Below are 66,242 nucleotides of genomic sequence, written 5' to 3'. Positions count from 1 at the left end.
AGGAGGCCAGGCCCAGTGCAGTGGTGCAGGGCCCTCCCTCAGCTCCCACAGTTCCCACACTTACCCCTCCCACCCAGTCCTTGACTCCAAGCTCTACGTTTATGAACCCACCTGCCTGGTCCACACCTTCCCTTAGATGGTGATTTCGTTTCTAACAAATATGCCATTGTTATATTTTAGTGGATTAAACAACAGAAGTTCATTTCTCCCCATTCTGGAAGATGGGAAGTCCAAGGTCAAGGTACCAGTAGATCTGGTGTCTGGTGAGGAACTGTGCGCTGGTTTGAGGATGGTGCTCTTCTCATATCCTTGGAGGTGGGGGTGGTGAGGGAAGGAAGGAGGAAGTGGGGGGAGAGAGAGAGACAGACAGACAGACAGACAGACCTGTGTCTTCTCTGCATTTTATAAGAACATTAATCTTTTGGGGGGTGGGCTGGGGTTGTACCTCAGTGGTAGAGCGCTTGCCTAGCATGTGTGAGGCACTGAGTTTGATTCTCAGCACCACATACAAATAAATTTTTTAAAATTTCCATCAACAACTAAATATATATATATATATATATATATATATATATATATATATATATATGTATGTATATGTATAAATCTTCTCGGGGATCTACTCTCTTGACCTCATTACCACCCAAAGACTCTACCTCCAATACCATCACATTAGGGATTAGGCCTCACCGGATAGATTTTTGAAGGGACATAGCATAGAAGATTGATTCAAAGCAACACTCAACACATCCAACAAAACTCCCTCCCAGATGAAGTCCCCGGCCAGCATCCCCCATCCCAGGTACCCACACCCTTGAGATATTTCCTTCCCCTTCTCCTTCTATCTTCGGTTCATCACCAAATCCCATCTGCTGCCTCAATAGCTCCTGACCACTTTGGTCCACAGGCACTGACCCCCGCCAAAGTCCAAGGCACACCTGTCTCTCCTGGACAGCTACAGGAGTCACACAGCTGATCTCCCTGTATCTACTGAAATTCTTCTGTGGTTACCCCCAAAAGAGCCAGAGGAAGCCTATAGAAAGGCAACTCTGGTCACATTTGTTCCCCAAAGAAAATGCTTTTGACAGCTTCCAATTCCTTGGGATCTGACCCTGCCATCTCTCTTGGTCACCCCTGCCCCATGTCACCAACCCCACTGCACTTCCAGTCCCTTTGGCTTTCCTACAGGCCCTCCTCCATGGGGCCTCTGTATACCTGTTCACATTCCCAGAGTGTCCACTCTCAGGCGGCCTCATTAATGCTAGCTAAGGTCGGATCCCTGTCATACCTTCTGGTTCTGTTTATATATTGATTGTCTGGGTGGATCAATGTCTGCCTTCCCCACTGGACTTTTAAACTCCTGAAGGGAGGGACCATTTCTGTTTTGCTAACCACTGAATCCTTAGGACTTAGGACAGTACCTGGCACAAAGTAGGTGATTAACAAATATTTTTTTATTATAACTAATGAACACAATTTTTAGAAAATCCATAATTGTTGTCTTTATCTATTAGCATCTCGTCCTAATATCCTGCCACATACTGGAGAATCCTGGAAATGGGACACTGCCCCTCTAGGGACACTTATTCCATCCTGGGTATAAGGATCCAAATTCCCGGCCACCAGGAAGTCCTGAATTGGCAGGAAGTGGAGCAAATTTGTTTGCAAATCAAGCCCAGGGCTCCCTGCCAGGTGCCTTAGCAGAGCCAAGCCAGCCTCGTCCTGAGGCCCTGCAGATTTGGATTCATTTGCTGCCATACTTCCTTCAGTCCTTCTTGCCTGGACCTTGTCTTTCTCTACCTCCTCCACCCCCTTAATTTTTTTTTAAATTTATTTACTGGTGCATCTTAATTACATAGTAGGATGCCTCCTGCCATATTATATTACATGTTTATAACATAATTTGGTCAATTTTACTCCACCCCTTTCCTTACTGCCCTGTCTCACCGCATGGAAACAGAACACCGGCTTCCAGCTCAGAGAAGATTCAGCAACTTGTACATTTGCAAAGCAAGTTGGTGGGTCCAGAATCCAGTTATTCTAAGGCTTCACCCGAGAATAAAGAGCAGAAAGGTAGCCAACATCCCCCTTCTCCGTATAGCTCCATGCATCATGTTATTGAGTCATTACCACAATCTTTCTATGTCAGCTCTGGGGGGTGCTCCTTTCACAAAAGAATAAACTACCTACAGTTTGGAGAGGTTACAGAGAACCTAGAATCCCTGCCTGCTGCAATGACACTTGCCTGTCATTCCATTGACTCGGAAGACTGAAGCAGGAGGATTGCAAGCTGTTGCCAGTCATAGCAACTAAGCCAGATCCTATGTCAAAATAAAAATAAAAAGGGCTGGGAATGCAGCTCCGTGGTAGATCATCTGTGGCTTCAATTTCCAGTACCGAAAATTTAAGGGGGAGCAGGGGAGAACCTAGAATTCATTTACCAGATTAGGGATCCGTAAACCATGTCCCACAGGTCAAATCTGGTCCAGCCTATGGTTTTCTAAAAGAAGTTTTATTAAAACAGAGTCATGTGGTTGCTCTTCTGTGACAATGGCAGAGCTCCCATGGCCTGCAAAGCCAAGAGAAGAGTTTACTACCTGAAACTTTACAAAGTAATGTGTGCCAACCCCTGTCTGGGGCTCCCCCTTTTATAAGTGGACTCATTGGTTGAAGTGTTTTTTCACCTAACTTACAGCAAACATGACCTGTCACCCGCTTGAGTTGTCCCTACTGAGCACCCAGCACTAGAGGTATCAATAATGCCACCACACCCACAGCTGCCTCTGAGGGAAATCCGTCCTTCCCTGCACTGTGCACCACTCCTCTAATCCCTGAGTCCAGCCACAGCTGACCAGACCAAGGGATGAGCTCCTGACCCTTGGTGGCATGCACAGCTGGACAGAAGCCCACAATGGGGACTCTAGACCAATCACATTCTTCTCTTGGGAATCTGGAATAGTGCAGTGGAGAGGCCACTCCCCATGAGGGGAAATGAAAGCTGTAGAATCTTGAGGATAGTTTGAGGCCGGTGATGGTGAAAGGTCAAGATTGAGAGAGACCAGCTGGTCAAGGGAGAAGAAGGCAAAATCGCTATGGAGGGGGACAGGATCTGAGAAGGAGTGGCCCTGCCTGTTGCTCTAAGAGGAAAAAGGAGACAGCAGCTTTGGTTCCTGAAGGTACTCCAATTCCAGGTCCCATGAGGACAACAGTGGATTATCAGGGTTGCAAACAAAACAAAAGCAAATTACCATGAGCGGGCTTAAACACTAGTGAGTGTATACTGACTCTCTAACTGTGAAGTCCCAATGTACTACTTCAGGCTCAGCTAGATCCAGCAATTCGAATGTCACTTCTGTCCCCATGTCTTACAGTCTCTCTGCCCAGCCTTTTGCAATATTGGTTTCATCCTTGGTCTCCACTCTGCCCTCTCCCATCTCTGGCCACTCTAGATTCTTCACTCAATCTTCAGATGGCTGCAGCAATTCCAGATCTAATAGCTTCAGTCTGGATGATCTGCGTATGGAGAGGGAAGCCCAGCAACTCTTTCATGTTTGGGGATATGAGCTCTCATTGCCTACCCCTGAATCAGTTGCTTTGGCGGGTGGGGATGGGGGGCACCAGTTACATCAGACTCCCCATCACTTGCCTTCAGTAGCAATGTTTGCTGATTTTGTTCCAGGTCCTGCATCACCCTTCACACACATAACCTCTCTTAATGTTCACAAATGCCTCCAAGGGAGTCACAAGGATACTCTTCCTTCTACCCATGAGAGAATCAAAGCTCAGAGAGGGTCGGCACCTTGCCCAGAATCACCGAGCCAACACAGGGCAGAACTGCTGGTAAGCAGCAGATCCAGGAGCTGAAAGGGACCTGTGGGATTCTGGAGCCTGAACTCTCAGCCCCTGCACCCCCGCCTGTTGAGAGAGGGGGACTCAATAGCCCCTACTGCTGGTGTGGCTACCCGGAGGTATTTTGCCACAGATCTCAGTCTTCAGACTGAGTTACTCAAAAGTTCTGCTCCTACCTACCTCCGGGTTCCTTAGGACTCTCTATTCTCCCCACCACCTCGATCCGTTTCCATGGAAACTGCTGGGCTCCTGCATCCCTTTCATCCTCCTTTCTGGGAAGCGAGGCCAGCTCTCTGCACCCTGGTAGCCAGACCTGACCATTATAAAGACCAAAGAAGCAATATCTGAAAGAAACATTTGCAGGAAGAGGGAGGTACCAGGTTCCGATTTCTTTTCTTTGATGTGCTCCAAAATAACACCAGGTGCTCTGAGGAGCTCTGCCAATTACCGCATCCCAGTGGGTACTGGCTGGAAGGTTGTATGTCATGGTTCTCCAGTGTCTCACCTTTCCGTAGTCAGCAGGCCGCCCTCTCTCTCTGAGGAGCGAGTCTGGGAGCCGAAGGCAGAGGGTCAGGGGGGCCAGTCTTCTCACCAATCTTTGGTACAGCACCTGGGATGCAGTCGGTGGGCTGGGGGTGCACAGTGGGGAGGTGTCCAATCTGCCCTATCTAGAGAAGGGACAAACCAGCCACAGGGGAACTGGTGGACACCCCTGGAAACAGTGCATATGGTGTCACTCCTTGCCACTGGGAGGGGTTCTATGGCCCTAGTGGCCAGGGTCTGTGGAGAACTTTATAGATATTGCCCCGGAACTTGGTACCTGGCCCACAAGGATGCCGTAAACCCCAGGATCCTGGAGAAACCAAAGTATTCTTGATGTTCCCCCCTGCCAGGCCTTGACTGAGGTTCCTCTCCCTGAGCCCTGGTTTCCTCCTATTTAAAATGGGCCCCATAGATAGACCGTGTAAGGACCAACAAAGCAGAATACCCGAAAGCCCATGGAAAGGTGTCCTCATGATCATCACCTCGTCACCCTCGCCAAGTTGTTGTCATGGTAATGAAAGGGAAGTCCTGGAAGAAGAGCAAAACCTCAGGCATCTGAAAAGACTGAACAAGAGCCTCCATTCATTAAGATGTGAACATAAAGAGTCGTGTTGTTGTTACCTACACTGCTTCAAAGTACACCTCTCCTTCCTACCACTTCAGGATTCCTTCCATGTTTTCCCCTCTCACATGTGGTCATTTAAATGTGGTCTGGCTGGCTTAAAACTCCAGACTCTTCTCTGTGCAATGCTGTCCCCTCCCCCACTGCAAATTGGCTGGCTCCCAGATGTCCCCTCCCAGGTGGAGAGGGCCTGGGGCTGGGAAGAAAAGAGGGAGGAGCTTTTCTCAACTATGAGGACACCTGTGGTTTGTAGGAGCATCCCTGGTTCTGGCTACAGCTAGAGGAGGAGGAGGTGCTATGGTTCCATGGTTCCAATGGTTCCAATGTGCTGAAATTTTGTTAACATTTTAACAGGATTAAGAGAGTGGGAAATTCGATTAGAATTCATATGCTGATGGTATATGGAGATGGAGTCTTCAGGAAGTCAGTAGGGTTAGGTGAGGTCATGAAGGTGGGGGCTGATGGCAGAATTAGTGGCTTAATAAGAGGAGGAGGAGAGACTCAAGCAGTCATGCTTGCTCTGTATCCCCCAGTGATGCCCTTGGTCATGATATTACCCCCACTAGATGCCGGCACCGTGTTCTTGGACTTCCCAGCTTCTAGAACCATGAGCTAAGTGAACCTCTTCTTCATGAATGACCTGGTCTATGCATTTTACTACAGCAACCAACAGACAAGGCCTCTGCATGTTGGAGGAAAGGTCTTCTGGGAGCAGTTCTCAGCTCCACCTTAAACAGGGCCCCACCAGCTGTGGAGTCTGGCTTCGCTCCTCCTCTGCACTCTGTGCACCTTTCCCAGGAGCCCCTGCAACCTCCGAGGGCTGCAGAGGACTGTGGCCACTTCATCTTCGTTCTAGACACAGGATAAGACAGTCTGGGCTGCTTCCTTAGGACTCCAGACAGTTTTAAGTCAGGAATAAGCGTGTCTGCCTTCACATGTGGCCCAAACCCAAATCCTGCTCAGCCCAGGCTGCCTGGGTCCAGGTGGGCTCATGTGGCCCGCTCTCTGCAGTAACCCTGGGAACTGGAGAGGTTTGCTGGCTTCAGAGAAGCCATAAAGAAAGCCCTCTGTGCTCCAGGGCTTCTCCTGGCCCTCAGCTGGAGGTTGGAGGGGGAGGAGTGCCGAGCAGGAAGCAGACAGGAGGTGACTGCCTCCCAGCTTCCAGGTGTGGTCTAAGTGCCACTCTCTCAGAACAACAATAGAAAGCCCTCCCGGTGGCCCTTTCACAATAATACCTACCTTTTCATTAAGCCTTGCCAGCAGCCAGGAGTCTTGCTAGTTAACCCCTTAACTACATTATTTTTGATCCTCCCATGACTTTGTAAGTCTAGTATTATTATCATCACCTCTATTTTTACTAAGGTTCAAAGGTGTTGCATAACTTGTCCAAAGACTCACAACAAGTGAGTTTTAAAACCACAGCCATCTGACTCCAGGGCATGGACTTGTAATGCCTACATGTGACTGCTTCTGCAGGACTCAGCTTGGGGACAAAGGGGCTTGCTGGGGCTCTTCAGTCCTCCCTGAGCATGTGTCCTTAAAAGCTAGGGATGGGCCCCCCAGCAACAGACTCCAGGGATGCATCCACCATGAATGAAGCAGAACTGTCAGTGAAGAGTTTGCAGGTCACAGTGGCCACCCTGGAGTGATACCCAGGACCATCTTTCCCCAGTAGGAAGCAGAGCATTGGCTTTGATCGTTAGAGGGCCAGGGGTGAGCTCTCTCACCTAGGGACCTGGGCAGGGGAGGGGACTAGAGGCGATTGAGAGAAGCCAGAATGAAAGATGTCAAAACCCAGAGGCTGCAGCCTGGTCCCTTGAGGAACTATACTGCATAGTGGTCAAGAGCTCACATTCTAGAGAAGTCATCTGTCTTCCCTGGGACTGGATTTAGTGTTAGCCCTTCCTTAGAATTTCTTGCTAAGCTCATCACCAATCACTGGTTTCATGAAGGGCAGCAGGAGCACTAACATTTAATCATCAGAATAATTCTAAGAGGTAAACATCCATGTTCCCATTTTGCAGTCAAGAAAATGAGGCACAGACAGGTTGTGTAATTCATCCAAGATCACACAGCATATTCTGGTATTCAGACCAAGTAATCTTATTCTAGAATGCTTACTATTAACCACTGAACCATCCTGCCTCTCCAAAGGCAAAGTAAGGAACCCATGACTTTGGTGAATTTCTCAGCCCAGGATCCCCCGCCCAAGAGGGAAGTAGTGGGGGCATACATTGAGGCCCTTCCTAGTCTGTACCTGGAAGTAACTCTAAACACCTGTGCCCTGGGCAAACACTGTGGCTTTAGAAGCTGCACTCTGTATTTCCCTTTGAGGCTCCCTGTGGGCTCACCCCTGTCCCCAAAGGTCAACTTTTCCTTCTGTCTCCTGGGTTCCCCCTCCCCTAGTGACCTGCTTTTGATTCTCACCTCCATCCTTGTGCTCCCCCTTGCACACACGGAGTTCGCCTAACACTCATTAGCACATGTTAATAAGCACCAATTCATGTCTCAGTCACTCTGTGGGAGGACAGGGAGAGGGAGGGATGGTGCTGTCCCTCTGACAGTAAGGGGACTGCAAGGCCAGTCCCAGATCGCCAGTGAGGATGGGAGGGAACCCCCTTCCCTGCTTGGGGAGTCCTATCTGCCCTCTGCAGGATGTGCGGTCAATAGCTGCTTCTATCTTGTCTGAGACCAGTTCAGAGCATCACTAGGTCAGAGCTGGACCTTTTCCCTACGGGTACCTAGGCAGACCCCCCCACATGGCCATAGGTGGGCATGGTTAAAAAGCAGTCCCGTAGGGTATAGTTCTGCCATCCCCCTGGACAAATGTCTGAAAGTCCCAGAGCATGTCCAGGCCAAGGCAGGTAACAGGGATGGAGGGAGGTACCCAGAGGAGGGACAGACCAGGCCCCAGAGACCGTGAAAGCCCCTCCCCACTCCCTGAACCCTCTCTGGGCCTTGCAAGTACCAGCTGTCTCCCGGTAATGCCTTGAGAACTCTGCCCTTCTGCAAGTCTGGACCCCCGCCCCCTCCAAGGGGTTAGGGGTGTTAGAAGAGTTCTGGTTCAAATTCTAGATCTGTCACTTTTTTGCTGGGCACATTATTTAATCATCTGAAGCCTCAAGTTCTTCATCAGAAAAGTGGACCCTGCTCTTCCTGCTTGGAAAGTGTCAGGTGAGAGGGAGTGTCAGAGAGACCTAGCGAACTCCAAAGTTTGCAGAATATTTGATCCAATTTGTGTCAGTATTACTATGTGTCGTGATTGTTACTACTGTTATTATTGTTGTTGCCACTGTTAGCAATAATTGGTGGTTGTACACAAGACGCTCAGAGAGGGGGGAAAGCAAGGGCAGCCTCTGCCCATTTCCTCTGCAAGGGCTCCGGGCGTCCCTGGCCAGTGCTGAGGGTCTCAGCGCAGACTGCGACCACAGGGAGCTAGGGCGACCCGCCCTGCCCGGCCACCCCCGCAGCGCCGCGCCGCGCCGCGCCCCTGAACGATTCCCTGAGCCCGCGCGCCCCCTGCTGGCGGCCTGGCGTGGCGCAGCCCGGGACCGCATATAAAGGCAGCGTGGCGCGCAGCACCAGCGCGAGTGCCCGAGCCCAGCCGCGCAGAGCCACAGCGCTGTGCTGCCTGAGGTCTCCGCGAGCGGCTCGCCATGGCTAGCCCGCAGCAGCAGCCCCCTTACCTGCACCTGGCGGAGCTGACAGCGTCCCAGTTCCTGGAAATCTGGAAGCACTTTGACGCAGACGGTCAGTAAGAGCTCCCAACTTCTGATGCCTCTTAGTCCCCGGGGGACCTGCGGTGGAAGGGCAGGGGGCATGGGTCAGTGCGGGCAGTGTGCGTTTCCCCCTAGGGCTGCTGGGATCAGGGTTTCGAGTCTGGGAGACATTCAGATGCTTTGGAGACAGCTGTCAGTAACTTTTCCTCCCTGACCGAGGTGGACACAGAGCCCACCGCTTTTGCATTCTCATTCCGGGCAACTTGGAGCTTTCCCAGAGAGGCGGCCTAGGCAGGAAAAGGCACCCCATGATTCCCCCTGCCATCTTCCCCACCTTTCCCTTAAAGATAACTTCTTGCTTCCAACTGCTGTGGCCACAGGTCTCAGAAGCCCACTCATTTCTTCCCTCTGTTCCCCTGTCTGAGTGCTGCTAGCCCCATCACCATTCTGGAAGCTGGGGCACTCGGGGCATCCTGACGGGAAAGCCTGGGCTCCCTCAGCCTGGTTGGCCAGGACCAGCAGTGGAGAATGGCACCTGGGCCTCTTAGCACCCACCTGGGCTTCTTTTGTCTATTTTCCAGCCCCATGGCTGGATTTCCCAATCAGAGCAGCAGTGGGTGTGTTGGAACAGGATTAGGGTGCCAGCCTCCCTATTCTCTCATGATGATAATTCTGGGTGCTTTTGTTGACTCTATCTCTGGATGTGGGCAGACTTATAATCTTAAACTGTGTGGTCTTGATGTTGACCAACCCCAAAAGTGCGGTCCAGACCAAATGGCCTTTGGAGATCGTTCCTAGCACTTGGGACTCCAAGCATCTATGGTGGTCTGATTCAGGCATACAGGGAAGCCCCACCATAGAGGCTTCTGATGTCGCTGGAGACTTTTTCTCCATCACTTCAAAATAAATAAGCCATCTGATTTCCTTTCCAAGGTCCTGGCATCCAACATGTGCTGGCATCTCAGATCCGTTGGCAGGGTGGTGGCTCAGGGTGTTTATCCTGGGATTGAGAGTGAGGGGGATGGGAGGCACTACCAGGTGGTGGCTCATTCAGTTCTTCCCTCCTCCCTGATTTACCTCAGCAGAGTGTGGAGGTAGCTAAACAGAGATCCTCTGCTCAGAGTGCTGTGGGGAGGCAAGGGTTAATGTCTAGGGACTTAATGGGTGAAGTTTTGTTTCCTTGGAGGCAATAAAAAAGTGGAAGTAGAGAACTGGGCATCTGGATATCTGGGTAGGACGGTGAACTGTCTGTGAATTTCTGCAGGAGGAGGTGGATTGTTCAATCTGAAAAATGGGGCTAAGGAGAGGTTGTATTTCCATAAAACTTGGTGAAAAGAACTGTAATAAGATTGCAGCCTCAGTATTCCACATGGCATGTACATCCCCTAAGGATGCTCCTGCCCGTTTATCTGCACCAGAGACTTGCATGATTCAAGGAAAGTTACCAAACAGCCAAGGTTATACCACTGGCCTCCTAGATGAGTCAGCTATAAACAGAGGACTCCACAATTCTACTTTCCCCTTTCTGCATGGGGAAATCAGTAGCCCTCTCAGTAATCATGCAAAGCCTTGAGCTGATGAACAATCTGAAATATTGTACTTTTCAAAACCGTTGCACCCTGTTTGAGTCCCGCTGTGAAGCTGTTGGGCAGATTCCCCTCCTGCAGATGAGAGAGAGAAAGAAGGCCTGACCTGGGCCAGGTTGGGTAGCAAGTTAGTGGTGGTGCTGGTGCCTGGCCAGTGTTGTCTCCCCACCCAGGTGGGGGTCTGGACACCTGCTGGAGTTGGAAGAGGGGATTTTTCTGTGATGACAGATGCAAATCTCCCTCCCACTTGCCCACAGAAGAGCCCCCAACTCAGCCTCGGAGGCAATGGGCACTTCCTTTTATCCTAGAAAGGGGTCCTTGGCTTGACTGGAGCACCCTGGATCTAATGGAGGAGGAAAACAAAGAGGGTTAAGGTGGCAGAGATGAAATCGAGGTGGTATGGAAATGCACATACAGCCAAACTGGGATGCCACTGAAGGCTCCAGAGGTAGCTTTGGGGCCACCTTGCTCTGTACCTTCACTTCTGACCTTCTCTGTGCCCATCCCTCCCCTCCTAAATACCTTCAGGCTACAGGTGAGTCCAACAGCTCACCAGGTGAGGTGCCTGGCCCTCTCTGGCCAACTCTGGCTTCTGTTTGCAACATAGGCTTTCTTCCCAACTCAAAGAGTTTTAGTGCTCACTGCCTTAAAGACCTCTGGAAGGACCCTCCTTTTGCAGCTCACAAGGTCCCTGGAGTGAGCTCACTGGAGCCCAGTTAATCACAGCCACCAGAGAGAGGGAGCCACCTCCCCACACCTTCTGGACGCTCTGCTAAACAAAGACAAGGAGACCTTAAGAAATAGCTGGATCCCAGGGAGAGTGGGTTTGGGGGGTAGGAGGCACTGACCCTTACTCAGCTGTTCTAAAACAGAGGAAGAAACTCAACCTAGTGTCCTTGCCCAGAGAGATTGTTTTCAAAATTACCATTAGCCTTGTGGTGGAGAAAAAAAAAAAAGAGCAGGTATTTGGAGAGTAGAGAGTTGGGACTCAGAGAAGCAAAACTTCCTCCCAAGATCACACAGCAAAGCAGGAAGAGGCCGGGGACCTGATTGCCTAGTCTCATGTACCACCCGTGACTCCTCCTCAGTGGTTACCAAAGCCAGGCACTGGGAGGGTTCAGATGTTATCACTTGAAGTCAACATCAGGGGTCAGGAAGGTACAACCAACCACCCTATGAGCCAGGTGGGGTCTAGGGCTCTTCCACATGTGACCTCCATGGTGGGGACCCCCACATGTCTGATGCCATTGTTCTGTTGTTTCCTGGTTATTTTTTGCTACAAGACCCAGGCGGCAGAGAGATGCCCAGGTTAGAATTGACATGCCCTCTCTGTGTGGCTCTGACTGAGGCCACCATTCCATGCTGGTCAAGTTGTGACTCCGAAAAGAAACGCCTTAGTCCTTGCTGTCCTTCTAGAAGCAAAAGGAGTGTGGGGAGAAGATGAGTCCTTTCCCAGAGGCAAGTGGATATCCACAGGACCAAGTACGGAACCCCACTCCCTCCAAGAATCTACCCTACATAGTTAAAATAGCTAGCCTACGCATGCAAAATAGTATGTGAATGAGGGAACCCATTCACAAGTTCTTCGAAATACTGAAGGTTTGCGGGGAGGAGAATCAGAAAAGTAAATGATGACCATCTCTACGGTGGACTCTTATGCAACCAAAAATACTAATGTGGAGCTTTTGTGCTGCCATGGAAAGATGCCCAAGATGTTTGTTTAACTATAGCAGGAGGATCATAAGTTCAAAGCCAGCCTCAGCAACTTATGAGCCCTGAGAAACTCTGAGACCCTAAAATTTAAAAACAAAAAAATGAACTGAGGATATGGCACAGTGGTTAAGCAATATCTGGTACAAAAAAAAAAAAAAAAACCTATAGAAGAATACTTTCATGAGGGCATTTTTTTTTTTTTTTTTTTTTTTTTGGTGGTACTGGGGATTGAACCCAGGGCCTTGTGCATGTGAGGCAAGCACTCTACCAACTGAGCTATATCCCCAGCCCCATGAGGCCATTTTTTATTGTTAATGACATAAGTACATTGGAGAATATTTGGGGAGGGGGGAAAATACCAAACAATAGTGGTAATTTCACGAGGGCGTGTTTTCTTATACAGACAGGAAAACAATAAAGAGGTAAAAAGAAGATAATTTTCTGGACACTTCCCTAAAAGAACATATACACACGCCTTCCAGACTCTTATGGGCTTTTTCCACTGCCAGTGGCCCCCGTGAAGCAGGGGTTCTCTCAAAACCTCTCACGGGGACTTAGCCTGGTTCTTTTTTTTTTTTTTTTAAGAGAGAGAGAGAATTTTATTTATTTTTTAGTTTTTCGGCAGACACAACATCCCTATTTGTATGTGGTGCTGAGGATTGAACCCGGGCCGCACGCATGCCAGGCGAGCGCGCTACCGCTTGAGCCACATCCCCAGCCCCTAGCCTGGTTCTTTATCTGAAGGTCCTCTGAGCCCCATTGCTCTGCAGGACTTCGAAAACTAGGAAGGACCATGCAGAGCTGAGGAGTGCTGCCCTGTCTCTTCTCCTCTTCCTCCAAGCCCAGAGGTCCTAACAGAAATGCCCTGCAAACCACACACCTCCAAGGACCACCAGCCAGAACCCAGTATCCAGATCAGCCCACCCAGGGTGCTGGTCACTGCTCCTTTCTGTCCCCATAGGGAAAAAGGGAAGGAAAACCAGAACAGCAGCACCTCTCAGAGGTGGGGAGAGGTCTGGACGACTGGTTTTGGGTAAGACAAGTAAGACTCCTGACATATGACCAGGGAAGGCTCGCCACAAAGGATTGCAAGATACAGAGCAGATATTAAGTATTTACACAAATACAATATTCACAAGGTAAGTTAACTATTATTCATAAGAGAGTCACGGGATTTATAAAAACAGCTATGCCATTAAAGTCAGTGGGCTGGGAGCTGGGAACCAAGACTAAAATCATCTGACAGAGGCTTTCTTCTTACCCTGTTGGGAATCTCTGGGGTCTCTAGACATCTCGGCCCAGCATGATGGGAGGCTCTGAGGCTCTTTAGAAGAACCTCCTGCCCCGACCCCTGGGATAGCCCTGGATCCACGTCCCCACCCCTCTTTGCTTTCTCCCCCAAGTTTCCAATCCTTTCATTAACTGTGCCCTTTGGTGTGGGGTATCCATGATGTGCCAGCTCTGCCCTCTGGATGACCATGGTCCTGCCTCTCAGACTGTGACTGCACCAGCCAGGGAGGGGTGCTGGGTCTGTCCCCAGGGAGGTGGCCCAGGGGACAGGTTTTCACAAACAAGACATTTCAGCCTGCCTTGCCTGGGCAGCCACCCGCCGGCTCACGTCCCTGCCCAACTCTTCTTGTTTATTCCCCTTCCATCTTTGAGGCTTTTGCTAGCTGAGCCCTCGGGAGGTTTCCACGGCTCAGGAGACCCCTCGGGGAAATCTTCTCCAATACCTAGGGAGCCCGAATTAATAGAGCAGGCACAAGGCTCTTCAAGGAACAGAGCCTCCCCGGGCAGCCCGGCTGGCGTGGCTCCTGGCAGATTGCATCAGATGCCCTCCTTCACCGAGCCAGCCCCATCTGGGGCCTCCAGCTCCGGCCCTCTCCCCTCCGCTTTGGCTTTCTGCTGCCTCCTCCCTCACCCAGTCTGCCCCATCCTCTGGTCTCCTCCATGCCTGGGGCTCAGCCCAGCATTCAGCAGCCTGCTGTCCACAGGTTCAGGGGACACAGCCCAGCTCCAGAGTCACACTCCAGAAGCAGCAAAGCCCAGGAACAGACTGAAATCCAAGTGTCCAAACATTCATCCAATAGCGGTTGCCCTGGGACTTGTTCTTCCAGAAGCTACTGGGAGATAGGGGTGTGCACACACATGCACATACACGTGCACATATGTGTAATTAACAGAGAGAAAAACCCAGACAAATACAGACATGGAGAGAGCTTATGGCCAGGCTGAACAGAAGGCAAAGAGGCTGGTCTGGGCTCTCAGTTAGCCCTGTGACCAAACTCCTTCCCCCTCCAAGTTCCCTTTATAAGGTGGGATTGATGATGCCCATCTGTTTACCTGGCAGGGTTGTGAAGAAGAGCAGGTGAGGTGGGAAGCAGAAAGCTTTGTTTGGTGTGCCTTAGGGAAAGTAATTATAATACTGGGAGTCGATTTCTTGACTCAAAAGGTGGGATTTGACTATTCCAAAGAATGCTCAGGTGGGGACTGGGGCTGTGGCTCAGCTGTAGAGCACTTGCCTAACACGTGCGAGGTGCTGGGTTCATTCCTCAGCACCACATAAAAATAAATAAATAAAGATATTGTGTCTAACTACAGCTAAAAATATATACACTTTTTTTAAAAAAAGAATGCTTAGGCTGGAAGTTATGGGGATATTAGCTTTTCAATCAATTTGAACTTGGTTGTCTGTGCAGCCAACAAGTGACCTGACCTCAGGATGCTTTGATGCCGTGTCACTGGGAAGTGCAAAACCGTGTCACTTCCCTCCTCCCACCTCCCTGCCCTACACATTCTGGGGCACTTAGCAGATTGGTGAGCTAGAAGAGACTGGTCACTGCATCCAGGCCATGCATTCTCAATTTTAACATGCAGGAGGGCTCCCTAAAAGACAGGTCTCAGAGCCTCCATGGCCCCCAGAGAGATTCAATAGGTCATGAGTGGGGCCTAATGATGTTCAGTTCTCACAAACTCTCAAGTGACCCCCATGCTGCCTGTCTAGACCACGATTTGAGAACTATCAACTATAACTCAGATGTTAGCATGTTAAAGAATCACCTGAGCCAGGTAATAAAACAGATGGCTGAACATCAGTGCTCTGGGGAAGAGGAGTCCGGTTCAGAAGGTATAGGGAGGGGCCTTGGGCTCTGCATCTCTAACCGGCTCTCGAGTAATGCTGATGTTACTGGTCCACAGACCACACTTGAACAGCAAGCCCTTAGGCATTATTCTAAAGCTATCAAATTAGAATCTTCATTTTAATAAGATCCCCAGATAATTTTCCAAGCACCTTACAGGTGAGGCCTGCTGCTGCACAGGAGTTCTTAACCTTCACTGCACATTAGAATCACCGGGAGAGCTTGGAAAACACCCCACACCACCAATTAAGTCAGAAGGTCTGGGAAGGGCAGGCAATGGTGTAAACCCTTCCCAGGTGATTCCAGTAACCAGCCTGGGCTGAGAACCGGTACTCTGATGAAAGCAGTTCTGCTGGAACCCTCTGGGCTGAAGGGTTTTCAGAAGACGATTAGAGGAGACAGCATAAACACACACCTTTGGTTCCAGGAAGGTTTTACAATTTCTAAAATGCTTTCACAACATCCTGTTGTGTGGCTCTTATGGTTACTCTATAGAGAGGACATGAGCAGTTATGCCCACTGTAGAGATAGAGAAAACAAGGGGTATTGACTTGCTGAACATGGACAGGCACAGAGCTGGTGGCAGAATTAGACTCAGGAACCTCTTACCTGTTCAACTCTTAGAAAATCTGCATATACGAACTTCAGGGAGAAATAAGCAAACCCTTATAGGGTGGAGCCTCCTTTGGAAAGTCAAGGCTTTCCATAGTAAAGAAGTGTTGTCCCCCTCTAGATGGGGGAAACTGAGGCACGTGATGGTGAAGAATGGAAGCAAGAGGTAGGTTCAGAAAGGACGCAGGGTCCCAGGCTCCCACCCTGCCCCCTCTCCCTCGAGTTCACTTGATGCGGTTTGATAAGGAGGTTAGGAGTGCTGGTTACTATGGTAACCACATCTTTATCAATGCTCATCCTTGTGAGATTTTCTTGGTGGCCAGTCACCCCAACCCCCCAATAAGAGGTCCCAGAAAAAACAGAAAAGGTTGTGCCAAACTGCATTTCCATCCCTTGGCTGAGGCACACGGAAACCGGGGGCTATAGGCGCGTGGTCCCAGCTTGGAGCGAGGGGCTCATCTGGAACCTTCTGCTGCAGGGGCTTCCTTCTGCCATGCCACCAGCCCAGCCCCCGGTCCCCTCACCCTGCCTCTAAGTTCGCTCCTCACCTTTCCTTCCCTCTTCCCAGGGCCTGGGGCTGCTCAGAGAGGACTGCACTGGCCCGATCTGCCCAAGCAGGCCTGGGAGTCACCTCTGGGACATCACTAGCCTTCATTCACTGCACTCCACACGCTCTCAAGTACCAGGTGGAAAATCCTTTCCTCGCTGAGGGTCGGCCTTTCTGCCACCCCCCATCCAGTCAGAAATAAGCTTCAGGATGGCAGGACCGCTCTGGCTTGCCTTTGCCCTTCCAGCACCTCGTATATGGCCAGCCTGAAACGCATGCTCCATAGATGCTGAGTAAGGATTGAAGGAAGGAAGGAAGCCCCAAGCAGGAATTAGGACACTCCAGTTCTGGTCCTGCCTCACTGTGTGATCCTGAGCAAGTCACGTACCTCCTCTGTGCCTCGGTTTCTTCTGTCACCAGGAAGATGCTGTGGTGTGAAGGCAGGGACACCTCTGTTCATCCCCATGGTCCCCATGGCAACCCACACAGGCCCTACACATAGTCAGGCCTCACAGTGTCTGCTTGAAGCAAAGAAGGAAGTCAAAAGTGCTCTGAAAAATGAAAGACTTGGTTTCCGTACCGGGGTTGTGGGCATTCAGAAGTGTCCTGCGGTACTTTGCCGCACTGGCTGCTGGAGTTCCCTGAGGTCATTGAACCTCCTCCCAGCCTTCAAAGGAGATGGAGTAAAAATAAATGCTTATTGCAAGTTGTAACAAGGTCCAGAAAACCCCTGAGGAGAAAGTGACTTCTCTTGGTCTGTGCCTTTCTACTTTTCTCTTTGGGGTTGGAATTGGTCAGAAGAGCCCGCTCTGCCTCCTTCAGCCCCTGCCAATCTTCCCAGCCTGAAGCAAGCGGCCCAAGGCCAAGCCTTCCCTGAGCCAGTGGCTGGCTGAGACTCCAGCCGCAATGGCAATGGCTGCAGGCATTCTTGAGGCTCACTTTGGGCCAGCAATTTAGGCGCATTGTTTATTAGGGTCCCGCTGAATCTTCACAGCAGCCATATGAGCCATATTTTATAATTAAAGAAACTGAGGTATGATAGAGGTAGGAGAAGAATGAGGAAGGCCCAGGAACTTTGCCAACTCCTGACCTAGTAGGTGAAGGGGCTGGAGGAGAAATAGCAGAGCATCGAGTGTTAGGAGGTAGCTAGAAGGAGGGGCAGCCCCACAGAGCAGCATGACACATTTGGGGGGCGGTACCAGGGATTGAACTCAGGGGCACTTGAAAACTGAGCCACATCCCCAGCCCAAAATTTGCATTTTATTTAGAGACAGGGTCTCACTGACTTGCTTAGTGCCTTGCTCTTGCTGAGGCTGGCTTTGAACTTGTGATCCTCCTGTCTCAGCCTCGCAAGCCCCTGAGATTACAGGCGTGTGCCACCGTGCCCAGCAGCATGACCCATTTTGTTGGCTCTGAAGAGCACCTCCAGATACACTCCCCAAACAAACACACCCTCACCCACGTGGGTCAGGGTCCAGGTCCTGTGGCCTCTGCTTCATTGAACCAGGATGCACATTCTTGGTGCCAGCTCCGAGCCCCCTGCACCTCCCATCACATCCTCAGGCTTCTGGAAGCTGCAGATAGACCCAGAGCCCAGCTCAGCTTTCTACCTCCCTGTCTGACTCTGCAAAGCCTTGGAGAACAAGGACACGACTTGGCCCTCTCAATCCGGAGGAGGCTGCACCAAAGCTATGGGAGGAAGGCCTGGTCACTGCAGAGAGTGACCAAGGAGACCAAGTGACTTCTTCCTCCAGCCCAGCAGCACAGCATCAACTAGATGGCTGAGCCTTTGCTCAGAAAGCCCCTTTCCCACCCCTTCCGTTCTCCCTCCCCAACTCTGGCAGGCCCCACAGGCCATTAGGCACCATCCTCTTCTAAAATTCCAACTCTCCCAAAAATTTCTGCAGAGGAAGAAAGATGACCACCCGGTCCTAGCAGGGGACTCACATTGCAATCACCTCTTTTCCCTACACACAAAATGCATAATTTACCTCATGTGATTCTCTCCATACAGTGTTTACTGTGGCATTTTCACTGCAGAGTGCCTTTGTTATTTATTTGGAATTTAAGTTCTCAGGTGGCACTAGGAGGAGAGGCTGGGCCTAACCTCCCACCCCATCCCGAGGCCAGGACGAATGCCCTCAGGTTATTTTTTGGTTATGCCTGTAATTCCAATCTCTCTTGAAGAAGCAGATCGCCCCTTTCCTGTTCAGGTTAAAACTCGTCTGTGGGAACCTTGCTCACTGGCTTTGGATCAGATTTAGAACTTGACTTAGTTCAGTGGTTTCCTAATTTTGCTGCCCATGAAAATCATCTAGGAGTTAAAAAAAAAAAAAATCACAATGCTTAGTTCACACCCCAAGCCAATTACATCAGAATGTCTGGAGGTGAGAGTCAGACACCATGTTTTTTAAAGATCCCCAGGAGATTCCAATCTGCAGTAGTAGTGCCTGGGAAGGCTTGTTTTAGCCCTGATTTCCCTCCCACAAATGCCTCCACTCCAACATAGCACACTAACCATGGCCATGGCCCCTGGTGCCTGGGCCATCTGGGCTCAAGGTGTAAGACCCGACAGGACCTCTCACCACTTGTGATCTTCTGGCAAGTCAGGCTTTGACCTTGCTGCCTGGTTCTGATCGGTTTGCTTCTTCCTCAGGTTCATTCCCATCTTGCACACGGGTTCTGGTAATTGAATTCAAGCAATACCAACATTTTTGCACACTCATAATGGACTGTGTGATTTACATATGAAATCCCATTTCGTGATAATAATCCATCCTGCAGATGAGATGGGTTCAATAATTTCCTTTCACCGTGTCCTTCTGTATCCGTTTCTGAGAACTGTCATAAAAAGGACCACAAACTAGATGACCTACACCACAGAAATGTGTCCTCTCACAGTTCTGGAGGCTGGGGGTCTGAAGTTGAGGTGTGTGTCTACAGGGCTAGTTCCTGCTAGGGGCCGTTGCAAGTCTCTCTCCCAGCCTCTGAGGTGTTGGCAATCTGCTGCTTTTCTTGGCTTGTAGATGCAGCATTTAAATCTCTGCCTCCATTGTCACATGACCCTCTTCCCTGTGTCTGTGTGTCTTCACATGGCCTTCTTATAAGGATGCCAGTTGCTGGGCTTAGAGCCCACCCTAGCCCAGCTTGGTCTCATGATAACTAATGACATCTGCAAAGAGCTTACTTTCAAATAAAATCACATTCTGAGATTCCAGGTAAAGGTGGATTCTGGGAGAACACCCTTCAACTCTATATACCTTTCCAATCCCAAGAGCCCAACTTCTGCCTCTGACCAGAGCCCTCCACCTGCTAACAAACCTGATGCAGATGACTGACTCCCACTGAGCCCCCTAGTGCTTTCCCTGAAGGTCACGGACTGAGGTGACAGCTCCCAGCTTCCATCCACTTCTGCCAGCTCGAGTCAGATGCTAGTTTCCCCACTGTTCTCTGGCTGAATACCCCGAGGACCCCTGTCAATCTCTGCATGGAAATGCCCTGAGGGTGGAACCCATATCCCTCACTCTGCTGGCTACTGTTGGGGGATGGGTGGGGAGAAGTTCTACAGGAATCCCCCCCGCTTTCCTGCCGCACTCCTGATATTCCAAAACACACCCCCTTTAGCTGAAGGCACTTATTATTATTTTCTTTTTTCTGTCTTTACAGGAAATGGATATATTGAAGGTAAAGAGCTAGAAAATTTTTTCCAAGAGTTGGAGAAGGCAAGAAAAGGCTCTGGCATGGTAAGCCCAGCCCCTTCCCCATCATTTCAGGTTGTCTATGCCCTGACCCATGTGGCCTTGAGCATGGTCTGCTCCTACGGCATCTGGCCTTGATGCTTCAAGGTTTTTTTTTATCCGTAAGGATAAAAAGAAAAATTATTAGAACACTCCCTAAGAGCACCTTATCTCCATATCTTGGATGTCTGGGATTGAGAGGTGACATAATTGGCCCAGGGTCAATATTCCCCCCAAAGCTACATAGCTGTATTTCTGTGTATGTATGCATGAAGTATTTTTTTTTCCTAGGGACAGAGTCCACAGCCTCCTTAAGATGCCTCAGAGGGGTAAGGACTTGAGACTGGATGCTCAGGGGTCTTCAGTGTCTGCATTCTAGATCATTCTAGATCAGTCTCAGCCCTATTGATATCTGGGGCTAGTTTTGTTGCAGGGGCGTCCTGTGTATTGTAGGATGTCCAGCAGTATGCCTAGTTCTACCCAGGAGATGCCAGCAGCACCCTCCTTCGAATTCCCCTAGGTGGGGACAGAAAGGTCCTCAGTAGAGAACCACCCTTGTAGCCCAACAGAGGCTGGGATCCTCAGCATGGAGCTGGAGGAAAATGGAGGACTGTTCTGAAGCAGTACTGGCCAGCCTTGTGCATGGAGGTGTCTTGAACTTCTGAGCCTGAACTCAGAGACTCCAGATCACAGCCAGGCCCCTTTAGTCAAAGGAATGTCATTTCTGTGTGAAGGTCTGTGATAGTGAAAAGTTGAGGTGATTGGAATCAGGCTCTTGTGACTCCCATGACTGGTTCTGGAAAGATGGAGCCCACTCCCTCCCACCAGCTCCTTCAGGTCTTTTGAGGGTCTCTCTCCTCTCCCCCTGCTGCACGTCTGCTGCCCTATCCACTGCTTATTCATGACTCGTCGGGAAGCAGTTCACAGATGAGCCACAATCACCCAGGAGCTCCTGGTTCAAAGCTGAGCAGAGCACCCCAGTGAGAAGAGCAACCCTGGGCTTACAGGGTCGGAGATGATTCATGGGCTGGTTTATCAATACTTGTCTCATCGACCCTCATTACTACAATAATGAAGCTTGGATTACAGAAATCAGGGCTTCAAAACTGACACCAGGATCATGGACCAGGCAGAGGAATGTGCTTTAATGGAACGTTTCAAATCTGAAATTCTTCTCTTAGTCATTCCCTTCCTCAGATGGCATCAGGGTGATTTTCAAGTCTGCCAACAACAATCCCAATTGCTGTCACCCATGACTGAGACTCAGAACAATTTGTTAAATGGTAGGAAGACTGTCAGTCCTGGAAGCAGGAGTCATGAGTTCAAATTCTGGCTATCCTTAACTGGCTGACCTTGAAAAAAGTCATTTCTTAGAGTCTAAGAGGGAGAGTCCACTAACCTCAAAGGGGCCATGGTAAAACTCAAAAGGTTTGACCACATTTGTGATAAATACATGACATCACACCATGCACGGGTGTAAATATAAATAAATAAATGTTGACCAACACATAAAGATTGGCAAATTGAGACTAGTTCCAAAGGTAAAGGTGGTAGAAGGGATTTAGAAGAAGTCCTTGGAATGGGTAGAATTTCCACTAGGAATCATGAAACACAGGAAATCAACAGATAAGTGAAGCAAAGGCATCAGGTGCCCACTGTGGATTCATTACTGATAGGGATGAGGAAGATCTCTTTGGTGCAAATAATCCACAGCATCCCAAACCAGGGGAAGATGTAAAAGCTTCAGGACAGTCTTACATTTAAAAAAAAATATTTTTCTTTAGCTGTTGATGGATCTTAATTTTATTTATTTATATGCGGTGCTGAGAATCAAAACCAGTGCCTCACACAAGCTAGGTGAGCACTCTACCACTGAGCTACAAACCCAGCCCAGGATAGCCTTATATTAAAGACAGAAAGTAATGGACTAAAGGAACTTAAGTTGTTTTTCTACAGTCAGAATAATTGAATGCACTATTTAAATTGTCCCTCACCATGTAAATGACATCTCATATTCCTCCTGGCATAAAACCAGAGTAAGAAATATTGTGGAATTGCTAGTTAGTCTTCAAAGAGAGAAATGAACAATTAAATATTGGGCAGGGGCACTGGATTAATTTAGGTTCTATTACAATCTGTCTCGGTAAAATGTTGGAGCCTCCAAAAATGTATGAAAATATGTTCAACAACATTAGCAATTAGGGAAATGCAAATCAAAAGTACACTTGGATTTCATGTCATACTAGTCAGAATGGCAAACCATCAAGAATACAAGTGGTAATAAATGCTGGAGAAGATGTAGAGGAAAAGGAACACTTTTACACCTGTTGGTGAGATTATAAATTGATACAACCACTATGGAAATCAGCACGGAGGTTCCTCAAAAGGCTAGGCATGGAACCACCATATGACCCAACCATAGCACTCCTTGGTATTTATCCTTAAAAATTAAAGTCATCTTACTACAGTGATACGTGCATACCTATGTTTATAGCAGCACCATTCATAATAGTCAAAATCTGGAACTAGCCTTTGTGTCCATCAATGGATGAGTAGATGAAGAAAATGTCACACACGCGCACACACACATGCACACACACACACACACACACACACTGAAGTTTTATTCAGTCATAAAGAAAAATGAAATTATGTCATTTGCAGGAAAATGGGTGGAACTTGAGACCATTATGTTAAGGAAAAAAAGCCAAACTCAGAAAGTCAAGGGTCGCATTACATGTTTTCTCTCATATGCAGAAGCTGGAGAGGAAAAAGGAAAAGAAAGGTTTAGGGGGCATCTTATGAAAATCAAAGGGAGATCAGTAGAATACAGGAAAGGGACCAGAGGTTGAGAGGTGGGAAGGGAGAGGGAAGTGCTGGGGAGTGATATTGGCTAAATTATACTGTTATGTCGTGTGCATGTACAAACAAAAAAATCCCACCATTATGTGCAACTATAATGCACCAATAAAAATGTGGGGAAATAAAATTTTAAAATGTTGGGGCCTCAGTTCTCCCATCTGACTAATGGGAAATGTCTAAACCCTTCTGATGGAGTTGTGGTTGAATCCGTTTTGAAGGCAATGAATAACCTGGTACAGAGCATGTGCTGTCCCACTTTGAAAATTATGCGACGGAGACTTGAATAAGAAACGACTTGATTGGGAGGGATGGTGACAAGGAAAAGGTCACGGCCCAGATCCCTCAGAGCACTGGCTGTACCAGCTCAGTGCCAGTCAGGACACAGGATGACTCCCGACACTGCTGCACTGAGACCCGCAGCTCCCATGCGAGGTGGCAGCAAAATCAGCCCTTGCTCTTTCCACAGATGTCAAAGAGTGACAACTTTGGGGAGAAGATGAAGGAGTTTATGCAGAAATATGACAAGAACTCGGATGGGAAAATCGAGATGGCGGAGGTGAGTGCAAGGTCCCAGCAAAGGAAGGGCTGTCTGACCCCTGTGCCTCTCCTGGCCACATGCCTCCTGCTGGGTACCCAAATGAGGGTATGACAAGATCCACCAATGAGGCCCTAAGGATATCCACCCTCAGCGCTTGGGGTTGACCAAAGAGAACAAGGGCAGCTGCCCCGTGAGGGAGAGCAGCCCTCAGACAAACCAGAGCTGACGCCCTTTACACATTTTCCACCCAGGGAAAGAGGAGACTCTACACATTCTCCAGGCCCAGCCAACGTGTGATGGGACCTGGGCCCTCAGGGTCAATGCACAAGTGTGGGACAAGCACAACTGAAGAGAGTAGGGAGAGGAAGACAGGTGGACAGGAGAGCTCATGCCCCACCCACCTCAAGGCATCCAAAGGCACAACTATGAAAGATTTATATAGATACATAATTTACACATATATAAATTACACATATAAGCATAATTTATATACTATGCATAATGTGTATACTTACATGTGTTCATTCATCCATGCATACATACATACACATGCATATGCTTATATACAAACATGTCTGTCGAAAACTCTGGTGATCAGTGTGCCGTTCATGGTCAAGGGGTCAGATGGTGGTACGTGAATGAGGGCATAGCTCCCCCCAGGTAAATTGTTTCAGGTGCTGCTCTAGAGCCCGTTGTCCTAGAAGCCAAGTCTGCGACAGCAGTTCAAATGGATGTGATTCTTTGCAGAATAACTCTTAAGGGAAGGGAAGAAAGGGTGTCAGGAAAGGGCAGAGAGGCGGCTAAGTAGGCAGGTGGTGTCTGCCAGAGCCAACCTTGCTACCTCATGGGGAGCTCTAGGGTGTGGATTGTGCCACAGAGTGGGTCCCACCTGGAGGCCACCATGTTGTCAGTCCTTGGAAGCAAGCTGCCCCTTTCTGGGGAATGGGGAGCCCAGGAACCTCCCTGCTGGGCAGCTCTGGTTTGTCTGAGGGCTGCTCTCGTGCAGGGGCCAGCTAGGAGCAGTGAGCTAGCAAACTTCAGGGCCGCTGAGGGATGGTGCTGCAGCCTACAGAGCAGCGTGAGGTAGGCTGAGGCTGGGCTCTGGCAGACACCACCTGCCCACTTAGTCCCCTCGCTGCCCTTTCCTGATGCACCAGGAGGGGCACCAGAACAGCTGCTGTGGACGTCTGTGCTACAGTCAGAAAATCCTCAGTCACAAGGGCTTAAACCGGGATCAGCAGACTTTGTAAAAAATACAAATGACTGTAAATGCTTTAGGGTTTATGGTCCATGCAGCCTTTGTCCAAAACTCTCCAACTCTACCACAGCCGAAAAGCAACCAAGAAAAGCTCCTAATGACAAAGGTCATGGGCAGGGGTTGGTGCTCTGAAAAGGAGGCCAGGGCTGCAGCTCTGCTTCTCTGCAGTTCTCTGCCTCCAAAACACCTTCCTCCTCAACTGGCAGCAAGATGGCTGCAGCAGATCCAGGTACCACACCCAGATCCCACCATGTCCAGCAGAAAGGCCCCTCTTAGGTGCAAAGAAACCATTCCCAGTCCCCTCAGCCGTCCTCCCTTCACATTTTATTGGCCAGAACTGGGTCACAGGCCTACCCGTAAGCCAATCACAGGCAGAGGGAGTGGAATTATCACATTTATCTGACTTACATGATTTGCTATTGTCCGGAGGAGGCTGGGAGCAGGGGGGGAAGGCCAGTTGGTGGGCAGCTGGCAGTGTTTACTGCATGAACGTATTTATAATTTTTGAGAATCAAATTGTTGAGGTATTATTTTATATACAATAAACTGCATCCATTTAGAGTGTCAAAATTCTTGAGTTTAGATTTTAGACCATGAGATCTCCATCTCAATGGATCAAGATGCAGTCATTCTGTCACCCACAGATGTTCCTCCTACCTGAAGCAGGCCATCTCACCCCAGGCAACCACCAAACTGCCCGGCTCTGGGTGCTTGCTTGTTAAAGGAGTATCCCTTTCTGTCTGTCCCGTTGCTCCTATCCTAAGGATTGCAGTAACCCAGAAACTCTTCTCAGAACAATCTTCTTCCCCTCTGAAGGGAAGCCAGTAGAAATGTGGCCTCCACACTGCCCCTCCACTGGCCCCTTCCATCCTGCCTATGGAAACTCTGCTTCCCTCCTGAGGTCCCCGCTTAATGTTGGTGTTGCTCTGTGTGTCTCCAGCTGGCACAGATCCTGCCGACCGAAGAGAATTTCCTCCTGTGCTTCAGACAGCACGTGGGCTCCAGCGCTGAGTTTATGGAGGTGAGACTTTCTCTCCAGGTATTGGGACCAGCCTTCCTCCTGTGTTCAAAGCCAGGCCCACATTCATGCCCACTAAGGATCCCTAGGAGATGCTAAACCCCTTAGAACTCTGCCCCTCAGGGTGTGGTCCATGGCCTGGCCCGGCAGCATTAGTACCACCTGGGTGCTTGTCACAAAGGCAGACTCCCTGCGCCGCTGAATCAGAGCTGACATTTGAACAAGATCCCCAGGTGGCGTGTGCCTGCTAAAGTGTGGGGATCAAGATGAAAAGTTTGGGTCAAAGACAACTGGGGCACGCTATGTACCTGCATCTCCCCTTTGGGGATGTACGGTGGCATTTGCAAATGACATCAGACTGCAGTGAAGACTCTTGTTTCATTCAGCCGGGCTCCAGCTCATCTTACCACCACTACCCTTCCAGTTAGTCAGAGTGGAAGTCAGAGTTCCAAGGTTTGGGAAGGATAGACTTATGTGCCGGTCTAAAGCTGGAAAACCCCAGTGAGAACGCCAGTTTCCAGTGTCTTCTGGATTTGATCTTTGACTGTGGTCTGGGCTCCAGCATCCCCCTTAAAAATGAGCATTGCCCCTTTGCAATAAGAATTGCACACAAAATTCAAATGTCTTTTGAATAACATTCAAGGATAGATAGATGGAACCATATAAAACTGCTGATATTGAACTGCTTTTTGACATGTAAAAATTGGAAGTTCTGGATGGTTCAATCCATATTACTAATCCTGATATCCAGCCAATTACCAATTATTTTTTTTACCATTTTTCTGGGACTTCGCACCCAAGCCATTCATAACGTATGTCTCTCAGAGTGAAATCCAACCTGTTCCCACCGTGAAAACTATGTGTTCTGATACTTAACGACCATCTTCAACGAGACTCAGAGTTGCCATTCACTAGGTAAAATCCATTCCCAGTCACCAGGAATCCCTTTCCCATGATTTACTGCTGAGAACAACAGCAGAGCCAGCCCAGAAACCCACACAGCAGCGACCTCCCCACAAGGATACAAAGTCGGTGAGAAAGAACCAATTCTCAAGGCGGAGAGTCATTTTTAAGAGCAGTTTGCCTAAGCATCAGATATGGGTTTAATTTTATGGTGCTTTAAAGGATTCTCTCCAGTTTTTCTGAGATGGAAAGATCCCATAAGCTGGTAATTGACATTCTGGATTATGTCTTGGTTGTTCTTTTGACTACGGGGGAGATAACTACAGCTTATTCTTCTAATTGGGGGGGGGGGTCCTGTTTTTATGAGTGTCCATTTTTCTGTCCACAGAGAAGGGACTACTGTGTCTGACCCCTCCTTTCCCTGGACAAGTGGACAAAAATTGGCCTCTCCTTCATCTCTGGTCCAGATAGGGATGAGGATAGCTTTCAGGGAACAGAGATGCTTTTAGAGGCACAAAAAGCCTCTCTCCCCCACCTCCTCAAAATTATTAGCATTTTATCTCCGCGTGGTTGGCATGATTCCATATTCTTACACACTTTTATTCTTCTAAGCCCCAGCTTAACTGTAGAACAAGCACCCTCCACCGCCACACCTCCTGGGATCCCACCTTCCTGCAGTACCAATCCCTTCTGGGGTATCCGTTCTTTCTGTTTTTATCAGCCAGAAACAGGAAATGGTCCCTCCAAGCCCCAAAAGCCTTGTGCTCTCAGCTCCTGACCCGCTGCTCAGCACCACATTTTGACTTCTAATTTTAGGGACACCTCAGGACTTCTTTGAGATTTCACAAAGCCCGGGTCTCTTGAACTCTTTTCCTTGAATGAGAAGAGAATAAGGACACCCTGATGGATGGGCACCAGGCGCTGGCGGGGAAGAGAAGTCAAGAGTGAGAGCCCACAGCCAGCTGCGGTGGGGGTGGGTCCGGGGAGGGAGGTCAGGCCTGCTGACAGGATCAGTAAGGAAAGCAGCTGGGGATGCTCTGTTCTGTGGAGGACTGGGGTCCCCGCAGGTCACCTGCCTTTTCAGTATCTTGGAGTTTGTCTGCTTCCTTTCTCAGTCAAGACTCCACTGAGGAGCTAAATTCTAATGCTCTAAATACCTGCAGGTGGCTGGTGAAGTCATACTTGGAAGCCTGCACATATCTCTTAGTGCCTTTTCAAGGGTGGGTTTTCTGGGCACAGGAAGGCATGTTTTGGTGGAACCCGAGGTATTTTTTTTTTTTCTCCAGAGAAAAAAACATTTGCCTAATCAAATACCATCTACCAAAGTTGTCTACAGCACATCAACTCTTTTGCTGGAATTTGCTCCTGTCTCCTAGCTTTGAAAAATTGGGACCAAATTTCCTGAGCCCTGGCGCTGATGCACCATGAAAATCACACCACCTTGTTTGATGTAAAAGAAAGACTTTAAATTATCCGTAAACTCGAACACTCCTGTCAATACAGGGAGCATGTGTGGAGAAGTGGGGAAAGCCAGAGATAAAGTTCAGGAAACAGGATTGATGGCTGTCAGAAAACCAAATCTAGCCAGTGTTCAGGTGTGCAATTTGGAGCCAAGAGGGGATAGAGGGAAGAAAAGTCAAGAGAACAAAACTTGAAAGAGGATCTAAGAAATAAGAAATCCAAGACACCAAAATAATCCCAAGATTTAGGGGAACAGAGCTCTCTGGGCCTCTTGGCCAGACATGGGTAGCAACTTCTGCCCTGAACCTCCACCTCAAGACTTTCACTCTTCTCCACCAGAGGACTTCGGTAAAAAGGCTGGGGGTCTCAGTGCATGTGCATACAGGACCAGACTTTCCTAGGATATTGTATTAGTCATCTATTGCTGCGTAACAAATTATCCCCCAAAGCACCCTTAAATAAGCATTTATTATCTCACAGTTTCTATGTTGGGAAATTTAGGGACAACTTAGCTGGGTGGCTCTGGCCCAGAGTCTCTCACAAACTGCTGGTCAGGATGTCAGTTGTGCTGAAGTCCCCTGAAGAGTTGACTGGGATTAGGAAATATGACATCTCCTCAGTGGCTCCTTCACAGGACTGTTGGCAGGAAGGCTTGGTTACTTACTGCTTGGGCCTTTCTATAGTGCTGAATATCCTCATGACACTGCAGCTGGCTTCCTCCAGAGCAAGTGACCCAAGAGAGTGAGAGAAGGAAGCCGCCATACCTACCTTTTATGACCCAGTCCCAGAAGTCACACACTCTCTTATCTGCCGTATTCTCTTCATTAGAGGTGAGTCCCTCAATCCAGTCTACAGCCAAGGAAGGAGAACTAGGTTCGACCTTTGGAAGGGAGGTAAAGAGTTCTGAATATCTTAAGACCATGGCTACTGTGTTTGTGTCTCCTGCGTAATGTCTGTTCCTGCTCCAGGGGACAGAACAGAGAGGCAGTCAAACCCATGTCACTACAGTTTCTGTGTTCAGAAAGTTGTGCCTGGTTCCAGTGGACACCAAACTGAGACTCAGATCAGAACCCACAATCAGTGTGGGATGGGATCCATCCAGGGAGGCATCTGACTGGGCAGGCATTTGTCACATGCCCACTTGTGGACATGGGGTCAACCTCCCTGAACCATATGGATTGATAGGGGGTTTCCTATTTTAAAAGGATGTTTTTAATCATAAGGTAGGGGAGTGGCTTTAGTCATACAAAAGAAACTGATTACCAGTTCTGCTTCACCATCAGATATGGCTGCCCTGTGGTGGAGGGATGGAGGAGGGGGCACAGTGAGCCCGTTCCTTCCCTTACCAGGGGGCTCTTCCCCTTACTTCCAGCCCCCACCTGGTATGGGAAGCTTTCGGAGCAGAAAAAAGATACCCACATGCCCAGAACAAAAATAAGATCCACTAGATCCCCGTTCTAGACCTGGTAGAAGCCACTTGGTTTAACACTTTAGAAAACATCAACACCAGTTACAAGTTGATCCAAAGAAGGACCCAGTCCTGCATCAAGTTAGAGTAGGGTGGCCTTGTTCAAGCAGTTTTCTCCTTCTCTGTGTGACCTTGACTAAGACACTTCCCCTCATTTCCTCCTTTGTAACTGGGCTAGACCATCCCCATGTCCCCATTCTACTCCTCCAATAAGATCCTGCCTGGTCCATTAAGGAGAAATGGAAGGAGGCATGCGGGTTATGAACAGGCTGATATTCCCCTTGCAGGCTTGGCGGAAGTATGACACCGACAGAAGTGGCTACATCGAAGCCAATGAGCTCAAGGTAGGATGAGCCTTGGGGAAGGTATGGAGAATGTGGAGAATGAGCCAGAGGCTGAAGTGGCCAGGGTTTAAGGAACCTGGGAAGGGCGGGGACGTTGGACCAGGAGCATGGATTCATGGCCTGCTTAGGAGTACTTGAGCTTGGCACTGGATGGTTGGACTTATTCAGAGAAGCCCTGTAAAATCAGTAATGTGGAGCTGTAAGGCCACAGAGTTCAACCACCCCATGCTCCTCTACACCCTAGTGCCCAGGACAGGCATCCTGGAGGCAATTCCAGAAAGATTGGTCTTCTGGCTTGTACATCCATCCCTAAATTCCTCTAGGCAACCACTGATCTTGGGGCACTGGTGAGCCCTGTGTGATAGAGCCAGTCTCTACCACCTATTGCATGGGAAAAGGTTGCAGCCAGAAGCTACCTAAGGTCTTTAAGTTCACTGCACAAGTGTTAAAGATCAAGGAACATAAGCTACATAACTGGTAGACCTCAAAGAACCATGTCAACTGTCTGAATGAGCACATAAGTAAATGAACGAGGGACTAGAATAGTGAGTCAAGCTCTGAAGAGGCCTTTTGTGTTCCAGGGATTCCTGTCGGACCTGCTGAAGAAGGCCAACCGGCCGTATGATGAACCCAAGCTCCAGGAATACACCCAAACCATAGTGAGTGAATGGAAGTGTCCCCCCTCCCAGGGGTGCAGGCCACTGGAGTCCTGGTGGGCAGGGTCTTTTGTTTGCTGGTTCTTCTGGCCTGGGTGAAGCAACTCACAGTGGCAGCTGTCAATAGGGATGTGAGTTCATGCCCCACACATCCTTCAAGATCCCCACTAAGCTGACTTCTGGGCCAGTGTGAGCTGGAGGGGTCGCGGTGGGGACAATCTGTTTCCCTGGCAAGCCCTGAGGCCCAGGAGAGGATAAACCTGGAGAGGTTGGGCCTTTTGGTGCTGGCTGGTATCCCTCCACCACCCCTCTCCCTGAGAAGGGGAGAGAAGAACAGGAACCAAGGCACAGCTGTCCTTCCCAGTCACTGGTTGAGACCATGTTGATCCCTAGCCTCCGGGTGACCTGAGAGGAGGCATGAGCACACTCTGCCATCCTCCCCCTCTTCAGTGGAAGGAGGTGGCAGGTCAAGGCCCCATGTGAGAGAAGGTCAAAGCAAATAACGCCAGCTCCTCTTTCTGTCCCCAACAGCTACGGATGTTTGACTTGAATGGGGATGGCAAACTGGGCCTCTCAGAGATGTCCCGGTAAGTGCCTGTCCTCACCACCGTGTCACCTTGAACAAGACTTCCTGTCTTCCACTCCCATTGCCAAGATGGCGGGGTGGAAAGAGTGGCAGGTCCAGGTATCAAGAAGCCCAAGACAAAGCCAAAACTCACCTTGTCCCTCTCCCTCTTCAATTTTTCATCAACTCCGGATTACAAAGTGCTCAGACATCATTTCCACTGCTGCCCCTGTCTGCATGGTCCTTCCCTGTGTTTCATCTCCTAATCTCTGCTCTGACATTTTCCTTGCAGACTCTTGCCTGTCCAGGAAAACTTTCTGCTTAAATTTCAGGTAAAAGAGCCACTTTGCCTTTCTTCCTTTCCTCCCTGCCCTTCATCTCTCTGAGCTCCGGGACCTTCTGCCCCTCTTTGCCCCAATCCAACGCACACCTCACACCTTACACCTCACGCGCATGCTCGTGTTCACACCCTCCAGGGCTTTGGCTCCTGTCTTTAATACCTTGGTCCTTACAGGGCATGAAGCTGACCTCAGAGGAGTTCAATGCCATCTTCACATTCTATGACAAGGTGAGAGAAGCAAATCCACACAGGATGGAAAAGCAGGGGCCTGCCCCGGCCCCTAACCTCCCCCCACCCCACCCCCAAGCCCTGTGGGAAGAGATCAGCTCTCCAGAGGGGCACTGGGCCATGTGGTTCCTTCCTGCAGCATCTTCTGCTCTCTGATTAAACAAGTGTCCTCCTCTATCCATGGCCTGAGAAGCCCAAGGGTTTGGCTTCTTTAAAATGCAGCAAAGAATAGTTAGAAGAGGCTGATGAAGCTAAATGTGATCACGTTGGAGACACAGCCAGTTGGCTGCACTAGAATCAGTGCTGGGATTGTGATGACCTCCTCCACACACACCCCACACCACGCCCATGTGACTCTGTGGTCTTATCCATGACCAAAGGGTCGGAGGTAGACTTCATTTATTTATGTTCGTGGTGCCTGGGATGGAACCCAGGCCCTTGCACATGGTAGGCAAGCACTCTGCCACTAAGCTACATACCCAGCCTAGGAAATTGACGTGAAATAGCCCCTAGACTCAAGGAGCTAATTAGATGCTTCTGGAACCTCATTTATATATATTCATGAGAAAAGGCTTGTCCTGAACTGCCTGGTTCCTGCACTGGCTGGTGGACAGAGTGACACGTAATTCTATCATTACATGGTCTGAATGCCTCTTTTGTACAAAGTAACAGGAAGGATAGATCCTCGGGATAGATCCCTGGAATGGATCCGGGTGGGGGGAAGCAAAAGGCAAGGCCGGGTGGCAGGGGCTTGGGTTTCAGAGCTCTGAGCTGACTCTCTGCTGCCACCTCCAGGATGGAAGTGGCTACATTGATGAGAACGAGCTGGATGCCCTTTTGAAGGATCTGTATGAGAAGAACAAGAAGGTGAGCAAGTGAACCAGAGGCCTGGGCCAGTGCCTCAAGCCAGGTGCCCCGGGGAAGGTACCTCATAGAAGAGAGATCATGCAATCCCTCTGTGACTCATTTCACTCAGGGTAATGTCCTCAAGGTTCATCCGTGTTGTAGTATGTCAGAATCTCTGTCCTTTTGCGTGTGGAAACTACATTTGGTCTGCCCATTCCTCACCTATGGACACTTGGGTCTGCTTCCATTTGTGGGCTCTCGCCAATAATGCTACAAAGCAATGACAATTTTGACACAGCCCAGCTTGTGGCAGTGTTAGCTAAATTGCCCACACACACACACACAAAAAGACTTTTGACATAGAAATTTTGGAGGGCAGGAGGGAGCAGCTATTCTGAATTGATTCAGTATAGAATCCAGAGCTGGGGAAGGAGTTAAAAGGAGCCACCGAGGAGTGTGTTCATCTCAAAGAAAAGGCTGAGAAGTGAAGTTCATTCTTTTGCCTGGGGTTGGCTCTTGGGCATCCTGCAGACACCCTCAGTGGTCTCACCCTGGTGCCCTGGTTGAGGGATCAGAGGAAACTGCAACCAGGAGACCAGGCCTTTGCAGTTGTCTTTCTTCACCCCCTGGAAAATGTCTTTCAGAGAGCAAATGGTTTTTCTGCTTTCCTTAATTAGACGTTGCAAGCTCTATAATTCCTTGAGTTGTCTGACTGCCTTGGCTGCCAAGCAAGAGCTAAATTTAATGCTCAATTTCAGGAAAAAAAAAATTTTGCTGCAGCCTTTGAGTCTATCTGTCTTTCCAAGTGCTTTCTGATCTCTTTATCTTTATCTTGAATATCATCCTTCATTTATTTCATGTTGCAGAGTGTGTGTGTGTGTGTGTGTGTGTCCTACAAGTCCTTTTAGAAAGAGGCAGAAAATATAAGGAATCAAAGACTTCCTAGGAAGAAGGAAATCCTTACCAGGTATGTGAACTGAAAAAACTTTTTCCTGGAACCATAACCCAGTAGAAAATTAGGCACCCCTAGGCGTCCAAGGAATGCTGGCACCTTAATGGAAAATGTCTTTAACTATAATTGGATTAATGAGGCACAATTATTCTTCATAAGGCCCTGTCTGACACCTGAGGTTGATAAACCCTGAGGCATGCATTACATTTCAGAGTGACCTGAATTTCCTGGTCATCAACTTGCTAGGCTTTTTCTTGACTAAGAACCATGTATAGACCTGCACAGACCCCACATATGAAACAAAGACAAATATTTGGGTGTCAGGATTCAGAAACAACTCTGAAGGTTAGAGGATGGGATATTAATGAAGCTGTTTACCTGAGAGCCTTCCACCTGGACCAGGCCCTAGATTTGGCACCTGGGGAAGGACAGAATGCATCAGTAGACTGAGCTGCATGATTAACGAACAGCACCTGAGTTGGGAAAGGAACGGCCATTTGTGGTGAGCTCACATGGCATACGCAATTCCATTTTGATGGTGCCTGCACGGACTATGATAAAGTTTCTGAGCTGATTAATGTTGGAGGCTCCTAAAGGGACAGGCTGATGGGATTGGACTTCAATATTTCTTAGCACACCTAAGGCCATGGCAACTCACTAACGTCTTCCCCAGTGTCAAGCAAAACTTGGAGACATAGAAAGTAAGCAGCCCCTCCCTCTAGGACACAAGGTCTCTCCACTGCCACATTTCACCATGGGAGTTTTCTCAAGCATGGGGTTGATAATGCAGAGTCCCTTCCTTAGTTCCTGAGTGGCAGATAGCCAAGGCACACTCCAGTGTTATGAATCAGGTGACATTTCCAGGGACTTTACAACTTTAGGAAAGATGTCCCCCAGACTAGAGATGCTTGCAAAGTGCCCTTGGAGTGGGTGGGGGTACAAAACCAGAAATCAGTTATGTGGGGGGATGTCCCTAAACAACAATGAATAAGACTGACCTTTGGGAACTGAAAAAGAGGTGATCAAGGACAGGTAGGCCAGGTAAATAATTAGGTAGACTTCAGGGCTCAGAGGACAAACTAAGGATATTTATGACAAGTTGGTCCAACCTTTTAGTGAGTATCTTAGTCTTTATGCCTCCGTTTTCTTATAGCAGAATGGAGAGGGTTTTTTTGTTTGTTTGTTTTATGTATCTGCCAATGTTTTCAATACAGAAAAAAAAGAGAGAGAAATATCAGAAAGAGAAGGGAGGCAGGATCAGGAAGGAAGAGGAAAAAGGTAGAAAAAAGGAAGGGAAATAGAGTTTAAGTGATATTTCCAGTGTTGATGGTGACCTTGCTATATTTCAGACCCACTGGCTGTTTGTATTCAAAGCAATTATTGCACACCATACATTCAACATAAGGCATGTCAGGTGTAGTATTGTTTAATTTTGTCTCCGTTTTCCATGAGTATATGTTCATGGATACCTTAGAGGCCCACAAGAAGCCAGTGAACAAGAAGTGGGCTGGTGAGTTTTGTTTGTGGTGGAGACATGCGGGAGGCTTAGGGAATTATGGTCCAGTCCACCTGGAAATAGATCAGGGGGCTTTCCTGGCCATCCCTCCATCACCTGTGGGGACTGAGATTCGCTCTGAGTAAATGCAGCCCCGTGAGATGGAGGATGTTTACAAGTTATGCACAGATAGCAACCAGCATCGTGATGGATATCCTTTTTTGGAGTGCTTGGCACAGGTTCTGTACCAAGTGTTCACGTTCACCCCTCCCTCTAATCATCTAACACCTCAGTGAGGCACCCACTTCACAGGTGAAGCAGCTGAGCCTCAGAAAAAAAAAAATCTGACTATCCCCAAAGGAATGCAGCCAGTGAGTGAGAGTGTTTTAACCCAGGTCTGTCTGGATCCAAAGCCTGGGCTTTGTGTCCCTGTGAGCCACTTGCCCTGGGATGGGAAGAAAGTCTCAGGCCAGTGTGTTTATGAATGCGCAGGAGGGCTCCTTGGGGTGGGGCCCTTCGCCAAGCCTGCTCTCACCCTCTCCTTCCATCTCCTAGGAAATGAACATCCAACAACTCACTAACTACAGAAAGAGCGTCATGTCCTTGGCCGAGGCGGGGAAGCTCTACCGAAAGGACCTGGAGATTGTGCTCTGCAGCGAGCCCCCCATGTAAAGGGGAGGCAGGGGCTGATTCCCTACCTCCCGCAACCCCTGCCCTTGCTGTCCTGATCCTTCTCCCCAGACCCTGAGATTGTGAGCGCCCCTCCCCCACCCCTGCAACCTGCACACCACCAGCCTGCAGAGCCGGACAGGAGAGATGGAGGCCGGGAGGCCATGGGCCTCTTTGAGCCCGGCCAGGCACAGAGCGCTGCCCGCGCGGATCGCCAACTGCATGGAAGGTGGGTGGGGGCCGGGGTGGAGCTTCCCTCGTTCTCTCTGCTGTGATGCATGAGCTCATTCGCTGTACGATTTAGGCTTCTCGGTCCAACAGAGCGCGCGCCCCTCCCCCTCTCGCTGCCCCGCCTTTCCCTGGGCCACGCCCACCCCGGCTCCGGCTCCGCCCACCGCCTCGGTAATGGTGTCGCTGTCTCCCGGAGCTCCCGTTGCGGAGGGCCTCTGCCCTCTCCGCGCCTTCTGTACGTGCGTGCTCCCTTCTCTTGGGTTTCTTGTCTTCTGTTTACCAAAGAAGAGTTTACAGACAATAAAGTGGAAACATTCTGCGGTGGGAGCTCGTGTCCTGTCGAGGGGTCACCGCCTCTCAGCCGCTCTCCTCTGCCAAGGGCGGGGGGCTGCTCTCGAGCGGGTGGGCAAGGCCCCGGGACCACGAACCCGCAGGCAGGACCCAAGGTTCTGCGGCCGCCACTCGCCACGCCCTGCCTGTCCCTGCGCCAACCTGAGTCACTTCTTTGTTCCCGGTTTGTTTTGACATCTCAGGTGACAGCAGCCACCAGTTCGCTGAAAGCTGATTAAGCCCGGGTTTTATGCCCAACAGCTGGCCTGGCTGCTGGTCTCAACCATTTAAGACTTACCTTGACTGTTCTCACCACAGTCAAGGAAACAAGATTTTGTACAAAGGTTGAGCTATGGCCAGCTGGGGACAGGCCAGACTATGAATCCAGCAGATCGAATCCACATTCCAAACCATCGCCTCCCTTTGTAGTAGGGATGCCAAGGGGGATGTGGCGGTGCTGGGACTAATTGATCAACCGCAAACACAGGGAACTGCTAGCCAGGAGTTCCATGTGCAGATAATCCAGTAACACCTGATCAGATGCTCCTTGGTTTAGGGCCAGATTGAGCTTTGAGTTCACAGAGCTGTTTAAGATCCTAGAATAGAAAAATAACTGATATTTTTTAAATACTCACTTATTGTCCACAAGATGCATTTTGACAGAAGTACCTCATTTAATTTCCAACAATTCCATGAGATGGATACTATTTTCAGATGAAGAAACTCAGGCTCAAAAAACCATTAACTTGTTCAAGGTACTGTAACTCCTAAGTGACATAATTAGGCTTCAAATATGGGCTGGTGTGACTCCAGAGTCACCTGTGGGAATGTCACTTGATTTGATATCCTGGAACCCACCTGGAGCAAGAAACCACCAAGGATCCTGGCCCCTGAATCAGATTTAATCCCTATTTCTTTCCCAGCCACACCAGTTTCTGAAAGATCCCAGGCTATTCATGGGCTAGATGGTACAGCCCAGTGGGCCATCTGACCTTTGCCTGCCTGCCTGCCCACCACTGCCTGGGCAAGAGTAGATATATGATCCTAGATGGGTTGTGGTTGAGGCCTGGACTGTTAGGCAAGAGGTGTGGGGTTGAAATTTGGTGGAAACGTAGCTTGGAGACTAGAGGTGGTGATATGGCCAGCCAATGCTTGGATCTGGATGCTTGTAAGAACAGAAAGACAGACCCTGGGAAGAGGGAGCCAGCCAGACAATAGTGGAGAAGATATGTAGGAGAAACATTGCTGGAAAGCCAAAAGCCAGAGAAAGAGACTAGAACATAGAAGGAGTGGGTAGGGGAGCCGTTGGACAGAATCCAGGCTGGTCTTCAGCCAGTGCTCCCTGGATGGGGGAAGATGGGTAGGGCATTTCCATGGTGGGTGCAGAGCTGGGTCTACCTGTTTTGGCTCTGGGATGCAGTTTTGCTGGTTCCCACCTCCCAGCATGCTTTTCCCTTCAGAGGAGGGGAAACTCATGCTCTTAGAAAGAAATGGTCTTTTTAAATGAGCCATTTGGCTAATTCTGAGCACACCCACATCAGGACAAAGGGACAGAGGAACAAACCCACAGGTCACCATGGTGCCATCTACAAACTAGTGGTCTGTAGTTAGTGGTCGACAGACTCTCTCCACACTAAGAGGGCAAGGGCTGAGGTGGCGGAGAGCATGGGTGGCACAGTTCATCTCTCACAGATGCCCTAGGAGCTGGGGCACAGGTTATCTGTTCCTTGAACTCCAAGCACAACCCTTTGGAGGAAAATCCTCATCCAGCTCCTATCCCTTGAGAGGCCAAGATCCCAACATTTCCCACTCCAAATAGAAGCTTGGAAACTAAACCAAAACTAAACTACAGTAGCCCCATCCAGAGAGAGACTATAGCTAAAGGCGACACCTCCAGGCACATTCTGGATTCACTCAATTTCCTTTTGGTTGGAAGATTATTGAAATCCAGGCACAAATCCTTATAATCCTATATTTTGGAGTGAAGCCCCAATGTCTTGACTCACCACAGGAATGGCCCAGACCCCAGGGCTCAAAGGTTCTTTGACATTTTTTAAGAGGTTACCCTTGGCTGTGGTTTGGGATACATGTGTTGGAAACATAACCCCCAAAATCATATGTCAATGGTATTTGGAAGTAGATTCTTTGGGAGGTAATTAGGGTTAGATGAGCCCATGAGGGCAGGGCCTCCATGATTGCATTAGTGGCATTATGAGAGACCCAAGCTAGCATGCTTGCTGTACCTCACCATCTGATGCTCATCTTATGATTCAGAAAGAAAGCCCTTGCCAGATGCCAGCATCTTGTACATGGGCCTTCCTGCCTTCAGAACCATAAGTTAAATAAACCTCTGTTCTTTATAAAATTTCCCAGTCTGTGGTATGCGATTATAGCAACAGAAAAGATTAATGCTTTCTCCAGGCAACCCCATCAACTGCCCCAGCTTCTAACACAGAGAATGGCAGAAATATAGAAGTGTCCAGTGCTGATGAGGAAGACAGTCCACAGAACCTTGACTCAGTAAGCCGGAGTTAGTTGCATGCTCTGGAACCTAAGGCCAAGGTGGGATGATTTCTAGGAGGCTGGGCAGGGAATTCAGAGTTTGAACATGCTGTCTCCATTGGGATGACAACAGGAAACGGGTGGCACAATGGCCCTGGGATAATTCGAGGTGGGCTTGTTGACAGGGGAACTGTCAAGGTGTGAATGAGGAATGAGGACAAAGAGGGTGGTGCCATGCCCAGGGGTCATCAGCCCATGATCCGATGACTCACGTGCAGCCACTTCAAGGCTGTTACAAGAGGAGGGCAGGTTCTTACACAGGGGATAGTGGTCAGGAAAACTGAACAGGGAAGGGGCTTCCTCTGGGAGTAAAGTAGGGAGGTTCAGGACAAACGGAGGCTTCAAACCTCTGTCTTACCCACATCTGTTGAGACACTGCCACCCTGTCTCAGGTCCACGTGTTAGACACCTCTGCAGGCATGCAGCACATGTCATATCACCTGGGGTTGGTCCTCCACCACATTTGTCCTCCACCACTGGAGATGACTCTCCAAGAGCACCCCAGAGGTCTGGTTCACGTACTCTCAATTGTATGTTTGTGGTTTTGTGATTCTTTTCCCTGCGTGCTTTCTATAGGCTAAAAGAAGAATCCAGGCAACTCCAAAATCTTTAAATCCCCTCTTATTGCCATAGAAACCAGGTGCCACAACCATTTGAAATCTCAGTGCTTTACCCTCTACCTGCCTATCATCCCTATCACTACCACAGATAAGGATTTGGGATGTCACCGCCTGCTATGGAGAATCCATGTTCCATTTTCCCTCTGATGAGAAGGCTGTCTCAGCCCCGCCTGAATAATGGATCAACCCAATCCCAGAATATCCAGGCTCTGTTTCCTAAGGCCATCTCTAGTGCCAATTACTAATCAGTCCAGGTCCCAGTAGAAAACAGATGGCAACTCATTCAAGGAGGATCTGTTCACAAAGGTCTTTGACAAACACGTGGGTGAACCGGGAGGGACAGTGTTACAGTGGGGTCACCGTTACCACCTCAGGCCCAAAGGAAAGAGGAGAGTAAGAGGCAACCGGGATACCCCCGCATACCAGTCAAAATGTCATTTTTACATGTTTTATTTCCATTTACCAAAGCAGAGTCCACTAAATCACTGTGGGTTTACAAGAAGCTGAAGAAGAGAGCCTAAAAATAGAACATTGAACAACATTAACAATTAAACCAATAACCACACGGCATTCCCACACCCCTTCCTGCAGCCCGGGGAGTCACTTCTTGTTCCATGGGCTCTTGGGTGAGCAGTCTGTGCTCAGGAAGCTGTCCTCTTCTGAATTAAAAAGGGCCCCGACTCCATCCGCTGAAGTGGTACCATCTCAGGAGCCTGCACCCACAAGTCTGTTCAAATGGGTCAGTTTGAGGTGCCTCTGGCACCCGTTTACCATGAGACTCCAGTCATTTATCACTGAAGCCACGGTCTGTAGCCGTAGCTCAGCAGAGCCTTATCAGAGTGGAGCACAGCAAATCCCCCTCTCAGTGTGTCCCCCGAGAGTAACAATATTATTGGCCGTCAGGGCCTCAACCAATCTCCAAGGATTTCCAGCAAAATATACAATTTCTAAAACACTTTAATATTTATGGATCACGTTTTGTCTGTTAAATGTAACCTTGGGCAGGCTGAGCGTTTTCTTTTGACAACTCTTCTCATGCAGATCTTACCACAGGAATATACTGAACAAACCTGATTGCTTCTAAACTGAAAGAACAAATCTTTGTGATTTTCCAAGACCCCACTGGGAAATCTCAAAGATCATTGCCAGTGTAAAAAGATACCCTGTTGTTTCCCCTTCATTTCTTTCTGATTTGAGAAGGCAGCATCTGAAGAGCTGTCATGGCTGCCTGGGAAACGGGCCTCAGTTACCCATTTGGTTGATAACAAAACATGTCAAAAGAAAAAGACTCAAGGGGATCCAAGATACGTGTCCACATAACAACTTGCACACAAATGTTCATAGCATTCTTAAAAGGAGGCAGAAAAAGTGGAAACAACCCAAATGTGCATCAACTGATGGAGAAATACAACATGGTATATCCATACAATGGAATATTATTCATCCATAAATGGAACAAAGTGCTGATGCATGCACTGACATGGACGAACCTCGAAAACATTATGCTAAGAGGAACCACATACTGCATAAAATATGTGGCATAAAAGGCCACATGGTGCACAATTCCACTTATATGAAATGTCCAGAACAGGCAAACCCATAAAAGACAAAGTAGATTCGGGAATGCCACAGGCCGAGGAGGGAAGGGAGCATGAAGATTTCATTTTGGAAAATGTTCTGGAATTAAAATTAGATAGTGGTAATGTTTTCACAGCCCAACAATACACTAAAAACCACTGACTCTTCCAACCAGAAAATAACATTCTTAAAAATAAAGGCCTATGGATACATGAACCGCAAAATAAGTAAACTTAGCAGAGAACTATACATATAGTTTGCTCATATGTGAAGTTTTTTTTCTTCTAGATGTTAAGTAATCTGTTCTATTCCACATAAAGCACCAAAAAGTATTCTGGTAAGAAACAGAATCTCTGCCATCCGGAATTACCTTTCATATTATAGGCAACAGTATTAATAACCAAAGAGGCAATTCCACCAAACCTGAGCAGATTTTGCTACAATCGAATGCATTTCATAGCTTCTTGACACAGGTATTATAAAGCAACACAAATTAAATTTACTTTGTAAGTTTAGTCCTTCATGGTGCCCTTTCATATTGTGGAACAAAAAGCCACCTAACTGGGACAGGGAATCTGCAAGGTAAAAACTATTTTCATAATAATGCTAAATTGTTATTTACCTTCGCTTGCAATGTTACCATCGTTGCTATATTCAAATGAATGGGGAAGTATTTTTAAGTGTTTCCGTTTTAATGTCTAATGCAGCAAATATCAATAGTTTTAACCCACATAAACAAAAGCTCTTTGGGAAATCTCAATAAGTTTTCAGTGTGCAGAGAGGAGAGGCAAATCTTAAAACACAATGCTGAGAAAGAAAAAATAAGAACTGGTAAAATAATGCCATCTATGTGAATCACAAGCACCTAAACAAACAATGCAGCTTGTTAGGTCACTCAAGAAAAGCACCACTGACATACCTCAACGGTCGCCCACAGTGGCAAGAGAATGAGGAACCCAGCTTGAAGGGAATAAGAGGAGACAGACCCTACCTAGACCATCAGTGGTGATCTGCCGGGACCCATGGAGCATGCTGAGCTCACCCCTCGGCACACCTTCTCCAAAGGAAAATTTCACTGGCCACCCTGCAACGTTGCCCAGGCCAGTGTTGCCACTGTGAGAGTCCCTGTCCAGGGCTCCCAGCATCACCACCTTCCCGAAGGTGCCTCAGCCTGGAGGCTTTTCTCCAGCAAGTCACACAGAGTGAGGCACTAAGGATGAGGGTCAGCCCCACAGGGAGCAGCACCCCAGGAAGGCAGGTTGGTCATTTACAGACCACCTACACATTTGTTCAGTTGTGGGGACAGAGCAGGAATGCTAGCAGGGTGCGGAGCATCACGGGTAACGAAAAATAGGAAAAAAGAAAGAAGCGGTGGGCTGCACCAGCAGGGCTCTCACTCTGTTCAGGGGACATTTTAAAGGTGCCAACAGTGGGCAAGCCGCAGAGCCCATGGTGGGGAAGATGGAGGAAAATGGGACTTGGCAGGGTCCCAAAGACTGCAGAGTTGGGGGCCAGAAACCGAGAGAAGAAAGCTCTTCCACAAGCACAGAGCTAACCCAGAGGTCAGAGCCACCAGATCCCAACCTACTGCTCTTAGGTGCAGGCAGGCTCCGTCACTTAGAAGAAACTGTCTCCAACACCACATGACCCATGGGTTTTTGCTTAACCCGTGCCCTTGACCAGAAACTCATTTGGTCCCGAGTGGCTGTTTAGCAACTTATTTATTGGAGCATTGCTAACAGGCCATGCACTGTGTTCCATGCACACTGAGGGCTAGCACGGTCCTATCTGGCAGATTGACAGGTCATGTGCCAGCGTTCTTGCCTTCTTGAATCCTAAATGAAATGCCCATCCTCTCGCCCTGCTCCTCCTGTTTAGTAAGAAAACCCCCGAGTCTTTCCGGCCCTGCCCGCTCCACTCTCCCCTCCACTCCGGCCTTTTTGGACCACTGGTTCTCTTGGACACCAGCTGTTCTTCACCTCACTGCCCTCAGTAATCTTCTAAGAGCACACTTCCCACTGATGCGGCCCCTCTTCAGAACCAGAAATTGATTTGTAGGGCCCAGGGCTAAAAGACACAGAGCCCACTGCTTCGAAAACCCCCAATCTCAAGATGGCAGCCACAGAGCATTAAGCCAAGCCTAAGGCCATGTGCATGGGACACAGGGTCCTCCAGCAGGCCCTGCCCCTTTTGAATATAGAGAAAGAAATGAACCCATCAACAGTCAGCTGAAGGCCGAGTCAGCCTGTGGCTGTCGGCGTATCATGAGCAAGGGTGGGACTCGCCTCACCAACTGCTCTGAAAGTGACCCAGAATCTCACCACCTCCCTTCAAGGGGAAGGATACAATTTGTCAGAGCAGAAGTCGCAAACTGAACTTAGAGTTAAGGAAAAGCAAGGTTTCTGAATACTAGTTTTAAAGTTTTGAAGAGCCCTTCCTGACCACAAATCCCCCCTCCAGGAGTTCACTGCGGCTAGGATGGCTCTGAAGGTACCGAACCCCCTTCTTGCTGCTCCTCTGAGATGGGGACTGTGGGGACTTGGTGGATGTCACCCGAGGCTTCCTGTCAACAGACAGAAAGGAGAAGCCAAGAGGATGCGAGCTCCCAGGGAGGCAGCAGAGGAGACCCCTGTTAAGTCCTCAAAGGAAGGGGACTGCTCTGGACTCCCTTCCCAGTGTGACCTTTCTCAGGCTCTGGTTTCATAGTGAAGTCAGCAGACTCTCCTCACAAGATAGGAAGTCTCATCAGAGACTGAGCAGTTAAAACCATAACCAGTTCATGCTGGGGAGCTGTGGAGGCATAGGCAAAAGTGTAGACAGGGAAAGAAATGGCCCAACAGGCCCTAGGCCACAAGTTCTGGAGAGCTAACCCCCACCCAGAGTACCCCTCAACCAAAGAGAGACTGGAGGGGGGGCCATCCACCACCCACGTACGCACCTTCCCCTAGCATCCAATGCACCACAAGTCAGAAAGCAATTGAACACCAGGGTGACAAAATTCGAAGTCTGACAAGTCATATCATGATCCCAGGACAAAATATTGTCTGCCACGTTTCAAAATGGGCATCCCCGTTCCCTCCCCAGGGGAGAGAAGAGCTCTCGCTGTGCCATCACAGGAAGAAAAAGGAAGGCGGGCAGCCAATGTTCTATCAGAAAATCAAGAGGAACCTCACAACAAGCCTTCAGAAGGCCATCAGCAGCAAGTCATGGCTCTGCAACACAAACAAAGTCAGGAAAAAAGAGAGTGGTTTGAAAAAGATGCAGCCTTCCATCCCCAGTGAGAGGGGTTGGAGCAGGCAATTGATGGAGGAGGGAGGAAGGCAAGGAAGAGGCCAGGCGCGGCTTGCTGTTGGTCAGTGCTCATCTGGAAAATGAAGGTAAAACCATGAGGCCCCCCGGGGCCACAGCCAGCAAGTCATGTTGGTGGACAGACAGTTGGTCAGGAAGGAGAAAGAGAAGAAGCTGCTTGAGGAAGTGAAAATGCACAAACATCAAATCCCAGACCTGGATAAAATCGAGAGCAACAGAAAGGTCTTGTAGAATGCACCGTCCTATCTACAAGGAACACCCGCAGACCCTCCTTCATGGCACAGGAGGGTGAAAGAGCTCTGGCCACGCCGAAGGTGGGCGACCACCAACCCGAGGCACCCTGCAGGTGAAACCAAGAAACAGAGAGATATTTCCACACACTGCGCCCTACCCCTCCCAGCAGCTCCCAGAAATAGCAGCCATCAGAGACTTCCTGGGAGATGCCCTCCATCTCCAGAGCATTCTCCTGGCCCAACTCCAAAGCAGGGGAGTCTCCCCACCACCACCCACTGCCTGAACTGCGGAATCTCTCTTCCTGCTGGAGGAGCCCTGTCTAGACTGGAGGCCCCAACACCACTTCCGAGGGCTCAGCGGAGGCCCCACCACAGGGGCAAGAAACCCTTCTCTTCTACAGAGCTAGACGTCACAGGCTGCCCATCCTTTCCACGAGTTCCATGATCACCCCAGGGCAGAGACGCTGGCCCCACCAGGGAGACCACCACCCCTGATATCAGGAGGACGTCCTGTGCCTCCCCTTCCTTCCACCTAACTGTTCCCGTAGACCCTTCGAGAAAACACAATCTTTCCCTAAATAAGAACTTCTGTTTCTCAAGAGGGTACAAGGCAGACCATAGTCCAAGGTCTGGGGTTCCAAATCACTGTTTTGACCAGTATAAGGACCGCCCCCCCACACACATACACACAATAAAACTACTACTTTCTGCTGCTGACCAGTCAAGATGCAGTATCCTCAACCCTCACTGGGAGCTTAGCCTAGACTGAGCCTGGCGCCTGCTGAGCAAGCCTGACACCCTGTCCCGGGGCTGTCTCCCCTGACCTCATATCTGTGCTTTGCTGAAACCCTTCACCTCTGCAGGTAAGTGCAGAAGAACCTCTGTGTCAAAGTGTCACAGGGGAACCAACTCTGTTCCCCAAAAAATGGCAGATCTGGGGCCAATCTGACCATCAACTCCCTCAGGTCCTCCGCATCTGCCCCTGACTCCGCTAAGTGAGAATCATGAGATTGGGGCCTCACCCGCAGAGGATGAGATGTTTTCCTGCTGAAAACACAGCAAGCAAGAGACTGCACACTGTTCACAATTTAGACCACAGTGATCCTCGGGGGTGTGAGCACAATTTTAAGAGATGTAGTCTCAAGAGATGTCATTTGCAATGAATTCCAAACCTGATATGCAAGCCCTGTGGCTACCATGCTCAGATGGGAAGCCAGAATCTCCAATACCACAAGTCAACGATGACCCGCAACATCAGTCTGCATTGTGCAGCACTCAACCTCCTAGCATCGTTGCAAAGGGAGTCCCAGGTTAACAGCCACACCTGCTCTGCAGAGAGCCTTGCAGGCAGCACTGCTGAGGGGCACATGCCTAACCCAACTCTAGATGCTCAGCATCCACTATATCTGCTGGGGCACAACCATTGCAAGGTGCTAGTTGGAATCCTAAGCACCAAGGGCTCAGGATCAACTGCACAAATGACCCAGGTCTACATGATCAAAAAGGAGGCTCAAATGATCATGCTCATTATTGAAGCATACCTTTGAGAGCTTCTCTCCATGTTGATTTTTACACCTCGGGTCATCAACCAACTCAACACAAAAACCAGTACTTGGTCCCCTTATGCTAGGACCTAGTGGTGCTTCTTGTTGCACCAACAGCATGTCCAAAGCTTGCTTCCATTGCCCTGTGCCAGGCACCAGAGGCAAACCCAACGATGAGGAACCAATGTGCTGGCAAGCCCACAGCAAGAAGACCACCCCGGAGCAAGCTCCATGAGGGATTCAGGAAAAAAGCTTCCCACGTCTGGGGAGACACTCTTCATTCCTGAGCAGCAACACATCCTTGAGATGGAAACTACGTGGAGATCTTAGAGCTGATGTTTAAGAAGTCAAACAAGAGAAGAAGAGCTGAGCCAGATTTGTCTCCGGAGGTTGATTAAGCATAACAACAGAAATTGCAGAGATACTCATCATGTGATGCCCCCAAATGAAAGCCCAGCCCTCCCACCCAGAGCATTTAGGCCCCCTCCTACAGAGTGGGGACATCAAAGGCTTCCACCTGTATCCTGTGAAGACTTCTCCTTAGGACCCACCTTTGGTGTCTGTCTGAATCCGGGTCCACCAATGCGCTGGTGTGCAATTAAACAAAAATGTATTCACCACAAAAGAAAATTACCTCAAGATCTTCTTCCCCACAGAATTCACGGGTTCATTTTAATCATTGCTCTTATTTTACCCAACAGGAAAGGACTGCAAGTTTTATGTTGCATTTATGGCTGTAAAAAACCTTCAGGTTTGCACAACAAGAAATAGAAGAACTTGGTTTCAGTTGACTCAGCTGCCCAGCCCGGTGTAGGAACCTATTTCAAACAGGGCTGGGGTTTGCAAAGTCTGTAGTCCTTCAACTTTGAAAAACCCATTTCTTGGGACTGCAGTGAGCCGCTCAGTCAGTGCATAGAAGTAAGCAGAGATCAACAAGTTCAGAAAAGAAATCCCACTAAACTTCAACACAGCACCCGTAACCGCTCACACGGGCAACGTGGTAAAGCAGCAGTTCTCCATCAGGGTGACTTTGTCCCCCTCACCCCTGCCTGGGAACATTCAGCAAGGTCGAGAGACAGTTCTCATTGTCAAAACTAGGGAAGGAGTGCGGGGGAGGTGCTACTGACATCTAGTGGGTAAAGAGAGGGATACTGCCAATCATCCTACAATGCACAGGACATTTCCCTACACCAAAAAATAATTGGGCCCCAAATGTCAATAGTGCCAAGGCTGAGAAAGGCAGGTCTAGAATATAGGCACTTGAGATCCCCTGGACATCCAATCTTGAGTCATAACCTCTCTGAGCATCTTAGTTAAGCTTAGACTTCATCCCTAGAGGGAAATATGTGTACTGTACATCATATACTGAAAGGAGCTTTTGGGTGTGGGTGGATTCAACAGTTTCTTATGAGCAGTCATGAACACCTCTCAATCTCCAACACTCAAAAGATATTGAGGTCAGGTACTTTTCAAAGGAAGTATGCCAACTATTTTTTTTTAATCTTTATAAATAAAAGGGACCCTGTTCAAAAGAGCTGTTTGCACATATTACCTCATTTAAACCTCACAGCCATCCAACTGAGTTGCGACTATTATGATCACCATGTGACAGAGAAGAAAGGGGTTACAGAGAAGTTAAGGCAACCTTTTCAAAGTGATACTGCTAGTGACGGCAGGGCTGCAGGAATGGCTCCAGTATTCCAGGTTCTGAGACATTCGTGAAACCCACTGGGCGGCCACCCTGGGAGTGCCCGGACCTCCCCCTGCCCACCCCCGACACACACTTGGCCTTCCATCCAGCTCACACAGTGAAATGCAAGGCTGAGCCTGGAGGGTCACTGAAGATACCTGGTCGGTCCTCACATCCTGCTGCACAGCTACCAGCTACAGCTGCTCCCCCAGGCAGACATGGAGAGATGGACATGAACGTGGACGAAAGCAGGCGCCCAGCAGAGGCAGCACCCTCCATGGACCTCAGGGCTTTGCCGGAAGCTGATCACTGCTCTGAATCTCTCACAGGTGCAGGTGTCCCCAGGTGCAGAGCTGGCTCACAGCTCCTGGTAGGAAGCCTCAAGGTCCCTGGTCAGCTCCTTCTCATCCCCAAACATACTCACAGGTGGAAGTGACCAGCACACCGGTGGTCGATTCATGGTGAGCGAATCAGCTCCAAGACCCACCTGGTGTATTTACCATCACCAACCTGCCTACTCAGAGCCTGCCAGGGGGCTTTCTGTGCTCCTCAGACAGATCAGCAATCTGAAAACACCTGGAAATGAATGAGAGTAATTAATGATGAATCCCTGAGGTTTCAGTATTTTTCCCCCATTAAATCTTCTCTTGGTTCCCTGCATTTGTTTCCTAGTAAGTGACTACTCATGGGCCAGACAGGATCATACTCATGCAAGAACCAACCTGATTTTCCTCTGGCTGGACACTGCGGCCTGAGACTGACCCTAGGTGTGGGAATCCGAGCCCCAGAGGCCCATCCTCTGTCTTTGTACCCTGATGGCCTTGGAAAGATTATCTGATTGCTGTCGAAAACCACTCAGCATGACACCATCACATCTGTCAGAGGCCTGTGACAATCAAGAAACTGCATTCAACCACACTATGTTCAGAGACACTTTTTAAAAATAGTTTGAAAACACACATGTTCAAATCTTTTTAAGAAAACAACAGCTAGCCAGCTTTATAGATGTCACCCATTTGCTAGACCGACTTTTTAAAATGGGTAAAACAGTATTGTGAAGTCAAACTCCCTGCTCTCCTATCAGCACCCATGGCTGACGTTCATTCCTTCTTTGGGTATTTTTTACTGTTAGGGAGCAGTCATGTCGTCAGAACCAGTTTGTCATGCTGCCTGGTGCAATTCTGATACCTAGCAGAAGAGGTCTGCTTTCGGGTGTCCCTTAGGAGGACCCTAGCGCTTTACTGGGACTGGAAAACTCAACCCTACAGTTGAGCAGAGGTGACTTTTGGAGAGGGGGATGGGAAATGCTTATCAGGCCCAATAGTGGAAGAAGGTTGATCCCCTTGATTCTGGTCCCTTTCAGGGCAACATGGGCCTCCAAATGCACAGGTCCAACACTTGCATCCCATTGCCTGACAGCAGCACCACAGTCCAGGATGACTGAGGTCACTCTGCATCCCAAAACAGGCTGGAATAGATAAGCCCCACCCTTTGATGGGAGAGAAGCAGGCGGGCTGGCGGGATAGGCAGGGGCAGAGGCACTGAGGTGGGGACTAGCTAGTTCTCTCGGCCCATGCCACTTTACCTCATATCAGACCCTTCCAGCTCCTCATCCCCCTGTACAGAGAGGAGCCAGCTGGCTGCCAGAATTCCACATCCTATCATCAGGACTTGTGGGATGGCTAGGAAAGCCAAGGCAGATGGCACCAGAGTGCCCTCTGCTGGCTAATTGCTGAGTGACCCATACCTTAGGTGTGTTAAGATTTCTGCGGATGCTGCTCAGGAGAGCTGTGGGTTGGGCTCCAGGCATATTCTCTCCGTCCACTCTACACCACCCCTTAGGACTTCCTGGGACTCCCGCCACAAGCCAGGCATGCTCCCCCTACTGCCTCCCCAAACTTATCTACTCAGCATCACCGATTGGTGGCTTTCTGCATACCAACCACTGGGACCTGCAGTTTGGGGGCCAGAAATGAGCAGACACTGTTCAGGCCCCCGTGAGGTTTCCTGAATGAGGCTGATGGCCCAAGAAATCTCGAGGCAAAGATTTGATGGAAATGAGTGCAATGGGCTGGGCTGAGGCAGGAGCAGAAGAGAGAAGGCATTTCACTTTCCCCCTTGTCCCAGCTGCTTCCTCTTCCCCACTCCCTCCTAACTCACTGTGAGCCACAGCACCTCTCCACCTTGGGAACATGCCCATCTCACCATACCAGACCTCCCTCTGTCCAGGTCCACATCTGGTGGGATTCCTATGATTCCCTCAGCACTCAATTTTTTTTTTTTTTTCGTGCCAGGTATTGAACCCAGGGTCACTTAATCACTGAGCCACATCCCCAGCACCCCGCCTTTTTGAGACAGGGTCTCACTAAATTGCCTAGGGCCTTACTAAGTTGCTGGAGTTGGCCTCCAACTTGCAATCCTCCTGCCTCAGCCTTCAGAGTCGCTGGGATTACAGAAGTGCACCCAAATATCTTCATCCTGCCAATAAACACTTCTTGGTTTCCTGGATCCTACACAAGGCGGTTCCCAGTCTGGACATTTGAGAATTCAACACATGGGAAACATCTTATGCACCAGCTCCAGGGGACTCAGCAAACTCTAAACCACCCTTTCCCCCCTAAGAAAGAGAAATTGTCCCTAGAGGTAGGGGTGGGGGAAGAAAACAGTGCAAAGGGGTTGTGCCTGGTGAAGTTGCCTGGGGGATCCAGGGGACAGAGCAAGTTCATTCTGTGCCATTATGGCAAGAGGAGGTGGGGGTGGGGAGAACAAATCCCATAGGCAATGGCATTGGATTTGCCTCAGTGGGATGGGAAGGTGTATTTAGAGCAAAAGTTTGGAGCAGGAGGCTCAGCACTGTCTGTGGGACAGCACACAGTAGGTGTGATCAGGGTGGGAGGAGGGCTGGGGCGCTCCCATTAAGGCAAAGTCAAGACTGAGAACAGGACAGGGATGTGATTTTTAAAAGAATTGAAGTGTTCTTATAGACACTCCTGGAGCAAAATTGTCTCTGCTCCTCTGTGGTGTCTGGTATCAACCAACCAAGGGCAAGAAGGGGTGGCCAGGGTAGCCCCGGCACCATGGCTTCTGGGGGGCCCCTCCCAGCTGGGCTCACCTCCCCTGCTCTTAGGGCTCACTAGTTCTTTAGGCAGAACTCCTCCCCGCCCCAGGTGAGCAGGCAGACAGAGCCTGCTGACCCAAGGCCCCAGGGAACTTCATCAGGGCTCCTGAGAATGAACTCACTCACGGCTTCAAGAAAAGGGCAGCAGCAATGGAGAATCATGGGTCCAGGGGCTGGGTCTTCACCATGACTTCACGCTCATCCATTAAAGGACTTTTTAGAAACACTTTTTTCTCAGTCTCCAAAGGCCTCCGACAGCCACCCTAGCCCCTCAAGTCAACACTGTGGTCAACTCCACAGGCTTTAGCATGAGATTCAAAACTGAAACAGACCCGTCTGGCCCTGAACAGCGTGGATGCTGGGGTCTGGGGTCCCGCCAGCCACCCTTCCAAGGCCCCTTCTTTCCTGGATCATCCCTGTACATGATGGAATTTTCCTCACTCATTTGCGACAGCCCAGGACAACAGGACTGAAGCCCCTTTAAAGAATTATATTCAGTTCCAGTGCAGAGGAGGCACTCATGCGAGGCAAGGTGGGTCCTGGGGTCACAAGGAAGCCCATTCACCATGGGCAGCAGCATTTTTTTCTTTATTGTTTTAATATTCTTGTCTCTAATGGAAAATGAACTTTTTGTATGAAATGTGTGCACAAGGTGACCACAAGGAGGCAACCGAGACAAAAAACATTCTCCTGAAAACAATTAATTGGTCTTCAATTCTGTCAGCAAATTCAGATTAAATGTGCCTTGGATCATCAGGTTCCTTACAGTCTCCTCCAGGTGAACGTTTCTTTAGAAATGGAGAAGGAAGGGGGGGGGGGCGGAAGGAGCTACTCCTCAGACCACTCTAATATTCAGCTAGGGCTGAGAACCACTGAGCTAGACCTTTGTAACTCCAAGTTCAGTTCCCAGGCAACCAACATCACCTCACCTAGGATTCAGTTAGAAATGCAAACTCCCAGGACCCATGCCAAATGCACTAACCAGAATCTGCATTTTAACAGTGTGCACCTTCAAGTTTGAGAAACTTCTGGTCCTAGTCAGTGAAGAGGAAGTCAGGACAGTCTGGTCCCATACCACGTCTACACTGTATGAATGCAGAGATCAAAACCCAGAGGAATCCATTTGCTGATGGCCACTGTCCATGTAATGGAAGACTCAAGACCCTGACTCCCAGTCCAGTGCTCTTTCTCCCACACCACTTCTGCCCCTCCAACCCCAGAACCTGACTTGGGCACAAGATGGTATCAAATGCTGACAGGAGCTTGGCAGCGTCTTGGAATCTCCCCAGAGCAGTCAGTGCGTGGCCTGTATCAATCCCAGGGATAGCTATGATCCCGGCCCTGGCTCAAGGAGCTTCTGTTATTTATAACTTAGGACAGACACACGTGGTCTCAGCCAAGTGCAGCCCCTCACCTTGAGCCGTGCTGTGGAATCATCTCTAAACCTAGGAAAACAGAAGGGAGGAAAGCATCAGTGTGGATTCATGGCTGGGAGAATTGCTGCAGGTGGGACTTGTGTGGGGGGGTGGGTTAGAATTCCCCTGGTGGAGGGTCAGGCCGCATTTTGAACCAAAAGAAAAAGATGGATGAAGGGTATTAAAAGAAAGGAAAGGGATCTGTGTGGCCAGGGCACCAGGGACAGATTGGAAAGCAGGAGGAGACAAAGCTGGGGTGGGAGGGAGGCTCAAAGCACAAACAAGGCCCTGAAATCAGGCCAGGGACATCTGATTCACACCCTGGGCTGGAGGCCACAGGGATCCATGGAAAGTGTTGGAACTGGAGGGGAGTCTGGACTCAAGACCTTCTAGGATTGGTCCTGTCTTGGATTAGACACAGCATAATGGAGGAAGAGGATGCAGAAATCCTCTTGTACTGGAGCCCAAGAGGAGTGTGAATCAGGTGACTGGCTCAAGTGTCTCTCTCCTCCAATGGCTTCCAGTATGACCCTACCCAAGACTCTCCTGTGTCCACTCCATGACCCTCAGGCCACATTCTCCCCCTCCAGAATCCATCCTCAGACAGCTGAGGGAGCAAATGTCAAGTTTTTGTTCCAAGTCTTCTCTATTGATCAACAGACCCACATTTCCAAAGGTCAGCGGGCTAGGTCCATACAGATGTCTGTCTTTTCCCAAAACTCAACCAGCCCCAATCTCTGGACCCTGAGTCTAACCTGAGCCTTGGGCAGTTCATCCCTACTCCCCCCATTAGGGCACTAAGTTCCTTCTATCCAGAAGTCCGGCCCTGGACTGTGGGATTCTGGAGAGCAGGAATCTGAGCTCAGTGTCTCTCACAGACCCGAACACCGCAGATATAGGACTTACCTCTTTCTCCAACTGGCATCCCCTCCAATGACCCTTGGTCTGCTCACAGCACTATCAGTCACATCCTTGGCCGATCTTTCTCCAACTGTCTCCTCACTCCAACGGTCCTCTCTGCTTATAGCCACCCCCAACTGCCTCCTAGATTTTTCCCTTCCCCCACATTCCAACAGACCAACTGCTCACCCTGCCCTTCAGTAAGCCTGGTCCAGTCTCTCGATCTCAACTGCCCTCTGCCTCCTACTAGTCACACGAGACACACTGTGTGTCCTTCCAAATGAAAAACAGACTCCATGGGGGCAGGACCTGTGTCTCCCTACTTTTTATCCCCACAACACGAATCCCAGCACTTGGCACCAAAAATAATTTAAAACATATTCTGAAGGAAGGAATTTGGGCATTTAGTTTAAAGCAAAAAGTATCTGATTCATAGGGAGCATTTGATTTAAAAACATATCGTGCTGGGCACAGTGGTGCATGCCTACCTATAATCCCAGCAACTCAGAGGCTGAGCTGAGGCAGGAGGATCACAAGTTCAAAGCCAGCCTCAGCAACTTAGTGCAGCTCTAAGCAATTTAGGGAGACCCTGTCTCAATAAAAGAAAGAGATGGGGTGTTGCTCAGTGGTTAAGCACTCCTGGGTTCCACCCCTGGTACCAAATAAATTAAAAAAGCATTTAACACAGATGTATTTCCTGTCATGGAAACCCTCACACCCTCAGCCTAGCTCCTTACCAAGCTCAAGCCATATTGCCATGTTTTTATTTATTTATTCCATTTCCATGAAATGTGCTTATTCATTCAAATATTTCTTGAGTAGAAGAGATGTGAAAGGTCACCTAATCCAGGAGAGTTTATACCCGAATGCTGGAAATGCCTAGAGTGTGTTGAGAGCATCATCTCTGCCCATTTCCAACACTTACTGAATCCGAATCTCAGAAGTAAGGGCGGCAGACTTCTATTTTATTCCTTTGTTTTTTAATTTTTAACTTTTCCTTTCAAAATAATGTTCAGACTTACAAAACAGTTATGAAAATAGTAAAGTTCCCATAGACTCTTCACCCAACTTACCTGTAACATGCGACACTAATGCAATGATTGAAAGCAGAAAATGAACACTGACAAGCTACCTAATCTACAGACTCCATTCAAATGCATCCAGTTGCTTGTCAGTGTGTTTCCATGTCCCAAGGCCCCCCTGAGCTTTTGAGTTCTGTGTAATGTCTGATGTCTGGCAGGGCTAGTCCTCTTGTATTTCTTATTAAGTGAGATAATGCCTTGAATAGACAGATCTAGATCAATCTCAATATCTCATTATGGAGGTATTGATCAATTCTTTTTTCTTTAATTTTTAAAGTTAAAAACAGGTGTTTTGTTAAAAACTATTGATATGAGACCTTATGAACACATTTCCTAGTATTAGTCCAACATGACATCCCTGGAATAGTCCACTTACTCATGGTACGTTGTCTTCTTAATATAGTGTTGGATTCTGTTTGGTAATGTTTTATTTGGCATTTTGCCTTGATTTACAAAAGTGATACTGATTTTTAATTTTTATTGTATTATCACCATCAGGTTTAGGTCTTAATATTATTCTTGCCTCACAAGATTAGAAAGTTTTACTTCATTGTTTAAATAATAATAGCCAGGCACAGTTGCACATACCTGTAATCCCAGCAGTGCAGGAGGCTGAGGCAGGAGGATTACAAATTCAAAACCAGCCTCAGCAATTTAGCAGGACTCTAAGCCACTCAGCAAGAACCTGTCTCAAAATAAGAATTTTAAAAAGGCGTGGGCATGTGGCTCAGTGATTAAGCACCCATGGGTTCAATCCCTGGTACCCACTCACTGAAAAAATATATATATATAATCTGAAACAATTGGTAGATCACTAGAACTATCTGATCTTTGAAGTTCACATAGAATTTCATTATGAGGCACTTCAAACAGAGACAGTATAAAGAATCTCTGTCACCCACATCCTACTTCACCAAATATCAATATACTGCCAAACTGGTTTATTTATACTTCCTTATCCCTCTCTCTTACTGATTATTTTAAATGGTTTTGTAGTAATATAATAATGCAATATGATTTTTCCATAAAAATAATGAACTATTGACACATGCTACAACCTGTATGGACCTTAAACACATTATACGGAGTGAAAGAAACCAGTCACAGAAGATCACATACTGTATGATTCCATTTATATCAAGTGGATTGAAGAGGCCAACCTATAGGAACAAGAAGTAGATTGGTGGGGCCTAGGGGTGCAGGGAGAGAAATGAAGTCTGACTGCTACTCAGTATGTTTTCCGTTGGTGGGGGGGGGGGTGAAGAAAACATTCTAAAACTTATGGTGGTGATGCTGCATGAGACTTTACATACATAAAAACCACTGAGGTGTATGTGGTAATGGGTGAACTCTGTATGAATTATGTCTCAATATGCTTTTCTAAGGTGGGGCACACTGGGAAGAATTAACGTGGAATATGAATCAGGGAAAAAGAAGTGTGTCTCAAATGAAAAAAAAATGTAGAACTATGTGGCTGCACCTTTAGCAGTACCACCCCCACCTGGCATTGCTACAAGCTGACGCTGGGTCTTTAGGACACAGGTTCCAACACCCAAGTACCTGAAGAAGAAACCATAGCTCTGCAGGGCTCTAAAACCGGCCATTGTCACCCCAAACAACATTGTCCATGATTCCTTCTTCCCATGGAAATCACTACTAACAGGGCTAAAAGAAATCCAGTTTTCCTTGACTGGTTCACTTGCTATTTGGATTATGTAACACTTTTGACATGCTTATAAATTATTCATGCAAGATTTGATTTAATGGTGGTACTAATCATGCCCATCTACTATGTCCCAACCTCATCCTTTATATAGGTCACCCCACTGAACCCTGTAAAGTCAGTGCCATTATTATGCCCTTGTTTTGAATTAAAAAATGGAAGCACATACAATGAGGGATGGATTCAGGAGGTCTTGACCGTAGCCTAACTGGCTTCAGAACCTACACTGCCTTCACACCTTGAACCACCCAAGAATAGACACTGCACTTGGAAGCTAAAAAAAAATAAACCAGGAAGCCTGTACAAAGAGGTGAGAACCAGGCTGGGCCAGACATCTCCACAGCAATATAGGACTGGGGGTAGGAGGCTCAAGGAAAACCACCCGGACCCTAGGATTTGATATCCAGCCAAGTCAGCCCTCAAGAATAAAGTCCACATATCGGTGCTTTCGATCATGCCAAAACACAAACAATGCTATTCCTCTGCTACTGAGCCTCAGGGAGTGCTAACTGGGGGTGGGGGGTGGGGGTGGAATATGCTATCAACAGATCTGCAGACAAAAACCAAGTTCTCCATGCCTCCATTCTGCAGAAAGATAATTTTTCCAGGTCAACACCTGCATCTTTCAGAGGTTACATGAACAGTGGGGTTCGGGTGGCCTAGGAGTTGGGTGGCAGAGACAGAGGAAGAGTGTGAGGGATGAGGAGTCCAGGACTGGCAGGCAGAGAGGCAGGCTGCTCCTGGGATGGGCTCCTCTACCTAAGGAGGTCCACAGATGAGCTACAAGCGGAGCTCTCTGTGACATGCAAGGGGCACAGGCTGAACTGGGTAGCTTGGAGGGCCTGATCCAAAGTGAGACGGTATGGGCCTGAGCACATCTGGAAGGTGGTCCCGCGCACCTGGAACCTCAGCTTCCTGCTCTCTTTGTCCTCTTCAACCACCACCCCAACCCTCAGAAGGGGTCACTTGGACCCCAAACTGGCCTCCCAGGGCTCCCATTTCACCCAGCTTGGGACCCCACACCTAGCTCCTGCACGCTCCCCTCCCATTTTCCCCAGGCATCCCTGGTCCCACTAGCCCCAGTCCCAGCAGCCCCCTGTTCAGTGGCCACTCGCCCTGCTCTATGCCAGGGTAGGGCTCATCAAGGTCCAGGGGAGCCTGGAGGAGGTCAGTGCTGCGGTATCTTCCTGGCAACACAGAGAAATGCAGAATGCCAGAGCTGGGGCACAAGATCCCCACAACCCAGCATCTGAGAGCACTGCACTTTGCCACTGGAGGCCGAGCTCCCAGGGAGAAAAACTGGGGACACAGGACACTGCCTCCAAACTCTTCTGCTGTGTCCAAGTAGTTGGAGAGAGTGCCTGGAGCTAAGGCTGGCAGAATGGACCTATATCCTCTTTCACCTGTCCATTAGAATGCCCTAGTGACCCCTGTCCTTTGCACCCCCTGGTGCCTGGCTTTAGCTAACAGGAAAAAAGTGGGGGAAGCAATTTTCCTTCCTCACCCAGAGATTGGTCTGGGTGACTTCAAGGCATCCTAAATACATTGGCATATTTTGAACAAAATTTTAAGGGCATCTTTTGAGCTCATCAGGGTGCAAAACAGGAATCAGCCTGAGGAAATGTCTGGGCTTGAATAAATCAAACCAAATTCTAGTAGGGAATCTGCATGTTCATTTGGAATCAGAGGAACAAGGAAAAATAGCAAAGATGTCAAAAAAACCCAGAATCTATAGAAATATTACAAGACTTCACACGAGATTAATAAAGCATTCCAAGGTGAGAAGAGCTTTAAAGAATTTAAATGGAGAGGAGACACGCAGATCCAAACTGTCAGAATCCAATAGGAAAAGAACGCTGCAGAAAGCAGCGAGCCAACTTTAAAGACTCCATCAAATGCCCTGAGCCATCTCAGAAAGTTCCAGAAGTCCATTCCGGCAAGACACAAGAAGATGCCTTCTGAAAGATCACACTATGCCCGGGGAAGAGCTGAAAGGCCAGCAAAGTGATAAGAACAGTATGTAAAATAATGGTGGATGACTTTGACCAAGTCTCTGTTTACCCACGGTGGGAAACACCAAGAATACTTCCAGGGAAAACACAGAGGTTACATCCGCCAGGCAACACCAGGAAGAACTGGCAAGGAGATGAACAGCACTCACTAGGCAAGGTCTACACTCTTCTGAAAAATGAATGTAGATCCCAGCTGTGCAGAGCAAAGTGATCCTAGCAGCAAAAGAAACACGGGTTCTTTAAAATGACACCGAGGGAGCACACCGGTGAAGCACGGGCTAGGATAAAACCCAAGTATTGAAAGACATTTATTGACTTCATAGGGACAATGCTTTCCTGGAAAATCAACATTAAGAGTCTGCAGGGTTTTAGTGAAGACCATCAGCAAACGTACCGTCCCCAAAACAAGTTTATTCAGTGAGGCAACAAAAATCAGGAAGTAAGGCAGCAAAATCTTTCCCCAAAAGAAATTAACCCAAATCCTTAGACCTGGATAAAATCCAGAGCAACAGAAAGTTCTTGTAGAATGCACCGTCCTATCTACAAGGAACACCCGCAGACCCTCCTTCATGGCACAGGAGGGTGAAAGAGCTCTGGCCACTCAGAACCGCCAACCTGAGGCATCTTGTAGGAAAAACCAAGACATTTCCACAAACCATGCCCCTCATAGCAGCTCCTAGAAACAGCAGTCATCAGAGACTTCCTGGGAGATGCCCTCCATCTCCAGAGCATTCTCCTGGCCCAACTCCAAAGCAGGGGAGTCTCCCCACCACCACCCACTGCCTGAACTGCGGAATCTCTCTTCCTGCTGGAGGAGCCCTGTCTAGACTGGAGGCCCAACACCACTTCCCAGGGCTCAGCGGAGGCCCCACCACAGGGGCAAGAAACCCTTCTCTTCTACAGAGCTAGACGTCACAGGCTGCCCATCCTTTCCACGAGTTCCATGATCACCCCAGGGCAGAGACACCCGCCCCACCAGGGAGACCACCACCCCTGATATCAGGAGGACATCCTGTGCCTCCCCTTCCTTCCACCTAACTGTTCCCGTAGACCCTTCGAGAAAACACGATCTTTCCCTAAATAAGAACTTCTGTTTGCCCAAAAGGGCACACTTGGACAGAGGTTTTGGGTTCTAAAAACCAGTTTTGACCAGCATAAAATCTACTCTCACTCCTCAAACTGTTTCCTCCAATAGGCTAACCTGTTCCTTAGTTCAGCTGTTACAAGCTCTAAAAGCATAGATGGAATGATGACAGCTGTCCCACGGCTCTGCTGGGCAGAATTTGTACCCTCTCAAGACTGGTGGGAAGGGAAGCCATTCTCTGGACCTGCAGGGGCAGGCGCCCTTTCCTCACTGAACACCTTCCTTCCCCCACTGAGTCTATCCAGAAGATGGCAGCAGAGTGTGGTTTAAAGGAGGGACCAAGAACCTTCCCTTAGGTATCCTTCTGAGAGGGTGGAATGTGGGGTGGTGAGGCTGGCTCAGATCCTGTCCCTCCATCCCAAAGGTCCCACTCTAATGCCTCGGGGAACAATGGAGCACCACCTGAAGCTACAGCATAGACACTACATGCCCTGGAAGACCAAGGAAGAGAGAACCACAGTGAAATAAGGGAGCCCCAGAACCCCGAAAAGAAATTGGAGAGGATTAGCCCTACCAGATATATTAAAATATAGTATTACTCTAATAAAAACAAAAGGAAAAATTCACAAGGGCTTGGACAGTGAAAGAGAAGATGCATCTCAGGTAGTCATCTTACCCCACAGCGATTGGGGGTAAATGGGATGGGTGAAGATTCCTTGGGCACCCATCACTCTGGGCATCGGTAGCAGAACTGTCCCTGAAGGAGCAAGGAGGGAATGACACCACCATTTCTGCATTCTTTATTCTTATTGCCTTTTCTTAGAATTTTTAAACTCTGCTCAGACAACGTTCAAGGGCGACTCTTTCGCCCTTCAAGATGAGATGCCCGTATAGATATCGAGGAAACTAAATCATTATTTGAAAGAAAAGAGATTTTTAAAAAAAAAAAAAATGGAGGTCAGTTAGCAAGCCCAAGGTAATCATTTTTACTTAAGTCACATCCAAAAGTCTCCTAGACCTTCCCTTGTCATCTCTAACTCACCCCCATTCCCATCTCGACCCCTACCCCCGGGCCTGGGCGCGGAGACTCCGGGTCGCCGCCCCCCGCCCCCCCCCCAGCCCTCCTCCACCAGGACACCCACCGTTCGTGGAATGTGGGGTGCCGAGGCTGAGCTCCCGGGTGACCTGCCCTAGCGACCACCGCGGCCAAGGCTGAGCTTCCCAGCTGGGCCGGCCACTGGCACGTGCCTCCTCCGCGCGCTCCCGCTCCCAGCCCGCGACCCTTTCCCGAAGCCGGGCGCGAGTTCCCGGCGCCCCCGCGGCTCACTCGGAACCGCCGCCGCCGCCGCTGCAGCGCTCGCCCTTCCCTGGCCCCACTCGGCCGCGCCGGGTCTGCGCGCCCGGTGTCCCCGGTAACCCAGAGACCCCCTCCTCCCGGGTGACCCGCGGCGCGCCGGGAGGGTCCCCTCGGCCGTGCGCCCGGCAGGTGCAGAGCAGCCCGGGACGCAGCTCTCCGGAGGCCCTAACCCGAGCAGGTTCCCTCCGCTCAGGGCGCTCCGTTCCGGAAACAGACCCTCCTTCCCCACGTGCCTCCCTCGTCCTCCCCCCTGCGGCCGGAGTCCTCTCCCGAGGCCGATTCGCAGGCGGAAGGTGCTGCTGCATTTTCTCTTTAGTAATAAAGAACACTCTCCCACCAGCGGCCCTCTTGGCGCAGTGGGCAGCGCGTCAGTCTCATAATCTGAAGGTCCTGAGTTCGAGCCTCAGAGAGGGCACGGTTGTTTTGCCTTCCTAAAATCTTAAATTTAAAGAAAATAAAAACATTAACATCCACTGCCACCCAGTAAGGTAATCTTAAGAGAGAACAGGCTCAGGCCCAGACTTCCAAATCCCGCGGCCCCCAAGAGCCAATCTGTGAGCAGCGGTTGTATAGAGACCCTTTGCAGAGCTGAGCGTTATCACACACCCCGAATGACTGTCCACCCTCCCGCCAACCAGCTTCCAGCCCAAAAGATCCGGTGGTAGGCGTTGTCCCTAGGTGGTTTAAGAGAGCCCCTTAGGTTGTGTCATTGGTGATGTCCAAGCTCTAAGCCTTGTTATTGTTGACCTTTTCATTTTTGATAGTTAACAATTAGATCTAATTGTTGTGACATTCTTTATTAGTATTTAGAAGTTCATTTCTTAATTTCCGAAACAGGGAAATTCTTAAGTTTTCTTATTTATTTATATCTCAATTGCATTGTGTTCAAAAACATGTATTCTGTAAGAATTAAATCTGAATTTCTGTCAATATAAGGTCGTTTGGTAAATGTTCTGTGTCTGGGGTGAACTATGTATGAATTCTGTAGTGTGTGCATTGTTCTGAATTTTCTAATCGGTTATTCAAATCTCTATCCTCATGTAATTTTGTTTCTGTGAGAGGTACATTTGTCTATTTTGTCAACTTTTGTTTTATGTATTTTGAGGCTCCATCAAGATTATTCTTCAAACCCAGGGCTAAGGTCATGCTAGGCAAGTGTTCTACCATTGAGCTGCAACCCCAGCCTGAAAGCAGAGTTCTTGTATCTTCCTGCTGAATTAAAACCTGAATTAAACACTTATAAAGTGTTCATCTATATCTCAAATACTGGTTTTTGTTTTATATATATGTTGTCTAGTATAATACAGTGACATTGGTTTTCTTTTAGTGTACACATGAAATATTTTTCATAGTCTTTTTTGTTATTCTTTCTGTACCTTTATGTTGTCTCATTTAAATAGTTATTTTAATTCATTCATACAATCTCTATCAATTAATTGAAATATTTGCTCATTTACATTTAATGTAATTGCAGATATATTTAAATCTACCTAAGTTTCTCCTTTTTGTTCTGCCTGTTCTTTGTTGATTTTCTTACTTTTGTGTTTTTATTAGTTTGGATACTGAACACTTGTTTAATATTCTTTTTGTAATTAGCCTAGAGATTATAATACTACTCTTTGACTTATCAACACTACTGTTAATTGGGGCTTTTACTTTTTTCTTTTTTCCAGAAAGGAGTTTATTAAAATTTCTTTGTCACTCAAAATTATTTCCCTTCCAACTTACGTGACTTTGTTTTCAATTTCAGTTCTTCTGGCATAGGCCTAGGAGCAGAATGGCAGGTCACATGATAACAATATATTTAACATTCTGAAGACTGCCAAACCATTTTTCAATGTGGCTACACTGTGTTGTTTATTCTTTCATCCCTTGATGGACATTATAAATTTTGGAATCCTTTGTTGCTATGGCCCAGAATAATAGATTTACTGATGGCCTCTACCCACTGTTTATTTTTAAATGGATGCTAATTGCTTACATTACTTTGAGGAATACCAGTAACAGCAGAGATAGGCAAACTACCCAGAAGGACAAATCTGTCCCACCGCTTCTTTTTACATATGAAGTTTTATTTATAAAACTCTTACTCATTCATTTATGTATTATCTGTGGCTGCTTTCATGCTACAGCAACAGAATTAAGCAGTTGCAACAGAAAGTCACACAGCACAGACTAAAATATTTTCTACCTGGCTCTTTAAGAAAAAGTTTAGTGTTTCTAACAATACAGTAACATACAGACCTCAAAACTAATAACAGTTCAAATACAGGTTTATTTTCCTCCCATGTAATAGTCCAAAGTGGGCCTCTCTGCCCTGCCTTCGATGCATGAAAGCATCCTGCACAGGATGCTTCTGCCTTATGATTCTGTAATGCCCTGGGGTCTTCACCTCGTTTACTTTGAGCTGGTAGAATCAGAAAGTCTCTGGAGGGGACAGGACATTCTGCCTCTTTAGGCCTGGTCCATAAATGGTACATATTATTCAATCATGTTCCCCTGGCAAGAACTGGGGACATGACCATGTCTAGAAGCTGCAAAGAATGAGACAGTTGGTCCCAGGCTGTGAAGATTCCTTGAAGTGACAACTCCAAGCTGCAGATTTAAATGGGTGGCTGCTACCTCAGCCATGCAAAGAGGCAGATGGAAGAGGACCAGAGAGCAGGACTATATCCCTTTATTTCAGGAGCTGGGGCTTTTTCAAGGAAATACTGCATGCTCAAATAGGAGGAAGGTGTCCTGAAATAATGAGATAGGCAAGTTTGACTGGTACCAAATGCCAGGATGAGGACCAGGGCTTATACAGAGTGAAGTACAAAGAGGTATCTTGAAGTAGGAAGTTCCTACATTACCCAAGTGAGACCCACAAAGGGAGCCAGCCTCAGGACATGGGGAGACCATCTCCTGGGTTTCTAACTCAGGTAGTGACTGAGCATCGTGGGTCTAGCCACTTCCTGATACCATCTGAAAGTTTGTACATGTACAGTCATCTTTTGGTATCTGTGGGGTACTTGTTCCAGAAGCTCCCATGGATAGCAAAATCCCTTTTATAAAATAGTATAGTATTTATATATCATCTGCACACATCCCCCACACCTTTTAAGCCATCTCTAGATTACTTACAACACATAATACAACCTAAGTGCTATGTAAATTGTTGTTATACTGTATTGTTTAGGAAATAAAGAAAAAACCTATATATGTTCAGTATAAAAGCAATTTTTCTGAATATTTTCAATCCATTGTTGTTTGAATCCAAGGACACATATAGAACCCACAAAGGCCTGACTATATATTTTTTTTCTTTGAGATTTTTAAAGATTCTAGTAATTCTTTGACCTCATAGAAAAAGGTTACAAACAGAAGTAAGTCTGGTCTATAATTCCTGCCCCACCTGCAAGGAAGTTAAGAGAGTACGCTTCCATTTACCAAAGACAGGGATAAGCAATCTATTACAATGACTTTATTATTTGAAAAAAATGGACACATACCCAGGCCATTTTTTATTATGCTTTGCTGTTTTATTAATTAAAGGCCATATCTCATAACATTTCCTGCCAAAACCCAGAAATCAGAGGCAGAAAAATAATATAGGAAAAGCCTCAAACCATATAATTTAAAACCCGAAGTGCAGGCTGGAGGTGTAGGAGAGGGCAGAAGACGGGCCATGAGGGCCGAGACAAGAGGGTGACAGCTGTTGAATTTGCCCAGCATGCTAAGTCACACTGGCCTTCTCTGGGTCTTCACTGGAAGGACCATGGTGCATGATCTTCAGTACATGAGCTGGTAAACCGTGGCACTGTTCTTGGAGCCCGTGACCAGATACCGGTTGTCAGAGGACAAGTCACAACACAAGATATCTGAGGACTCCTTTACCTAGAAGGAAAGGGGGGTGGAAAGAGGGATGGAATGCAGGGGCAAAGCTTGAGCCAGGCATGGGAGGTTTCATTTAGGACTATTTCGAGGCTCGCACAGCCCAGAGGTTTGGTCTGGAGACAGGGCCAGGTCTTGGGGCTCGAGGTAGAAGCCGTGAGTCCACGGGATCTTAATTCTCAGTGCTCTCCTTGTGTAATGCCCTGGATCGCTGTCTTAGAGGCACTGCCCGGCACTCTCTCTCTCTCTGGGTCCAACATCTGGATCTAGGGCCATGAGCTCCAAGTACCTGGTTTGCACATCCCTCCTCCAGTACCTGAAACAGCCTTTGTAGAGAAGGTGCCGCTAAACAATGGATCGACTCGTCCAGTGTGGTCACAAAATAGCTGCCTGGAAGAAGAAAGAACAGAGGGGGAGCGAGAGGCTGAGCCCACACCCCAGTCCCAACTCTGTCCTCAACCAGATGGGGGGAGGGGTGACTCTCTTTCTCTGCCTCAGTTTTCCTGTCTGTAAAAATCAGAGACGTGCCCCAAACCATTGCCTTATCTGCCACCAGCCTCACGTCACACACAGGATGGTGACATGTACCACTGAATGGGACCATCAGGTGGCTTCGTGCCACTTCCGTCTGCCTGTCTTTGGGCTGTCTGTCATTCTATATAGGAAGCTCCCGCAAAGAGGCAACCAGAACAGAAACAGGGATGAGTAGAGAAAGAAGATGGGAAAGTGGATTCCAAACGGGAAGCGGAGGGGCCACCTGCTTCTCCCTCACCACAGGAGGAGAACTTGAGGCTGTGGTGGTGGGTGTATTTTTGTAGGACAGCCTTGAACTTCTCCTTCCGATGAGTGTGTAGGATTATGATATCACTCGTTCTCAAGCCCACTAGCATCCATTCCTCGCTAGGATCGTGGGTAATGCTGAGGATCTGTTTGGAAAAAGTTTTGGGATCAGCATTCAGAATTGCCAAGGCCATGGTGCATGCTGCCTCTTCCAACCTGGACTGCCCCCACACACCGGCTGCCACTGCCTGCATCCAACCCCCACGGCAGGAGCACTCAGCCCCAACAGCGGCTGACCAGGTACCTCATTCTGTAAATTGAATTGCTGAAGCCTCTGGTAGCTCCGCAGGTCCCAGGAATACAAGCTGGTGTCTTCACCTCCCGTCCAGAATTTATTGCCTGCGATGTCAACACAGCGGGACCCGTATATAGGGACTTCGTGTTTCCTGGTGAGAAAACCAACTCAGAGGTCCAGGGGTAGGATGGGGCCTCCAGCAGTTTCAGGGCCAGGGAGTCCCAGATATATCTTCCACACTGCCTCGAATCACCCTACTGCCAAGAGGGGAAGGTGAGGTCTCCCAGCCAAGCCCTCCCCCAGGGGCACCTGAGTAGCTCCGGAGAGAGGTCATACCTGATCAAGATTTGGTTCTGTAAATCCCAGATCTCCACAAATCCTCTGAAACAAGCCAGGCAGATATGAGCATCAGAGGAGACGGCCAGAGAATAGCACATGGGGCCCGTGGAGGCCAGCTGTGCCCTGACGCGGGGTGTGGGTGCCAGGTCCCAAAGAGTCAGGGTCTGGGACACGCCTCCCGTGATCAGGCTCTGCTCATCGGGGAACAGCTTGCAGGTGAGGACACAGTTCTGAGGGTTCTGCAGGGACAGAGCACACTCATGTCACCTTGCCTCGCCGAAATAGAGGCCTTCTTTGGGTTCCCCATCCCTACTAGAACACCCTGACCTGCAGGTCCAGCTGGGCCTCAGGGGCCTTGTCCCAGGCGTGCAGAGCACTCTCGTCCCACACCCTGATGTAGCCGGAGCCACATGTGTACACGTGGCGGGTTGCACCACCCACAGCCACCGCGTAGACTCTCTTCCCGTGGCGGAGCATGCCAACCTTCCAGGAATCC

At 48.8% G+C, this 66,242-nt stretch overlaps 2 protein-coding genes and 2 non-coding genes across 7 annotated transcripts in view; 2 read left to right on the top strand and 2 right to left on the bottom strand.

The window, feature by feature from the left end:
* The first annotated feature begins 8,670 nt into the window (after positions 1-8,670).
* On the top strand, positions 8,671-35,674 carry Calb2 (calbindin 2). Of its 3 annotated transcripts, XM_076839097.1 has the most exons (11): positions 8,671-8,764; positions 19,998-20,074; positions 23,397-23,486; positions 25,667-25,747; positions 29,864-29,920; positions 30,502-30,579; positions 31,108-31,163; positions 31,434-31,473; positions 31,656-31,709; positions 32,505-32,576; positions 35,558-35,674. In XM_076839097.1, exons 1-11 carry the CDS (start codon positions 8,671-8,673, stop codon positions 35,672-35,674), a joined length of 816 nt encoding a protein of 271 aa, XP_076695212.1. The 3 variants fall into 3 exon arrangements, with proteins under 3 accessions (XP_076695212.1, XP_076695213.1, XP_076695214.1); XM_076839098.1 differs by lacking the exon at positions 23,397-23,486; XM_076839099.1 differs by lacking the exons at positions 31,434-31,473; positions 31,656-31,709; positions 35,558-35,674 and having other exon boundaries at positions 32,505-32,550.
* Trnav-cac (transfer RNA valine (anticodon CAC)) lies at positions 12,246-12,318 on the bottom strand. The gene has a single exon. It is a non-coding gene; the product is annotated as a tRNA-Val (tRNA).
* Positions 35,675-60,801: 25,127 nt separating the features above from the next.
* Trnam-cau (transfer RNA methionine (anticodon CAU)) lies at positions 60,802-60,874 on the top strand. Its single transcript has one exon. It is a non-coding gene; the product is annotated as a tRNA-Met (tRNA).
* A 3,356-nt stretch (positions 60,875-64,230) lies between these two features.
* Positions 64,231-66,242, bottom strand: part of Tle7 (TLE family member 7) — a 3,044-nt gene continuing 1,032 nt past the window's right edge. For both annotated transcript variants that reach the window (XM_076839434.2, XM_076839433.2), the window contains 6 exons: positions 66,074-66,242; positions 65,744-65,985; positions 65,417-65,558; positions 65,105-65,258; positions 64,649-64,722; positions 64,231-64,335 (listed from right to left, as the gene is read on the bottom strand). The exon at positions 66,074-66,242 is cut by the window's right edge and continues 44 nt beyond it. In XM_076839434.2, coding sequence (XP_076695549.2) covers positions 64,231-64,335; positions 64,649-64,722; positions 65,105-65,258; positions 65,417-65,558; positions 65,744-65,985; positions 66,074-66,242 — 886 coding nt within the window. The remainder of the gene's footprint in view (positions 64,336-64,648; positions 64,723-65,104; positions 65,259-65,416; positions 65,559-65,743; positions 65,986-66,073) is intronic.

This window comes from Callospermophilus lateralis, chromosome 18 (genome assembly GCF_048772815.1).
Source record: "Callospermophilus lateralis isolate mCalLat2 chromosome 18, mCalLat2.hap1, whole genome shotgun sequence".
Lineage (NCBI taxonomy): Eukaryota > Metazoa > Chordata > Mammalia > Rodentia > Sciuridae > Callospermophilus > Callospermophilus lateralis.
The sequence above is the reverse complement of the archived record's forward strand: the minus strand, read 5'-3'. Positions and strand labels throughout refer to the sequence as shown.

Bases quoted from the DNA above. Each gene is read 5' to 3' on its own strand.
- Calb2 (XM_076839097.1), top strand. From the start codon at position 8,671: ATGGCTAGCCCGCAGCAGCAGCCCCCTTACCTGCACCTGGCGGAGCTG. The intron at 30,580-31,107 runs GTGAGTGAATGG...TGTCCCCAACAG, and splicing joins AGGAATACACCCAAACCATA to CTACGGATGTTTGACTTGAA. The intron at 31,474-31,655 runs GTAAAAGAGCCA...TGGTCCTTACAG, and splicing joins ACTTTCTGCTTAAATTTCAG to GGCATGAAGCTGACCTCAGA.